The sequence below is a fragment of the Impatiens glandulifera genome, chromosome 2 (genome assembly GCF_907164915.1).
Source record: "Impatiens glandulifera chromosome 2, dImpGla2.1, whole genome shotgun sequence".
Classification (NCBI taxonomy): domain Eukaryota; kingdom Viridiplantae; phylum Streptophyta; class Magnoliopsida; order Ericales; family Balsaminaceae; genus Impatiens; species Impatiens glandulifera.
Genome location: NC_061863.1, coordinates 4,333,393 through 4,405,481, shown reverse-complemented (window position 1 = coordinate 4,405,481; position 72,089 = coordinate 4,333,393). Strand labels below are relative to the sequence as shown.

General features: G+C 29.3%; 8 protein-coding genes across 8 annotated transcripts; 4 read left to right on the top strand and 4 right to left on the bottom strand.

Annotated features, from left to right (window-relative positions):
• Nucleotides 1-6,178: 6,178 nt before the first annotated feature.
• On the bottom strand, nt 6,179-8,503 carry LOC124926384 (tRNA (guanine-N(7)-)-methyltransferase). Its single transcript, XM_047466596.1, has 2 exons — nt 8,063-8,503; nt 6,179-7,079 (listed from the first exon to the last, which is right to left on the bottom strand). Exon 2 carries the CDS (start codon nt 7,062-7,064, stop codon nt 6,303-6,305), a length of 762 nt encoding a protein of 253 aa, XP_047322552.1. The 5' UTR covers nt 7,065-7,079; nt 8,063-8,503; the 3' UTR covers nt 6,179-6,302.
• A 188-nt stretch (nt 8,504-8,691) lies between these two features.
• On the bottom strand, nt 8,692-10,455 carry LOC124926385 (peptidyl-prolyl cis-trans isomerase FKBP18, chloroplastic). Its single transcript, XM_047466597.1, has 6 exons — nt 10,175-10,455; nt 9,653-9,723; nt 9,487-9,573; nt 9,256-9,405; nt 9,034-9,093; nt 8,692-8,947 (listed from the first exon to the last, which is right to left on the bottom strand). The coding sequence occupies exons 1-6, from the start codon at nt 10,425-10,427 to the stop codon at nt 8,885-8,887; spliced, it is 684 nt and encodes a 227-aa protein (XP_047322553.1). The 5' UTR covers nt 10,428-10,455; the 3' UTR covers nt 8,692-8,884.
• A 7,320-nt stretch (nt 10,456-17,775) lies between these two features.
• LOC124926183 (probable protein phosphatase 2C 27) lies at nt 17,776-23,470 on the top strand. The gene is made up of 4 exons (XM_047466364.1): nt 17,776-18,670; nt 18,806-18,997; nt 19,683-19,888; nt 22,797-23,470. The coding sequence occupies exons 1-4, from the start codon at nt 18,491-18,493 to the stop codon at nt 23,347-23,349; spliced, it is 1,131 nt and encodes a 376-aa protein (XP_047322320.1). The 5' UTR covers nt 17,776-18,490; the 3' UTR covers nt 23,350-23,470.
• Nucleotides 23,471-25,134: 1,664 nt separating this feature from the next.
• On the top strand, nt 25,135-27,114 carry LOC124925597 (F-box/kelch-repeat protein At5g42350-like). The gene has a single exon (XM_047465643.1). It carries the CDS (start codon nt 25,598-25,600, stop codon nt 27,056-27,058), a length of 1,461 nt encoding a protein of 486 aa, XP_047321599.1. The 5' UTR covers nt 25,135-25,597; the 3' UTR covers nt 27,059-27,114.
• A 703-nt stretch (nt 27,115-27,817) lies between these two features.
• Nucleotides 27,818-30,860, top strand: LOC124927072. The gene is made up of 7 exons (XM_047467416.1): nt 27,818-27,915; nt 28,214-28,400; nt 28,589-28,706; nt 29,825-29,880; nt 30,403-30,490; nt 30,558-30,641; nt 30,681-30,860. The coding sequence occupies exons 1-7, from the start codon at nt 27,899-27,901 to the stop codon at nt 30,719-30,721; spliced, it is 591 nt and encodes a 196-aa protein (XP_047323372.1). The 5' UTR covers nt 27,818-27,898; the 3' UTR covers nt 30,722-30,860.
• Nucleotides 30,861-36,476: 5,616 nt separating this feature from the next.
• Nucleotides 36,477-44,351, bottom strand: LOC124923809 (actin cytoskeleton-regulatory complex protein pan1). Its single transcript, XM_047463787.1, has 13 exons — nt 44,028-44,351; nt 42,489-43,632; nt 41,432-41,647; nt 41,134-41,351; nt 40,926-41,000; nt 40,718-40,789; nt 40,491-40,589; nt 39,481-39,552; nt 39,276-39,390; nt 38,811-38,879; nt 38,065-38,368; nt 37,874-37,964; nt 36,477-37,235 (listed from the first exon to the last, which is right to left on the bottom strand). Exons 1-13 carry the CDS (start codon nt 44,154-44,156, stop codon nt 36,726-36,728), a joined length of 3,114 nt encoding a protein of 1,037 aa, XP_047319743.1. The 5' UTR covers nt 44,157-44,351; the 3' UTR covers nt 36,477-36,725.
• Nucleotides 44,352-49,031: 4,680 nt separating this feature from the next.
• Nucleotides 49,032-58,359, bottom strand: LOC124924181 (transport and Golgi organization 2 homolog). Its single transcript, XM_047464254.1, has 5 exons — nt 58,277-58,359; nt 57,988-58,171; nt 49,901-50,107; nt 49,622-49,804; nt 49,032-49,187 (listed from the first exon to the last, which is right to left on the bottom strand). Exons 1-5 carry the CDS (start codon nt 58,357-58,359, stop codon nt 49,032-49,034), a joined length of 813 nt encoding a protein of 270 aa, XP_047320210.1.
• Nucleotides 58,360-64,574: 6,215 nt separating this feature from the next.
• LOC124926551 lies at nt 64,575-70,677 on the top strand. The gene is made up of 9 exons (XM_047466800.1): nt 64,575-65,093; nt 65,590-65,626; nt 65,753-65,831; nt 65,934-65,979; nt 66,062-66,160; nt 68,098-68,166; nt 68,243-68,600; nt 68,978-69,132; nt 69,875-70,677. The coding sequence occupies exons 1-9, from the start codon at nt 64,641-64,643 to the stop codon at nt 70,337-70,339; spliced, it is 1,761 nt and encodes a 586-aa protein (XP_047322756.1). The 5' UTR covers nt 64,575-64,640; the 3' UTR covers nt 70,340-70,677.
• The last annotated feature ends 1,412 nt before the right edge of the window (nt 70,678-72,089 follow it).

The following is a 72,089-nucleotide window of genomic DNA, read 5'->3' as shown; positions in this document are numbered from 1 at the left end:
TCAAACTGAAAAAAAAAATAATAATAAACTAAAATATAATGTCTTATAAACTAAAATTCAATGTCTGATCCTAAACTGTAATGACATTTAACCTGAACTATAATATTTTTAAAACCAAATTATAATGTTATTTAAACAAAAATATAATGTCTTATAAACTAAATTGTAATGTCATTTAAACTGAATTGTAATGTTATTTAACTTGAACTGTAATATTTTTAACCTGAACTATAATATTATTAAAACTGAACTGTAATGCTATTGAAACTAAAATGTAATATAAACTAAAATTTAATATCTTATAAATTAAAATGTATTGTCTTATATGAACTGTAATAGACTAATATCATTTAACCTCAACTGTAATGACATTTAACCTTAACTGTAATATTTTTAAAACTAAATTATAATGTCATTTAACCTGAAATGTAATATTTTTAAAACTAAATTATAATGTCATTTAACCTGAAATGTAACGTCATTCAACCTAAATTGTAATGTCATTTAACATAAACTGTAATGTTATTTATCATGAACTGTTATGCAGTCTAACATTTTTAACAATCACTGTCTAACATTTCTAACATTTCATTTCACTGTCTAAATCGTTTTAATTGATTGCTATCTTTCATCGTTGTTAGAGAACTTCATCTTCTTAGCTTTGTTCGCTTTGTTCTGAGTCTTCTCCTATTCGTTATGCCTATTCATTGCTTTGTTCAGACTCTTCCTTGCTTCGTTATTAGTATTATTGGCTTCGTTATTATTTGATGCATCAAAGACCACTAGTTGTTTATCTGAATCCTAAACATCACAGATGGTCACAAGTTAAACACACAATTGTAATCAAATAGTTTAGAAGAATTAACATTTCTTACCATTTTGAGGTTGAAGAACGGAACTTGACGTAGAACGAAAACGTAGAACAGAGATTGAAAACGGAAACGTATAACAAAAATCGCAGGCGACTGAAAGAATGATACGGTTTTGAATCTCTGGGTAAATGGTGGCTACGGTTTGAATCTCTTGATGATAAGCGAACAATGGCTATGGTTTGAATCTCTAGACAATAGGCGCACAATAGTTTTGTGTGTTATGGGATTAATAGGAATACGAAGAGTCATTAATGGCGTGTTGTGTGTTATGTTATGGGATTAATAGGAATACAAAGAGTCATTAATGGCGCGTTTCGATTTTTGAAAATGAAATATATTTTTTTCACGCTGGCATCCACGTAGAGTCACTCCCTGTGTCATTATTTTTAATATATATTTGTTACATTATTAATAATGAGAAGATATGTAATAAATATTGTGAATAACTGAAATTAAAGGGTTAAATATTATGAGAAATTAAGTAAGAAAACTTGAATAAGAAGTTGAATTTGAAAGATTTATATAAGAAGGTGATGTTTAATTAATAGTATAGTGTGAGGTTTTTTTTTTACAATTCAACTAGTAACTTAAACATGTTTCTATTTTATTTAATTAAGTCAAAAAATAATATAAAAAGGTGGAATAATGTTAACATCTTTGTTATTCTTAATATAAATTATAATTTATTTTATTTTTTAAAAATAATGTCTAACAAGAGCTGACAACTGTACTTTGCTAAAGTCAAAAGCCCGACCAAAATAGGGTCATTTATAGGACACAATGACACATCTCATTAATAATTAACAAATTTCAGTCATAAATTCAAACTCAATTTTTCTTTCTACAAATGGAATAGTCAACTTTAATTTTACAACCTTATAAAATTAATATATATATTATTTTATTTTTAGAGATTTTTTCGAAATCACAGTATTGATTTGTTTGAATTAATCTTGTTTGTTTATTATCATGAAACTCACAAAAGTGTGTATTTGGAATCACTCTAAAAAATTCAAAATTGTTTAATTTTTTTTTTTGAAATTATAATTTTTATAATTTATTATATTATTAATATTTAACTCTCTTCTATTTATTTTGATTTTTTCTACGTTATTTTGTATTATTTGCAATTAATATGTCATAAGTAACTTCTTATCTATATATATATAATGATGCTTAATTTTTAAAGTGTCCGGATTGCCGGGTCGAAAGTTGTGATTAATTTGGATTCTTGGGTCGAATTGTGGATTGACCCGCCTTTAAATTTAAAACGGTTAAAAATAAAATTAAAAATGCTAGAGGTTTGTTTCGAACTTGCAACCTAACAAAACAAGTACAACTCTTTAACCAATTAGGCTACAAAGACTTTATATTTAAATTCAACACCAAATTTGATAAACGCGAGACGTTTTAATATTAATATAAGTTTAACTTTTTAACTAACTAATCTATATATATATAATGATGCTTAATTTTTAAAGTGTCCGGATTGCCGGGTCGAGAGCATGTTAGAGGTATGTTTCGAATTTGCAACTTAACAAAATAAGTACAACTCTTTAACCAACTAGGCTATAAAGACTTTATATTTTAAATTCAACACAAAATTTGATAAACGCGGAACGTTTTAATATTAATATAAATTCAACTTTTTATTAACTAATCTATATATATATAATGATGCTTAATTTTTAAAGTGTCCGGATTGCCGGGTCGAGAGTTGTGGTTAATTTGGATACTTGGGTCGGATTGTGGGTTGACCCGCCTTTAAATTTAAAACGGTTAAAAATAAAATAAAAAATGTTAGAGGTAAAATTAAATTTAACATCAAATTTGATAAACGCGGGACATTTTAATATTAATATAGTTCAACTTTTTAACTAACTAATCTATATATATATATATAATGATGTTGAGTAAATGGATACTTGGGTCGGATTGTGGGTTAACCCACCCATAAATTTAAAACGGTTAAAAATAAAATTAAAAATATTATCCGTAATTTTTTTTCACGGTTTTTTATATTATTAATCGTGCAAATGCACGGGCTAAATGCTAGTTTGAACTAATGATAATTAACATTTTATAAATAAAATAAATAATTTTTTTATATATTTAATATGAAATAATTTATCGACATGTTAATAAATAATAAGAAAATATTATTTATGTACAAAAAAAACATTAAAGTTAAAATTTAAATAGAAGATCTATACATTTTCAAATTCATATTTACACCAAAAAAAAATAAAAAAAAAATAAAATAAAAAATAAAATAAAAAATAAAATAAAGATTTATCAATAAACTCACAATAAAAAAAATAATTAAATTAAATTTGAGGTAATGTTTGGAAAATTTAAGTCATTTGTTATGAGTGACCTATTTAAACATACTTATAAACTAGGAATTACAGTTCAAGTAAAAAAAAAATTGGGATAAACTTAAAAAGAAAATATGAATAAAATTAGTAAATAAATGTGAATTTTGTCCATTTTTTAAAAAATAGAGAAATAAATAGTTTATTAAATTAAAATTTATTTTAAAAAATCATAAATAATATCAAATAATTTTTTTTAATAAATTTGTTGACCCTTCTCTAACAAACACATTTCTATCAAATACATAAAACTCATAGTGTACTCAATTAATTGTGCTTATCAATTATACTCTATATTTGTTTAAATTAATTTATTAAATTCATATAATCATATTATCAATCAAATTATTAGTATGATATTTATAAGAATTAAATACATTTTTTTAATATAATCTCTTAATACAGATAATTTATTATCATATATTAGAATTCTTCTTTTTGGGATGAGTATTGGTCAATTTGTACATACATTCGGTCTTGTTTGGTTGAAGTTATATGAGAATACTCATTAAGTCAAACTTTAAATAATATACTTTTCAATAACTTAAATTGAAGAAGATTATCTCAACTATTCATTATTTGAATATTTGTCTTCATTACTTTTATGATTAAGAGTAAGAATATAATAAAATTAATAATATAATAAAATTTATTTTAATATTTTAATGATGAATATATGTAAAATAGATTAACATGTTATTAAATCTCAAATAATTTGAACTAAGTGTTATTACCAATTTTTTTATTTATCTCTAACTAATATAATAGCTAAATAATCATAGGGTTAATTCATCCACTTTAATTTTATTTCCTTAAATTATTCAGTTTATTTGATAAACAGTAAAAACTAATGTAGAGAGGTTTGTCTAAAATGATAAGACTCAAGCCACCACCCTTAAGAGGGTTTTTATTTTTATTTTTATTTTCATGAGTAATCAATTAAATTAAATTAAATTATTATTATTTTTATTAATTTTAATATTATATATTTCTATATTATTTTTAAAAAATAATAAAAATAAAAATTACATAATTCTAATGATATCAAAATTAAGTTAACAATAACTATAATCCATTTAAAATATTTTAAATTGAAATAAATATCATACAAATATTATATTAATTTATAATAATAATAATAATTATTATTATTATAATGTGAATCAAACTAGGTTTAATAACTAATGTCAAATAATTTTCGAAACAGACAACGTTCTCGTGTTTGGGAAATAAATGAGGGGCTTAAAAAAATAATAAATAATAACTGGGAGAGATGAGAGAGAAAGATACGAGAGGGTTCTAAAGTGCACGTGGTCAATTCTTCAAAACTAGTACACAAGAGGTGTCAGTTGTTTCATGTAGGCTGTTTCTTTTTTAAATAAATTTATTCTATATAAATTATATTATTATCAATCAAAATTAAAAAGACATAATAATAATAATATTTATAAGTATATAGAGATAATTGATGAGTCAACGTCAGTCAGATTATGGATGAGTTTCATTCATGTCATCATCAATCTTTATATTAATTGAGCTTATACAATTTTTTTACTGAATAAATTAAATATATTTAATTGTTTTAAAAAAATAAGCTTGTATTATTAATGTATGTATCTAAGTTAAATATTATTAAATATATTTATCAAACTTATACGAGGTTAATTTAAATAAGCCAAGTCTAACCAAAACCAGTCTTAAAGCTTGTTTGATTGTATTTATTGGAAATATATCATTTTTTTGTTTTGATAAGAGAATACAACTTAATAAAAAAAATATATAATATAAGTGATTATAAAATATTGAAAAAAAAATAATTAACAATTTAAATTATAGGATATAATAAAAAAATTAGACATTAAATATTAGTTTATATATACTTTCAAATTTTCAATGATTTCAATTTTGAAAACAAATAAAAGGTGAATGGATTTATGATGTATACTGACTTTGTTTGAAAACATATACTAGGTTGAGTTAAGATTGTAAAAATTACATATTGTAAATGTTATAATATATATATATATATATATATATATATATATATATATAATATATATATATATATATTGGTTTATTCACCATTCATGAGTTTCAAAAATATTATTATCAAAATATTCACCATTTCAATTTTTATTTTTTTGTATATATTTTATGTTTAATATATAACATACAATTATAGCATAAGGATCAAATTTATACAATATAGCGGCCTGATTTAGTCACAAAATAGTACATAATACTATATTAGCTGCAAAAGCTATTCAAATTTCTCTAATTTAAATATATCAATGAATTATATTTGAATATTTTTAAATCGAATATATATAATTAAATGTTTTAAAATTAATATATTAGTATAATTATTTAAAATTTAAATTATTTTGCTAAATAATTAAATTTGTTTCAATTCATCTCAAAATTTAATTCCCACTAAGAAGCAATCAATTGAAATGATAACTAAAAAATTGAACATATCAAATAATAAACTATAATTAGAAAGAAAATAAAAAATAATTCTCGTAGACTTTTTTTTTATAAATAAAATAGTTTATTTGAATTCTAACTACACTCATTATTTTTACTTAGAGCTAAGGTTCATTTAAACTAATATATGGTAAATTTCTTCCTCTTAATAGACATGGTATAAACTTTTACATTTCACAAAACAAGTAGAGAAAATTTGTATAAATTTTAATAGGGTGTCTTTCAATGAGTGAAATGAAAATCTAAAGAACATAATTCTAAAATAACTCATCATTCCTTACAAAATTTCTCTATGTCTATCGTGTTACTCGAGTTTTTCATCGAGTTGCGCTCCAAAAATATAAAAGAGCCAAGTTGCCCTTCTATTCAATAACAAGTTAAAACCACACACTTCTATATGTATCATGAACTCAAAATAACACTTTCTTGGGTAACATCAAAATAAAGAGAAAAAACTGATCCTCCAACTATATAATTTAGGGATAAATTAGGAATGTATTCTTAAACAAAAATGAGTTTCTGCCAGCATCTAAAAAAGCAACATAAAAAACACATGAAAGAGTACCACTCACAAAGATGGGACGATGCGTCGAAAAATGGCTTGAAAAGTCTGGCCCTCATTTCGTGCAACCTTTTGCCCTTCTTCAGTCGCCACAGTCAAGAGCTTCACAACTGGATCAGCTTCCAGTTCTTCGTTCGATAAAGGTTCAAACATCGGATGATCCTCCAAACACTTTCTCATCCACTCCCCAAGTTCTTCCACATCCGTAACAGTGTATATGATTCCTCCAACACTAAGAACATAAGCATATTCGTCCAACAAGTGCATACTGATCACTCGACGCCTATGATTCTTCTCCTTGAAATGAGGATCAGGAAAAAGGAAGAACATTTTCGAAAGCTGTCCTTTTTCAAAGTAATTAGGGATGTACTTCATTGAATTAGTTCTAACCACAGATACATTCTGGTATTGACCTGGATTTGAAACCCTTAGGGCTAGGATTCTTTCTTTGACATACTCTGTTACCTTATCTCGTAGTTCCATTCCGATCATGATAGTTTCTGGGTACAGAGTTGCTAGGCTGATCAATAATCCTCCAAAGCCACAGCCAATGTCAGCAAACTGGATTTTTTGGGAAACAATGGCTTTTTGATCGGAGAAAGGGAAGAGTTGAGGATAATGAACGGAGTAATCAACTTGGGAAGGTGAGATTGGAACTGGAAAATGAGAGTCACTCAATGGATTACTGTGTGCTCGTGCTCGATAAAATCGTTTACGAGGTAATCCTGTTGTCTTGCTAAATGTACTGTTGGCTTCATTACCTAACATCTTTCTTTCTCCAATCTACAAAGAGATCGTAATCAGTAATCACAGTCATATCAATCAGGTAAAAGCTATTAAAGTTGCTATTGTGATCCAATTATCATACAGAACATACACAAATCATGGAGAGTAGTGCATTTAAACCTAAAACAATCAAATTAAATCGTTTAACCTTATTAACATAACACAGAGATCGTAATCAGTAATCACAGTCATATCAATCAGGTAAAGGCTATAAAAGTTGCAATTGTGTAATCCAACTACCATATAGAACATACACAAATCATGGAGAGTTGAGCATTAATACTTAAACAATCAAATTAAATTGTTTAACCTCAATAAACATAACAAACAGAATCAAAGTCATATCTATCAGCTAAAATCTATCAAAGTTGCTATTGTGTAATCCAATTATCATAAAGAACATACACAAATCATTGATAGTAGTGCATTTAAACCTAAAACCATCAAATTCAATCATTTAACCTCAATAACATAACAAACAGAAACACAGAGATCGTAATCAGGAATCAAAGTCATATCAAACAGCTAAAAGCTACTAAAGTTGCTATTGTGTATCCAATTATCATGCAAAACATACACAAATCATGTAGTAGTTCATTTAAGCCTACAACGATCAAATAAAACCATTTAACCTCAAAATACAATAACAAACAGAATCACAGAGATCGTAATCAGTAATTACAGTCATATCAATCAGGTAAAAGATATTAAAGTTGCTATTGTCATATAGAACATACAAAAATCATAACAAACATACAAATATAATCACAGAAACCGTAATCAGTATCACAGTCATATCAATCAGCTAAAACCTATTAAAGTTGCTATTGTGTAATCCAACTATCATATAGAACATACACAAATCATGGAGAGTAGTGCATTCACACCTACAAAGATCAGATTCAATCGTTTAACCTCAAATAACATAACAAACAGAATCTACGATTCTATGGAGATTTGCATTGGTGAATATCTAATACCTGAGTCCTGGTCCTGGCCTAGCGACAGACAGCGAAGGAGTCTGAATCTGGACAGAGTGAGCTCTCGGCCGTACGGAGGAGGAGCAGGTGACGGCGATGTAGAAGAGAACGACGAAATACGAAACGGCGGCTTCTCTCAAGTCTCAACCTCCTCTTTCCTAGATCGGAGGCTTCAAAGTGAGAGATGGCGGCGGTTTCTCTTTCAATTAGGGTGAAGTGAAAGCAAATTTATTTATTTATTATTTACAAACAGGTCCCTGAAGATAAGAAAAACTTAAACATTTGTTCAATTCAAATATCAAAAAGAAAGATAATATTTGTAATGTAGTCCCTACACTTTACTTTAATTTTGATTTGGTCCTTAAAATTCAAAAATTAAACACACAAAGATAATATTTGTAATTTAGTCCCTTAACTTTGATTTTGTCCCTTAAATTCAAACTCATTGCATTTTCTCCTAAAACCTTTGAAACAACAAAAACCATAAACTTCAATTCAAAAGAGAATGAGAATCAAATTTAATTTAATTTTTCATGTCTATCAAGGTCATGTCTGGAGTCGTAATAGTTACGCTGGAGAATAAACCTCGATCACACCTACTAAGAAAACAAAAATTGGCCCGATACATCTAGAAAACAAGAGAATCTCGACATCTTTATATCTGTAACTAAGTAAACGAAAAAAATAGACATTTTTTCTTTAAATCACAACAAACCGAGTAATGGAAGGTTCCTCAATAAAAAGGGTATAATAAACCCTAATCAATCTTCATCGAAGATAATTCAATTTGCATAAATCTACAATTAGAGCAGTTACTTATGTTTATTTTCCATCTGGGGGAAGCACTTTCAGAAGCTCTAGATTAAGCTCAAATGTAGCTCCAGGCTGCACAATCAAATTGCAAAACAGTCTATAAGCATTTTATCTGCAGCCATAGTCATTCTTCTTTTTCGCATAATTAAACATCATACCGGAATTTCATTCAATCCCCTCTGACCATATCCAGCCTCGGGTGGAATAATCACAGTCCTCTGTAATTACAAAAATAGGTTCATGAATGAAGCAACAATGTTTGCCATACCCAAATAGAGAATTCATGTTTATGATTGAAACAGAAAATGTAGAAGATGAATGAAACGAGCTCAAATTCAGAAAAACAATTAATACGAATTTGTCGAACATCATTTTCTCACCTTTCCCCCAACTTTCATTCCTTCTATAATTGAATACATAGCAGGAGGCGGTTTAGGTGCAGCCTGAGCTGAGAAAAGTCCATTCGGATTGTCTACAAAATCCCTTTTTCTTTCTTTACCAGGTGGAGATCCAACCTTAAACTCATAAGCCTATTTAAAACTATGTCAAGAGCTGAAAAACACAATCGAATACATTCAATTTACATAATGTCAACACAAAAAGTAAGACACCTGAGAAATACTTCGGTTTCCAGCCAAAAGTTTGGATTCTCGGGTTGAAATTACTGTAATTCCTCTGTAAACGCAGTCGAAATGAACCTAAACAGAATGGAAAAGTGAATACAGAAGCAATTCAAGTATAAAACCTTATCATTTTCATAATGATATATGCACAAACCTCAACTGATGATCCATTCTCAGCAATAGGACCTTTTCCTTTCTCTATATCATAATATTTCAGACCATCCGCTGTTGTAATATCAACCAATTCGTCAGTTTCTATACAGTCTATACAGATACTTCATTGATTACAGATTCAGATCATTACTGAAATAGTTTAGATATGGAATTCATTGGATCCAATTTCAATTCCTATTCCTCAGCTGCTACACTTACTAAGATTAATCAACGCACACATAATTATTATAGCAATTCATTACAGGATTCTAGATCATAATATTTAATATCAACAATTCGTCAGTTTCTATACAGATACTTCATCGATTACAGCTACAGATCATTACTGAAATAACTTAGATATTGAATTCAATGGATACAATTCCTATTCAGATACAGGATTCTAGGTCTAACTTGAGAATTGAATCTATAACAGAATCAATGTAGTGAATCAACAAATACAGTTACATATGTTCATAACGAAATGAAACTAGAAATTAGTAGATTGAGAAGAGTAACTTACGGCTGGTGAGATAATCTTCAAGCGGAATCTTCTTCCTGTTTCTTCTTTCTCTAGCCAGTAATGGCTGAGGAAGAGAAATGAGACCGAAAGGCAAAACAGAAATGAGAACGGCGGACCTTCTCGAAATGTCTCCGGCCGGAAGAACGACGGTAACTCGCCGGACTGTTTCTCTTACCGTCTGTTTCGCGATATGGAAGGGATTATGCTCAATTCCATGTCCATTTATCACAGAGCTCTGTAGAGAAGAAGCCATGGTCGTTGGTGAAAGGACCAGAAAAAAATCATTTAACAAAACTAAAATAGAATAATAAAGATGCCACATATTGTTATCCTATGCACCATAATTATGCCCATAAATTCTTTAATCCTCTTCATTCTCCCCCCATGGATTATATTTTTATCAATGTAGTCCTTATTTATATGAAATTGTGTGTCTTGGAATAGTGGTGGTAAACTAGTTAAGTTGCTCGTAAATAACTCAAAGCTCGACTCGAATAGTAACTTATTTTGTAATCGAGTTTGAGAATTATATTTATAGTTCACTTTATAAAAGATATAATATAATATGTATATTAGAAATCCTAAAAATCCTAAATTTTTCAAACATTATTAGTTTTTCAAGTTTGAGTTATTTTAACGAGACGAGTTTTCGAGTATAAATTTTGGGTAATATCATATTGAGTAAGTAATATGGTATTGATGCACCGTCACAACCATATTTTGGTGCAAGTCTAACCTAATTGAATCTCTAAATAAATAATAGATTAGGTCACTAACTTTTTTTTTTAGGATGAAGTCTTGATAATGGAAAAACAAGTTAGTTTTGTATTATAATAAATGTTTGTAGAAGTATTTTGAGTTGAAAACCTGGTCTGGTTATGGTTTTGAGTATCCTGTTAGTTCTTTTTAATTTAAAAATAATATAAATAAATTATGTTAGTAAAAAAACATTATATTTTTACTATAACCTTCTTCTAAAACACAATGATATTTAAATAATCTAAATGTCCTACATAAAAAAAATATATAAAAAATAAATAATGGTCAAAAAATAGTAGAGTATATGTTTCTAAGAAGTGAATTAAATAAAATATATAGGTAATTAAAGTGCAAACATTATTGTATAAGAAATAAGGTAAGCTTGTTCTATGAGTTTTTTAGATTTTTATTCAAATTTAAATGGTATATTTTTAATAATTAATTTACCTCATTTTATTAATTAAAAATATTTTTTAATAAAATTTAAATTTTAAATTAAAAAACCAATTAAAAAAAACACATAATCTATTTTTTTAAATAATATATTGTTTATTAATAAAAAACACTAAAAATCCTCAAATAACCAACATTAAACTAACTATAAGAATAAACACTTTTGTAACCTAAAATTCCTTGTCTCGAAAACAATTTGAGTTTGAAAAATTAAAACATCAGTTTGCAGTGTTGAGAATATTTTTAATAAAACATTAATTAAAAAATTTATTGAAACATGTCCGATATTTGAAATTAATTATAATAATAATTATTTTATCAAATTTTAAATAATATTTTAAAAGAAATATTATTTTAAATTAATTTAAAGATTAGTTATTTGATAAAAGAGTAATCAATTGATTTTTAATTTAAAATTAATAAAATGATACGTCTACAACGAATATTTGATCAGAGAGATTGTTTTTTAATTCGATTGTTTGATGTCGGGAAAGGGTGTTCGCATATATTCTCTGTACCCGTTAAAGAACGATTTCTACTCTATAAAATCATGACTTTTGAAAAATTAGTTTATTATATTTTATTTAACCAATTATTCTTCAGGTCCTAAACATACACAGATTTTTCTTGCATTTGTAGATAATATTTAAATGCTGGTACTTAAGATTGATGTCGATGGCTACTAAGAAAAGTACTTAAAAAATATCAGTTTTTATTATGATATAAAAATAAATCTCAAATAAGCCCTTATAAAAATATTTTTTATGAAAATATTTTTATATATTTTTATATTTTTTTGCAAATTAAAAAAATGATTTGGGCTACAATAATAAAAATACAATTTGAAACTTAAAATCCTAACCAAGCATGCCATATGACCGGTCTTTTCGGTCTAGGGTGTGGTTTTCTTCGGTCCTAGGTCGAGGTGCGGGAGCTCTCGGTTGGGGTGCGGGAGGCTCTCGGTCGAGTGCGAGAGACTTCCGGCTCTTGTCGTGGGTGCAAGAGGCTCTTAGTCGGATGCGGAATTCCTCAGTCGGGTTGCAAGGAGCTCTCATTCGGGTGCGAGAGGCTCTTGGTCAAGTGCGGGAAGCTATCGGTTGGATGCAAAATTCCTCGGTCGGGGTGTGAGAAGCTCGGTCCCATGTTAGGAATCCTCGGTCGGATGCAAGGAGCTCTTGCTCCTAGGCTATGAATCATCGTCCTGGTGCAAGATTTCTCGGTCCGGTGTATGGGAGGGTTCGATTTTCTCGGTCCAAAATCGAACCCAGGTTGAACCCTCGGTCGGACGTCAAGAACATCAAACTACATGTTTGATGATTTTGACTAGGGCCCTATTACGTTGATCCAAGAGCATGGGAAACTTCACCTAGTCCTAGTGATCATTTATAACATCATCCCAATGCATCATTCAATTGAGATGATGTTCCATTCAACTCAAACGGTTTTGAGCTAAAACAACATATTTATTTTTGTAAGGTTTAATAAAGTGCAAGGAGCTAGCCAATAGATTCCTTATACTTCATATGGTTGAATAAAATCAAAATATGAACATTGACGGTTCGTTTTAACCAATTCAAAAACTGAATTTTTTATAAAAAAAATTAGTTTTTTATTAAACATGATCGGGATTACTTAAAATTGGCTTGAATATGTTCTTAACATCCTTATAAACGTATTAGTAAGGTTTCTAGATTGATGTACATGAGTAATAACTTAAGAACAAAAACCCGATTTTGAAAATTTTCAAAATCAAATTTGGGTATTTCATATTTAAGTTGATTGATTCGATAGAGTGCTTACAAATGATCTTATGATCATTTTCCAATCAAGATATCAAACAATCAACTAGTATATATGAAACTAGTCGACTGAAATGTAATTTTTTTAATTAAAACCTATAATAATTACAGTATGATTGGGATCTTACTATGAGTTAAAGAACACTCCTGAACTCTTTTAGAAGTTTTGTGAATGCACAGATCCGAGCTTTACAGCCTTACACGAAATTTCAAAATTTTCAGAACAAAACTTGAAAATTTCTAATGATGGATTTCTCTTTGGGAGTGATTGAGGGTTTATGATTGGATTCCTTACCTTCAGTTTGCTCAGAGGATGCTATTTATAGCCTTAGCCTCCCAAGGTTGGTTGCAAGTGGCTTTAATTTAGTGAAAAAGGCTAGCAATGTCCTTTTATTTGTTCTTCAGTCAATTGCTTGTATAGAAAATGATGTTTCCTTGGGTTGTAGGTGAAATGATCACCAAAGTAGGGTGATATTTTCACCTTTTGAACGTATTCAAATAGTGGAGAAACGACAAAGATCAATCTTTGAGAAATCAAAGATGAAAGTTGTTCTTATCTAGTTTGTTACTGCGGGGAAGAAGTCAAGTTATGCCGAAATTTCCGCATTTGAGCATTGAGGAGGGGTTGAAACGACATTGTTTAGAGCCTAAGCGCGAACATTGGGCGTTCCGTTAGCGATGAGAGATTCGCGCACGTCTAAGTTGACATCGTTGGATGCATCTGTATGTTGCGCAGAAGCATCTTGTTTTTATTGCAGCGGGCTATGCGGAGCGTTCTTGAGCATGGAATGGAGCATGGGTGCTCATCTGCTACAGCAAATTGCGACACTTTTTTAGCCTTAGAGCTTGTTTGAAATTATTTTTTCTTCAATCCCTTTAGCTCTATTTTTAAGCTACAAAATATTTTTAATAAATATGACATTTATTTTGCTTATTTTTATATTTTTTTTATATTTGTAGAGTTTAATAAATAATTTATTTTGAATAAAATGTATACAATTTTATCATAAATTATTTATTTCAATTCATTTTGATTTTTTAAAATTAATTTAAGATGAGGTGAGCATAACATTTATCTCAAATTATTTTATTTAATTTTTTTTACTATTATTTTAATTATTTGAGGTTAATTATTATAATAATTAATTCAATTAATTATTTAATAATATTTGACATTAATTTTAATTATTTTGATTTTATTATTTAAATAATTAATTTCAGATTTATAAATTGGATAGGCAATGTTTATAACTTTCAATTAAAATGAGAAACAATTAATTTATGAATTGTCAAATATTATTAATTTATAAATAATTAAAGTATATATTTTATAATATTATTTCTTGTAAATTATGATCACAATAATATATTTAAAAAATAAATTTTAAAAGCTCCAGATTCCGAAGTATTCAAATTGGGCCATTACTCTCTTAAATAAATAAATAAAAATTGATTAAAGAGTTAAAAATAACGATTGCATAGATAGTATATATCATCAATATGATACTTCTCAAGCTCTTATAAAATTATATTAATGTAAAAAAGAACTTATATCATATAAAATGAGAGTGATACACTTTTATGTGAAAATAAAAGTTTTAATAAAAGAGTAAAAATTTAATATAAATTGGTTAGCTAACAATGTAACAAAAATAAAGAAAAATGAAGGGGGATTATACTTGACATACAATTGGATGTCGAAATCAAATACAGGTTATAACTCTTTATTATATCTAAAATTATTTAACTTAAAAAAAACAAATACTATTATCATTTATATTAAAATTAATATAATTTTAAATATAACTCTTCAACTATAACTTACAATAATTCTTTAATCTATTTGAATTTATAAAATAAAATATTTACATTATGTTATTTTAAAAGCTTTTTTTTTTATTAATAACTTTTAACTTTATCATTTATATTTCATTTTAAAATTACAATTATATAATTTATCCAAACATAATAAAATTATAGAAAACCACATTTTACACTATAAATGTTATAATTTGAAATATATCTCGAGTGCAAAAGGTATTCATATACCGACTCACTCATTACACGTGATTGAAATAAATTTAGAGACAACATTATATAATCGAATTCCAAAATATTAAATGCCGAACTAATTTAAATAAAAATTAAAAAAGTACAAACATATATAAAATATATATATTAATTAATTTTGAGTAAATATGCAGACCTAATGGGTTCAACTCAGGCCCAAACATATAATAAGCCCATTAATGCAACACCAAGCCTTAAAATAAAGGCCTAGGCCCAGAGGTGAACGTTTGGAGTCAATCGAGTGGAGTGATCTTGTACAACGCGGCCCAATTGAGCTCCAATGCAACCCCTTCTTCCCCGATGCATTAGATGCAGCAGGCAGGCAGCAGATCCATTTTTGGAAAATGCAAAATCGACATTTCTTGACATTTTCAATGGTTAAAAGGGAAATGATCACAAAAGAAATGTGATGTGATCATTTCCCTTAATCCCTTGCAGGTTTTCAGGATCGGTTAATCCCCATTTGTTCGATGAAATTTTGGATGAAAATGGAGATATTTGAGCTTTTGGCAAGAGAAAGAGGGGATTAGAGAGAGAAAGGAGAACTGTAAGTCATTTCCTCAATGAATGGAATTTGAGTTTATTTAGTTTTTTTTTTTTTGGATATTGGTAAACAAGGAAGTAAGAAACTTTTCTATGGAATCATAAGCTAAAGTTTGATTTTTTTTTTTCATATTTGAGTTTAGTAGTTTGTGTTTAATGTTTTTTGGTTCAAATTGCTGATTTAGAAACATTACTAGGTTGATTTATAAGCTATTTGTCGGATTAGTTTCCTTTCATTCATCATAATAAGGAAATACCCAAGAAAATTCAAAAACTAAGTTGTTGTTCTTGATACTTTGCTTAAGAACAATAACCTAGAAACGTTCTCTAAACATGTTAGAACTTGTTTGAATTTTTTATTTGTGTTTGAATCTATGTTTTGAGAGAATTCCAAAATTTTCCAAAAAAATACTTAAAGAATAGTTTGGATTTTCCATCATAGACTATGTTAATATGTTAATGTTGTCTCAACTTCATATTATGGTAAGTTCCTAGATAGGTTATCATCAATTTATCAATTTGTAAATTTTGTTTTTGGTTTTCAGTTCGAAATTGGATTTAGTCATTTCAACACTTTTGTTGCTTCATATTGGAGGCCTCTTGCACATAGCGAGGTAGAACACGCATTATTCTTTTATCATTCGGAATATCTAATATTTGAATCATCTCCTTTGGCATAAAGAAAAATTGATGTTTTTAGGATTCGAACATTCGTCTTATAATTCTCTTCGAAAGTCCGGAGTCCAGAACTACACATGTGTCTAAACCTGAATGCACATCTACGGACAGCACCTGCGCGAGCACGACCTATGTTCATATACGCCTTGCCGGTCAACTGGCCTAATGGTCAGTTTGTTTATTCTTGTTTCAATCTTTCTTATTTTTCTGCTCTAAATAATATTTAATCATTTAAAAAGTATAAATATCAAAAATAATATTTCAGCAAAAACAAAATATTTGGATAAGGTTCTATTTAAATTTTATTTTATTTTTAGGTACATTTGTTAGTTTCATTCTCGTTTATAGGTCTATGACAATAATATAGATGTATGTTCTTATAAAACATGTATGTTCTAATAAAACATCGTCATTGGGAACATGAGACTCATTGGGAACATGAGACGTAGCATTGAAACCTATTTTTCATGTGTAATCAAACATTATCTCTATAATTTATTTTTTCTAATTACTCTAATAATAAATTACGTGCATATTCTAAAAAGTTAAAATTAGTTAAATTAACAATTTTAAATGTGTTAAAGTGTCTATTTTTAGCTTTACAATAATATTATTTTATTTTTACTTTTATATATTTAATATTTTTTGAATTATTATTTTATTGATTGAATAATTATAAAATTTAATTTATATAATTGAGATAATTTTTTAAAAATAACATATTATAAATATTTTATTTTAAATTATTTATTTTATACGTTTAAATAGATTAGAGACTTATTTAAAGATAATCAATTAAATTATTAAGAAATTATATTGAGTTAAAGTCTTTCTCTCTTTTGAAAACACTTGGTATTAATTATTTAATTTACTGTTAATTTATTTTATAATGTTTTAAATATTAAATAAATAAACAAATAAATAATTATTTTCTACATTTAGAGCTTGTTTGATTTTTAAGTTATTTAAATTTTTTTTGATAAATTAATATAATGTTGATTTATTTTTATATTTAATTTTTACAAAGATAAAATAAGAATATTTTAATATTTAATTAATAAATTAATTAAATAATAATAAAAAAAGTATAGAAATATTTATTTAATAAAAACCCAACATATCAAAATAAAGATTTTTCCATCAAAGGAAGAAAATAAAGTTTTTTTCCTAAAACAAGAATTATTTCCAAGAAAAATCATAATTTTTCAACTACATCAAACATGCTCTATATTCCTAAGATCAAACGGTCAGGACGGGCGTATCGAAAGATGGGTCCCACAAAGGATCAATAATCAACGTAACGGAAGCCATCTTTCTTGTTCGTCTGATACTCACATAATTTGACCAAAAATCGCGTGAATCCGTGAATTCATCCATGTCTGCGCACCATACACGCGGATCCTTTTTTCCCCTGAACCCAGTTCTCCCCTAGTTATTTCCGTCGGATTGTCGGTTACCCGATTACACCTCTTCACTTCAAAAGCATAGCAATCATCGATTGCTGTATTTGATAGAACTAGTTTCATATCTCTAAATCGCACTTCCGAATAGAGGTATCATGTTGCTATATCTACATGGGTCTCTTGAATTTGGTCTTTCTTTGTTTTCGATAGTTCGGATTACATGAATTTCTCTTATTTCCTGTTCACATCTTCTCATAAGGTGTTCAATTCTGATTTCCTTTGCATGATTTGCGATCTGGGTTCTTGGTATAATCTTTGAACTACTTCTGTTTAAGCTCTTACACAGCAACTTGTTTCTCAACTGGCTGATGAGAAGTGACCTTATTTGAGTTTTAGACATTCTGATGCATGTATTTGTTGAGAATCAAGGATTTTGTTCTGAGATCTTAGTTGGAGTCACTGTTGATAAGGGAGATAGATGAATTGTTGGATTAACTGCACAAACAGAGGTGGAGCAAGCTAACGAAGACAAAGATCAAACGCATACATTGTTCATTTTAAGGGTTATTTGATATTATTGAGTTACTGGCCTCAGCAGTACTTCAATAAGCATGGCTTCAGGTACTGATTTCTCATTTTCGTTTAGCACTTTAGAGGGGATTCGGAACCAAGACAATGAAAATGAAGATGAGAATAATCCGAAGCAAATGAAAAATGGGAATCCTCCTCAATCACTCCCCATTTTACAGGATTGCATGAGCTCTGTTACTACTGCCTCTACTACGGAGATGGTAGGCTAACCATTCCTTACCATTTTTTTTTTTCTGTTTGGTTATTGCAACAATATTGTCTTTCTATCATTGCATGTTTCTTCTTTGAGTAGGAGTTATGAGCACTACAACTAACTTGATTGGATCTTTGTATAGGATGATCACTCCCCAACTGATGTCAAGTTAACTTCAGATGAAACTTTGGACTTCCCACCTGTATTTCGCTCTGGGAGTTGTGCTGAGAAGGGATCCAAGATGTTCATGGAGGATGAACATATATGCATAGACAATCTTCATCAGCATTTGGGTACAGCTATAGATTTGCCATCTTCAGGGACCTTCTACGGTGTAAGACACAATGCTACAGGAAAGCTAATTGTTACTTGAGAAACACTATTTTTGATCACTCTAATTAACCCAAATTTAGGTCAAACTCACAATTCTAGCAGATGCTAATGGGGCATCATTTTTTAGCTTAAGTTGAAGATTGATCTGCTTGTGATTAGAAATTTCATAGCAATGTAGCTCATTTTCAGCCCATTTGGATGAAAAATGAAGAGATAGTAATCTCATACTCTTTTTAATATCCATTCCATCAATTATTTTCTTTTTTTATTGGTAGTACACTCCATAATTTGATTTTTGATACGAGATTAAAAGCATATATTAGGGTCATAATTATGAATAAATGGTAAAGAAATGATTGTAGTTATTAAGTAGATGAAGTTATAAGTAGCGTTAAATAATGAATTGAGTATTTAAATGAAAGTATGATTCTTAGTGTAACATATTAGTTTAAAGAATTATATTTAATAGGTAATATTAGTTTAGGATATTTAATTTAGGATTCTGTTAAGAGTTCTATTATTAGATTTATATGAATTGTTAATATATAAACATGGATTAAACAACAATGATAAGATTTTTGAAAGCTCCTCTAATGATACTCATGCCTATTATTCTGTTTATCCTCGAATTCTATATATTCTCTTCCATACTCGTTGAAAATGAGATTTGTCTATTGACTTTACAGATTTTTGATGGTCATGGTGGGACTGAAGCAGCCGTATTTGTTAGGGAGAACATCTTGAGGTTCATTGTGGAGGACTCTGATTTTCCTGTTTGCATGGAAAAAGCAATTAGGAATGCTTTTATCAATGCTGATTATGCATTTGCAGATGATAGTTCCGTCGATATATCTTCAGGCACCACTGCTTTAACGGCTCTCATCTTCGGAAGGTAACTGAAACCATCGTGAAACTTTAATTTACTTCTTGTGTAGATACAAAACGACAACACTATGTTGCTTATCATAATTACTACGGTGTTTATTATGATTTCAATTCTACAAGAATTGTCATTGAATTACAATTCATTCAATTCTTATATTTGGAAAAATCATTTAATTGTAATTCTTAAGAGACGTTTTTTTTCTTACTTCTCTTCTTTCTCTTTTACCTAACTATAAGAATCTACAAATGATCTTCACTTGAATCGTACATGAGTATATTGGACTTAGACTTCGGAGGTTATTAAAGTGGAATTGCACCGAATTCTAATTCTAATTTTAATTCCTTAACCAAACAACAACCAATTCTAGTTTAGCCCAAGTCTTTCATATAATGTGGTATTATGGCATAAGGGGTGAGGACCATTCTCATTAATTGTCCATTTAATCCAATTTTATCCATACTAACTCTAGTTAGATATCATTTAATTAATTATCTACAATGTAACATGATTATGTATAACTACAATTTTGCTTTTTCTAAGTCAACAAAGTAATTTTTATTAATATACCTGAATGTCATTACAAAGAATCAAAGAAAGACTATTAGGTATATAGCCTGAATATATTCCAATAGAACTCCCAAACATGACTGATTTGCTACATTATAGGCAACTCCTCTAGAAATGCAAGTTGTATTAAGAGGAGGCATTTATTGAAGAAACTCTTTCATATTTGAACAAATTTTTCCCTCTTCCACAAATTTACCCATTTAGACAACATGTAACCTTTGTCTTTTGCCACGTGTGAGTCTTGGATTGGTCTTTCAAAACCTTAATACATTTGTCTTATCGTGACACGTCCTCTCACATACCTATTAAACATACTTTTTAGGGCATTTTTGTCACTTTTCAACTTATCCTTTCTTTTTGTCGTTTCATTTGTTGTCGTTGTTTGGTCTTGATTTAACTTGTGATAACTCTTGTCGCAACTTACTCTTTAATTGTTTATTTTTGTCCATGCAAAGCGTGACCTTCGTACCTTTTGTGGATGAACAAAAATGGTCTCGCTTTCCAAAAAAGGATATACTCTTAGGACTCTCCATCTAGACAATCCATGACTTTGTAATTATATAAACTAACTAGAACCTCCGTCTTTTGCCACGTGTGAGTCTTGGATTGGTCCCGTCAAAACCATAACCCATTTGACTTATCGTGACACGTCCTCTCACATACCTATTTAACCATACTTTTTAGGGCATTTTTGTCTCTTTTAAACTTATCCTTTCCTTTTGTCGTTTCATTTGTTGTCGTTGTTTGGTTTTGATTTAACTTGTGATAACTCTTGTCGCAACTTTTACTCTTTAATTGGTTATTTTTGTCTATGCAAAGCGTGACCTTCACACCTTTCGTGGATAAACGTAAAGGGTCTCGCTTTCCAAAAAAGGATATACACTTAGGACTTTCCATCTAGACAATCCATCATTTTGTAATTATATAAACTAACTAGAACCTCCACCTTTTACCACGTGTGAGTCTTGGATTGGTCCCGTCAAAACCATAACCCATTTGTCTTATCGTGACACGTCCTCTCACATACCTATTTAACCATACTTTTTAGGGCATTTTTGTCACTTTTCAACTTATCATTTCCTTTTGTCGTTTCATTTGTTGTCGTTGTTTGGCCTTGATTTAACTTGTGATAACTTTTGTCGCAACTTACTCTTTAATTGGTTATTTTTGTCTATGTAAAGCGTGACCTTCACACCTTTCGTGGATAAACGTAAATGGTCTCGCTTTCCAAAAAAGGATATACTCTTAGGACTTTCCATCTAGACAATCCATGAGTTTGTAATTATATAAACTAAATAGAACCTCCGTCTTTTACCACGTGTGAGTCTTGGATTGGTCCCGTCAAAACCATAACCCATTTGTCTTATCATGACACGGACTCTCACATACCTATTTAACCATACATTTTAGGGCATTTTTGTCACTTTTCAACTTATCCTTTCCTTTTGTCATTTCATTTGTTGTCGTTGTTTGGTCTCGATTTAACTTGTGATAACTCTTGTCGCAACTTATTCTTTAATTGGTTATTTTTGTCTATGCAAAGCATGACCTTCACACCTTTCGTGGATGAACGTAAAGGGTCTCGCTTTCCAAAAAAAGGATATACTCTTAGGACTCTCCATCTAGACAATCCATGAGTTCGTAATCATATAAACTAACTAGAACCTCCACCTTTTGCAACATGTAACTCTTGGATTGGTCCTTCATAACCATGACCCATTTGTCTTATGGTAATACATCTTCTCACATACCTATTTAACAATAATTTTTAGGGCATTTTGTCACATTTTAACTTATCCTTCCTTTTGTCATTTCATTTGTTATTGTTGTTTGGTATTGATTTAACTTGTGATAACTCTTGTCACAACTTGTTCTGTAATTGGTTATTTCTGTCTAGGCAAAGCGTGACCTTCACACCTTTCGTGGATGAACGAAAAGGGTCTCGCTTTCAGAAAAGGATATACTCTTAGGAATCTCCATCTAGACGATCCATGAGCTCATAATTATATATTTGAACCTCCGTCCATTTGTCATTTGTCTTATCATAACACGTCTTCTCACATACCTATTTAACAATAGGTTTAGGGAATTTTTTCACTCAACTTATCATTTCTTTTGTCGTTTCATTTGTTGTTGTTTGGCCTTGATTTAATTTTTGATAACTCTTGTCACAACTTTTGTGGATGAACGAAAAGGGTCTCTCTTTTCAAAAGAAGGATATACTCTTAGGACTTGTTTCATCTTGGATGATTAATATATTCTTAGTATTTAATATTTTGCTGATTTGATTTGACATAATAAGTTATTGATAATGATGGAATTCTGTTTTTTGTTTGTTTGATTGCAGAAGAGTATTGGTGGCAAATGCTGGTGATTGTCGGGCAGTGCTAAGTAAGCTAGGAAAAGCGATAGAGTTATCGAAAGACCACAAACCAAATTGCCCAACCGAAAGACAAAGAATTGAACTACTAGGAGGTGTTGTATACGGCGGTTACCTAAATGGGCAGTTATCAGTTTCACGAGCAATTGGAGATTGGCACATGAAAGGCACGAAAGGTTCGGCTTGTCCATTGAGTGCTGAGCCAGAGATACTTGAAACAATACTGACTGATGAAGACGAGTTCTTGATATTGGGATGCGACGGTTTATGGGATGTGATGAGTAGTCAGGATTCTGTTACGATTTCGAGGAAAGAGTTGATGCTGCATAATGACCCTGAAAGATGTGCCCGGGAATTGGTAAGGGAGGCGCTCAAGAGAAACGCGTGCGATAATTTGACCGTTGTGGTGGTTTGTTTCTTGACCGAACCTCCTGAGGCTTGTATAGAAACGCCACAATCTAGAGACGTGGTAAGTGAAGGAGGTTTCGGTTTGTTAAAGGTTTCGAGATATAGTTACTAGTTTTTTTGTTTTGTTTTGTTTTTACATTATGGGATGATTATGCACTAGAACTTACTTAATTAACTTTCTATGAACTTATGCATTTTATTATATTAATTTAGTTTTTTTATTTTATTTTTGTGTATATTGTTTCTTTTTATGACTACATCATGTCTTCAATTTAGTTGAATTTATTTAAAATTACTAATATCTCCTCATCTCATCCTTCATATTTAGTATATGATAAAGTAGATTTAAAACTATTTTAGTTCTTGATTAACAAAAAAAAAAAGTAGTTAATTGATGATAAGAAATTTAGTAATAAAATAATCAACATTAAACAAGGGTTTAATATTTTTTAATTTCATTTCAAATCAAATAATATATTGCAGGGGTAAAGTCATAAGGGGAGGACCCATTTGTCTATTTCAAGACTTTTTTTCTAAATTTGTATCTAATTGTATTTTTGTTTTGTTTCAACATTTTCAAATAATTCGGTTAATTTGTATTTTAGTTAGTTTTGGAAATTATTAAACATATTAAGTAGGCTGAAAATTTGTCATATTGGCAATATATTTAGTAGAATAAGTTGATAAAGACCCTTTGGCAAATAATAAACAAATTTTTATATATAAATTCTACACTTTTGTTTTTATTTGGATTTTTCATATTTAAAGAAGTGGAATTATCATATAGATTATTTTAAGATTTGTATATGCACATGTTGTCCCATATAACTTTCAATATGAGAAGTTATGGGGATGAAGCTACCTTTAAATAATTTTTATATTATTATTAGTCATTGCAAGATATCTTAAGAAACGAAAATAAATGAGGTTAATATAAAATTTATGTTAGAATCTTTACTCTAAATCTTTACTTTTAAATATATAATTTTAATACTCTATTTCCGTAAATTGATAGATCTATAATGAAAAATGATTTATGAAATTGAATTTTTTCTTTATCTTGGATCTCGGTTCTAAATATAAACATTGATATTTAATAAAGAGATTCTATTCAAATGTGAGTTAAAAATTTTCAACCCTCAATCAATAACCCTAGAGTGTTAATTGAGAGTGAAATATTCTGATTAGTTTAATATAATATGTATGCATTTCATATCATGTTACGCTCATTTAGAAAAAATAGTAAATGCCAAAATTTTGAGATTTCAGATCTCTTGTTTCAAAATTAAAAACTGGAATATTTTTATGGTTAAAACTATATAAAATATTCTAACAGTTACAAACTCCGTTAACTTATTATCTATATGTCTTTTATAAATAAATAAAATAAAGATAAACGTCACTAATTTAATTTTTTATTTATAAATGTCGCGTAAATAATAAGTTATCAACGTTTAAAACCGATAAGACAAAAAAATTCTCTAAAATCTAACTCTACCTATCTAATAATAATATTTTTACACAAATATAAACTCATATTTATGTATAATGATATACATATAAATTTATGTATTAAAGATGTTATAATATAATTTGTTTTCAATAGGATCATGCTAATATAGGTTAATAAAACAAAAAAAATTGTCATCATCTTAAGATAGCGGAATATTTACTACTACCAACATCTTACCTAAATTAATTAATTTATTTATTTTATATGAAAAAAAAAATAATAATTTTGGAAGGTCTCGAATTTGGGAAAGGTAATTTAAAGTCTAAAGGTCCTCCCCACCGACATAAATAAATAAAATATTAATTTGCCGAGAAACCGCTCCCACTGCAATGATTGAAGAGAGAGAGAGAGAGAGTATGAAAACGCCTCTTTGGAAGAGAAAGAGAACAAAAACAATGTCAGGAGAATTGTAATATTGCTGTTTCTCTCTCATCATTGTTGAGTCGCTTTACTAAATTCTCATTCCTCAATCTTCAGTTTTCCATGTTTGATTTGATTTGATTATCATGTATCGTTTTCTACTTTCTCATGAAGATCTCGATTCTCCAAATGTATGCAAATCGCTAGAAGAATGCAGATAAGATAAACAAGTCGATGTTCGGTCTCCGATCTCCATTTCTCCAAATCGGTATGTTAATGTATGCTGAATGTTACTTACACGATTTCTACCAGATTTCTCTTTGTTTTAACTGCCATTTGATACGTGATACATCATTTGTTTTCTGGTAACCGCTCCGGATCTGATATTTCCACTTGTTTTCTCGATCATTTAGTGAATCTCCTGGATTTGCCAGGTGTAGTTTTAGATCTATCCTTCTATTGATTTGTGTAAAGTGGAGGAACTACGATGGTTAGTGAAAGCTTGACTGGTGAAACATCTCTTAGTCAGGAATTTCAAGCATTAAGTATGTCTATGTCGAAAGGTCTGGTTAGAAACCCTAGCCCGAAGCAGAAAAGTAATAATAAAAGAGATGAAATCAATGATACAAGATGGTCTTCATGGAAATGTCTCAATTTAAATGGTAGGAATGGTAGCTGCAAAGTTGTAGCTGAAACAAATGAAACATTTGTGGATCAAAATGGTAGAAGAAAATCATCAAGTGCTATAGATTGCTTCTCTTACGGTATGAAGGAGAAGTTCTGGAAGAGAAACGCAAGGAAAACGTATAAACTCGAGCCTCAGAAGAGTCGAAGCGATGTCTTTCTCCCCGATGATATTCTCGAGATGTGTCTAGTTAGGCTTCCACTCACCAGCTTGATGAATGCTCGTCTCGTCTGCAAGAAATGGCGATATCTAACGACGAATCAACGTTTCATTCAGATGAGACAAGATGGTTTACATCAAAATCCATGGCTGTTTCTGTTTGGCATTGTTAAAGATGGTTATTCGTGTTCTTCGGAGATTCATTCGTTAGATGTATCTAATAACCAATGGCACAGGCTAGATGCTTCGATCCTTAAAGGAAGGTTCATGTTCTCAGTTGCTAGCGCGAAAGACAGTGTTTATATAGTTGGAGGTTGTTCTAGCTTGACCAATCTCGGAAAAAAGACACACAAAGGAGTTCTATTGTTTCGACCTTTGAGTAAATCATGGCATAAAATGGCCTCCATGAAGTATGCAAGATCATCTCCGATTCTAGGTACTTGTTCTATTAATAGAAACAAACGATTCGTTCTGATTGCGATAGGAGGAGTTGGATCGGGGGATGAGCGGTTGGAAACAGGGGAGATTTACGATTCAACGTCAAATAAATGGTCAGAAATTCAACGATTACCGGTCAATTTTGGTATTGCTTGCTCGGGAGTTGTATGCAATCGAGTTTTCTACGTTTATTCTGAAAGCGATAAGCTTGTAGGTTTTGACGTAGAAAGGGGGTATTGGGTGTGGATCGAAACGGTTTCGATTCCTCCCCGTGTTCACGAGTATTACCCGAAGCTGATTTGTTTGAGTGGGCGATTATTTATGTTATCGGTTTTGTGGTGCGAAGGAGACGGTGAAATCGGGAGGAGGAATAAGGCGGTGAGGAAAGTATGGGAGTTGGATTTCGTGAATTTTAGTTGGTTTGAAGTTTCCACTCATCCTGATGCGCCTATGGATTGGAATGCGGTGTTTGTTTCGGATAGAGACGTGATTTTTGGGGTTGAGATGTTTAAGATATTCGGGCAGGTGTTGGATTTCTTGACGGTTTGCGATGTATCGGCGTCGGGTGAGGGGATGATTTGGAGACATGTATCGAGGAATAAAATGGCTAATGAACTTGATGCTTATTCTTGCGTTACTAAATCAATTGCGGTTGTACATCTATAATGTTTTTTTTTAAACATCTTTTCATTTTGAAAGGGAAACGTTTTGTTCATTATGTCGCACATTAATAGTCTAAATGTGCCATTTTTAAGTGTTTCTTGAACAATTTTCTCAAACTAAAATTGCAAGAATGGCCGGTAAAGTATATACTCAAGCTTGTTTTCTTCGAAAAAGTTTACCAAATATCAAATCGATCCGGCTAAATTGAAATCATCACGGTTTTCTTTTTTACTAAACAAATTTTAACGTTCGGTTTAACGCTTTATATATTAAATCATATGTCGTTTTAATAAATGAGACAAATAAAAAGTTATATATATATATACATGACATAAACCTTAAATCCCATTTTATTTTAATATTCAATTTTCTTTCTCCTCTAAGATAGTCGGGACAGTAGATCCGAATTTATCGTATCCGAATTTATCGTATAACACGCATTTAAACTATTTACTACTATTTACTTGTGTTAATAATATAAAAAAAAATAAAAATATCTAAAATACAATGCATTTGTATTTTAAAAATATCTAAAATACAATGCATTTGTATTTTGGAAATCATGTGATTCATTTCATGAATTGTATCGAACCAATATCTTGCAATGAAACTAATTCAACGATTTTTATGTACATTTCAGTTAATAAACCAATAAAAAGCTCACACCCTTATTTGAAAACTAAAAAACATCTTTCGGACAGTAAGTTAGGCCGACTTGTATATTATGCGTCGGGTCGGGTTATGGGCTCCCGGGCATTATTCTATCTTTGGAGGATTTAGTTTCTCTTTCTCTCTATCTCTCTATCTCTCTTTGTTGCGAATCAGACTGAAAACTCAAGGAAAATGGCGGAAGTACTCCGGTAAGTTCGTTGTCTTAGTTCTGGTTAAAATTCTAGACTATTAGCTAAGGATGATAAAGACGAAGTTTAGTTTACTTTCATCATTAACCACCTCCTATATTAGGTTTTGATCGATAATCATAATCATCCTTAAGAATGTGATCTAAAATGGAAATCATGATGGTTGTAGATTTAAGCTAGAGATCTTGTTGATTACTCTACTGACATTCTCGCATCGAAGTTTATGATCGTTTTAATAATAGGTAGACGGATTTGAAGTTTTATCAATTTAATATGACTGAGAAACTCTAATCTGCAGCGGTTCTTCGTCTGATCTGAGTGGAGTAGGAATAATTAGTGCTGGAAATGAGAATGTGTCTGCTGAGCATCTATATGAAGAAAAGAAGATAGACGTAGAAGCAAGAGATCAAAACATTCTGAAGTTTCTTGATTCAACTGATAGCTATTTAACTCTTTACGATTCATTATCGTCAATACTTCGCCAGGTAACTTTACGAAGAAGATGATACTCAGACTTATTTCTGAGATATATGAATCTAACATTTTGATACAAATAGTTGACATTCTGAAGTTTTTCTGTTTCAACTTATGTGATTTCTTGCGATTTAGATTTGAAACATGGTAATGGTTAATACTATATGTTTAATATATTCAGAACACTTGGTCTATGCAGGGATGGATGGAATTGGCGAGTGCACGATATTCTATGGGGCCTTTGCGTATCAACAGTGCTTTATTCAACCATAATGATCAAACTGCTGCTACGACATTACAAGTAAACCAGAAAGATGGTACTTATATCCCCTAATTTTACGTAGTATTGGGACTATTATGCTGTTTTTCCCTTCAAATTTAGTTCTAGAGGTTTCTTTGTCTTGGCACTTTTGTGAACTTTATGATTTGGATATGAAACAACATATCTGTATCACCTACTTCTTTAGAAAAGATACCCTTGATCATTGAATTAGGTAAACTCATTCCTATATGCATTGAATAAGATAAAAGCATGCCTTTTATTTCCTTCAATTTGTCCTTTTTGTCAAACATGTTAGGGTTGAGTGACTGACTTTGGAGGTGGTATATGAATGAAGATAGGTAGTTTGGCAATGGAGGTTAACTTTGTGGAGTTATATTTTGTAATGGAAATCTTCTCTTCTTATATACAATGGATTTTCTTTCATAAACCCTAATTTCTAGTTACATTGTATAATTGGTATCAGAGCAACAAGTTTTGAATTCTATGGTTGAGAATAGGGAGTTATCGTTGTAGAATTAGAATAAAAGAATTTTCATTAAGAAAAAACCAATTACAATCCACATATCATAATGCCTCAAACAAACTTATGTCACTATTTATACTACCAGTAACTAACTTAGCTAGCCTTAACCAACTGTTAGGGTTTACTTAGACAATGGAACAATATGAGAAGCTATAACATAGGTGTCACATTTATAGGGGAAATCTACCCTAAACCCTAAACTTATCTCATAATAATCCTGATCTATTAGGTCAACTGGCCTGACCAATTAACAACAAAGCCCCCTAGTGTTTAACATTATTCCTTTATCAAGAGATTGTTTGATGTGGGTTATTTGTGATTATTTCAAAATAATCCATCATTCTTTCAACCATCAATCACATCATTCAAAACTACCAATAATATTTTGGTACATAAAACAATTTTTTTTCAAATAACCCAAGTTCAAACAAGGCCCAAGATTTTGTTGTCCTTAAGTAAGTGTAATAAATTCCCAAATCCTTTAGAACTAGGCATTTCATTTCAAATGGTTGGAGAATTGGCAATTTGGCATGATATCAATGATAATAGAAATATTTAGTTATTGTTGTTATCGATTAATTCCCATTGCTATCAATCGCCTGTTACTTTAATATTCATTATTTTATCAGTAACTCTGGATGAAGGACCAGCCATCACTGAAGTCACTTTTATAGTTGACAAGCAAGTAAGTTATATTGCAAAAATATTTTGTTCTTCGTTTATGAATTATTAACTGCTTTTACAGTTTCCGATGTTTATCTTTGTATTTTCATCCCTAATAGCTTTCAAAAGTACAAAAAGATCACTATAGGGTAAAAGAATCTGGGCCATCATAAACCCTAACCCAAAAGTTACTTAAGAAGGTAACTATAGCCAATTAACACCTATAAATAGTAGATATATAATATAAAAAACAGGTGAAACCTAGATTGATATATTGGAGAGTTTATATTTGAAAAGGATAAATCAAGTTACATTTGAACAAACGTTTTTAATACTTGAAATGAAATTAAAGATTCTATCCAGATTTTGGGTCGAGTTGACTAGTTTGTTTAAGATTCCACTTTCCATACGTTTAAATACAATCTTTATACTTTTGTTATACTTGATCCAAACATTCATTCCACAATGTATTTGAAATCTTGTTTCACCTTTGCACGATGGGCACAATTCATCCACAATGTTATTTGCTTTGTTATTTTGGTAGATTGAGGAGGAGCGGCCAAAATCACTCAAAGTGTTTGGAACTCTGGTTTCTCCAAAGCTCAGAGCCGCACAGACATCATTCGAATCAGGTACATAAAATCTGCATTATTGTTTTGGCACATATACTAAAAAAACACTGATTTTGTGGAGGGGCAGCTATGGATATCATAGTAGAGATAGCAAACATGAGAGCAAAAACGTTAACCGCTTACAATCAAGTGCGAGAAGAGAAAAGAAATGGTGAAGAAGACAATCAAGTGCGAGAAGAGAAAAGAAATGGTGAAGAAGACGACGATGAAAATGCCAATATTTGTTCATGAAGTTTGCTGGATATATACATGTCAAGAATCCATAAATGAGATCTTTTGTTTACCTTTACAATATTATTATTGTTATGTACTAAATTACTAATACTTTGGAAATTCATTTTCAATTTTAAAATAAATATCAATTTTTTTATTTCCTGATTCATTAGAATAGATAGGGTAAGTAAACTGATCGAACAGGTTTATTTTTTCATTAAAAAAAATTCATTCCAACAGTCGGTTTGTTAAATGAACTTATTCTATCAACATTTTTGTAAATTAAATTATAATGATTTGTGTAAGTTTGTTACTACATCACTAAAATTTAAAATATCTATTTAATTAAAAAAACATTCATATGTATGTGTAAATTTTAATTTTATCGTTTAGTACAAGAAATAGATATTTTTCAATTTTGGTTACATTTTATGACCTTAGAAGATAGTGTTAAATTCCTAAAATTTCAAAATATATATATATATATATATATATATATATATATATATATATATATATATATATATATATATATATATATATATATATATATATATATATATATATATATATATATATATATATATATATATAATGTTTAACTATTAAAATGCATAAAATCACATATAATTGTAAAATGTAAACATGAAAAGGAATTATATATAAAAATTGAAGACAAATTCAGGTACAATTTATGAATTTATTTTCAAGGATTATTTTATTATTAAAACGGTAGAGAATTTATCTCTTAATCAATCAAAGAACTAAGAAATATAACAACAAGAAACCAATAAAACAATACAAGATTTGATATCGGAGTTCGACCCAAAAAAGATGGTCTACGTCTCCGTCGAGCTCTGTTACGAACTCGATTCCACTATCCCAATTGAACGTTTCAGTTACACCTCGTTCTTTATATATATCACTCACACATATAAAAATTTTAACCCACTTGTGTGAATTACTCATATATATAATATAAACAACTTGTCCTAACTATAAGTTTTGGACACTTTATTTAATTGGGCATGACCCATCAACTCAATTTCAACAATCTCCACCTTGGGTTGAAAGGTCTTTCTCTTGTTCTAGTGAAATCGAATATGTTCATCACTTCATTGCTCGAAGCCTTCATTGCACTACATCTCTTGAACTCTAAGAAATCCAAACAATGTCTGAATTTACTTAGAGGTAGTACCTTGGTTCCAACATCAGCCGGGTTATCTTCTGTTCCAACCTTGTTGATTGAAACCACCCCTTGTGCTATCTTCTCTCGAATGAAATGGTGCTTGATATCCACGTGTTTTGTTCTTTTATGGAACACAGGATTCTTGCACAAGTGTAGTGCACTTTGGCTATCTGTGAACACCGTCGCAGGTCCTTCGAACACCTTCAGTTTTGCAGCAGACCCTAAATCTACATTGCTTCCTTTACAGTTTCAGTTGCTGCGATATATTCGGCTTCTGTTGTTGATAAAGCCACTACTGATTGCAACTCGCTCTTCCAACTGATACAGTTACCGTTCACCAAAAAGTAGAAAACCGAAGTTGATTTCCTTGAGTCTTTATCTCTTGCATAATCTGAGTCCACGTAACCAATTACACTAACATCTGCTCCACTTCTTTTCTTGTAACATATCCCCACATCAGTAGTCGAGGCTATGTATCTTAGTAACCACTTCATTGTGAGCCAATGTTCACGGCCTGGACTCGCCATAAACATGCTCAAGACACTAATCGCATGTGCCAAGTCTGGCATGGTACAAACCATTGAGTACATCACAGACCCAACTGCACTTGAATACAGAATCTTTTCCATGTAAGTCTGATCTGACCTGGTTTTTCTCGAGTTCACAGACGACATCAGATACTGATTCGTGATCGGCAACTTTGCTGGCTTGGCTCCTCGAATTTTGAACTTATCAATCACCTTCTCGAGATAGCCCTGTTGGCTGAGAGTCATTACACCATTCTTCCTGTCTCTCTTAATCCTTATCCCATGAATCTTAGCAATTTTGCCTAAGTTTTTCATATCAAACTCGGAACTTAGAACAATCTTCAACTTCTTCACACTTGAAGCTTCTTTGCTGATTAGTAGAATATCATCTACATATAGCAGAAGATAATCAACTTCAAGTATATTCTTCCCTCTGAAGTATAAACAAGTATCATAGCTACTCCTCATAAAGCCTTGTTGAGTAATAAACGCATTAAACCGTAAGTACCACTGCTTTGGTGATTGTTTGAGTCCATACAACGACTTCCTAAGCAAACACATCATTCTTTTGATGAACTTTGAACCCTTCTGGCTGCTCCATACAGATGGTTTCCTCTAGATTTCCATGAAGAAACGCAGTCTTAACATCCATCTGTACTAACTCAAGATCGAACTGAGTTACCAACGAGAGCATTATCCAAATGGTTTTGTACTTAACAACTGGTGAGAAGATCTCATTATAGTCCACTCCTTACATTTGAGAGAATCCTTTAACAACTAATCTTTCTTTGTACTTGACCCCTACCTTCCTTGATCTTATATATCCACTTGCACTTGATCACAGATTGTTTGACAGGCCTCGGAACAATCTCCCAAGTTGAATTCTTATAAAGAGAATTCATTTCTTTTCTTCATAGCTTCCATCCACTGGATCTATCACTAGAACTCAAAGTCTTTTTGAAATCTTCTGGCTCAGTTTTGTCCAACTCAACTGCTGTCATAAACACATATGCCAACATATCGGTATAAGCTGAGAACTCATACCTCTGGATGGGTTTTGGTTGCCTATTTTCCCTGTCCCTTGCGAGTTGATAACTAGCTTCCAACTGAGCTGTAACTTCCTCGTCTTGTGCCACAACATGTTCAACATTAGTAAACTCAACCTGATTATCAACAACCATTTCAATGTCTTGATCTGAAACCAATGGCTTCACCTGACCATGATCCCCTGTATTACTCTCCATTTGACCAGTCCACTGCTCGCTTATACCCGATTCACCATGATTAGTTCTAGATTAATTTTGAGAGAAACATACAAACTCCTCTTCATTGAATACTACGTCTCTGCTATTTATGGTTTTAAAACCACCCGACAGTCTTAACCACAGCCTATAACCTTTCACTCCTCGAGGATACCCAGAGAACACACATTTCACTTTTTGATGAGCAAAGACTATGCATTCAAATGGTCTAAGATGAGACAGATCTGGAGGCTTACCAATCCACATTTCTTCAAGAGTTTTGAACTCAATTGTTGTCGATGGACATCGATTCACCAAATATGCTGCTGTCATTACACCTTCACCCCAGAAGGACTTGGACAAACCTGCCCCGAAAAGCATCTATTGAGACTTATCTATCAAAGTTCGATTCATTCGCTCAATAACTCCGTTTTGTTGGGGGTGTGGATCAAACTGTTTTATGTCTTTGAACCCCTAGCTCACGACAATGACTATCAAATACTTCGTTGCAAAACTTTAACCCATTATCTGTTCTCAGGGTTTTTAACTTTCACCAAATATGTTTTGAACTTCTCAAATGTATCACTTTTGTGTTTCAGAAGATAAACTCATACTTTACGAGAATAATCATCTACGATTGACAAAAAGTACGAGTTACCTCCATGTGTTGATGTTTTCTCAGGACCCCACAAGTCTGAATGGACATACTCCAACATGTCATTGGATTTGTGAACCCTGGTCTTAAATTTCTGTCGATGCTGCTTGCCTAACACGCAATGCTCGCAAAAGTTTAGACACTTGACTCTATCTGAGCCTAATATATTCTTGTCGCTGAGAATCCGCAAACTTTTTTCAATGATGTGACCGAGCCTCCGATGCCAAATCGTGGCCTTCTTGTCTTCATCTGAAACTACAAGTGCAGACTATCTCGACACAGTTTCACCAATCAGGTGATATAAACTTTCTTGCTTGATACCTTGCATCATTAACCTGTTTTCCTTCATTATCTTCATCTTCCCCGACATTATCTAATTTGTGTATCCCAAGTCATCAAGAATACCGAGAGAGACGATATTTCATGACAACTGAAGCACGAACCTGACTTGTTTCAAAATCTTTACAACACCATCGAACATTTTTATGCTGACATCTCCAATACCTTCTACTTGACATGTATTGTTATTTCTCATCAGCACCTTGCAACCACTCAGTTTCTGAAAATTATAGATCCAATCTTTTTTTGTACGTCATGTGGAAAGTACAACCGGAATCAAGAACCCAGTCCCTTCTAGCATCTTCCATTGACGCCATTAAGACCTCTCCACTATCATAGCCATCACCATAATTCGCAGATTCTTTAGTCTCCACTTGTTTTTTCTTGTTATATTTTAGCCAACTATAGCAATGGTTTCGAAGATGACCAACAGTTCCACAATCATAACATTTTCTTGTTTTCGTAGATTCTGATTGTGATGTTTTGCTTTTCTTGTCTTTCGATTTGTTATTGGTGCGATGTTGCCCTTTGAAAAGTTTTTCCCTTTGGCCATGTAATTCTCACCATTCGAACTTGCTTTCTTTTCTGTTCTTAATTCCAACTCTCTCGACTTTAATGTCGAAATCACCTCTTTAAAAGTGATACTTGATCGTCCATATTTGATCGCATTACGGACTTTTTTGTAGAATTCGGGAAGAGAGTTAAGGGTGATTATTGCTTAATGTTCATTGCTCATTGCTTCGTTCTCGCCTGAGTTTGCCAACTCGATATTGAGTTTCAAGAACTCATCAAGATTCTGAGTAAGAGTTTTTTCTGACATCATCTTGTAACTGAACAACCTTTCCTTCAAGTAAATCTTGTTGATCAAAGATTTGGATTGGAACAGCTCGTCTATGCGCCTCCACATCGATGCCGGAGTCTTCTCATTGTCTATGAACCGGATTACAGAATCTGAGAGATGAAAAATGATCGTGCCAATCGCTGTCTCTGTCATCTCGATCTTTTGATCTTTACTCATCTCTAGTGGCCACGAGACTGGTTCTTCTAGAATTCACAAAAGATGCTGCTATGCCAAGAGAGCCCTGATTTTTCGCTGCCAAATGCGAAAATCTCCATTGCCATCGAACTTGTCAATGTCAGTCTTCATGCTTGAGATGGACTGCCACTGGAATTTCCAAGGTGCCGTTTTCTGTGTTGATTTCTTTCTTGTATAATATTGAACTTTGTCCACTTTGTCTCTTTCTGCGCCTGAGTCAGAATCTTCCTTATCCGTATCACTAGCCAACATTAACGACCTTTCCAAAATTCCTCAAAATTCTTCAAGATTGATTTTAATCTTGCCCAACCCGAGCTCTGATACCACTGTAGAGAATTTCTCTTCTAATCAATCAAAGAATTAAGAAATATAACATCAAGAAACCAATAAAATAACACAAGATTTAATATCGGAGTTCGACCCAAAAAAGATGGTCTACATCTCCGACTCCGTCAAGCTCTGTTACAAACTCGATTCAACTATCACAATTAAACATTTCAGTTAAACCTCGTTCTTTGTATATGTCACTTATATATATATATATATATATATATATATATATATATATATATATATATATATATATATATATATAACTAACTTAAGCCTGAACACCTTATTTGATTGGACCTTACCCATCAACTCAAATTCAACATAAACAAATATGACAATTAGTTTATAAATATGTGTCAGATTAATATAAATAATGTTTTTCAAATGTGACAAGAAAATATATAAAAAGTGAAAAAAAAAATAATGTTTTCAAACGAAGCCAATAACAACATTTTAAAATGTTGAGAATATATTCAATCCCAATAATGTTGTTTTCATCTGTCTGAAAGAAGAATGATAAACCAATCACACCAAATTTTTATAGTTAAAAATAAACATATAAGAACAAAAAAAAAAAAATACAAATTCACTCATAACAGAAATTACAAAGTGATAAAAAAAATATAAAAAAGAAGTCTTTTGCAACATGTCATTCTCTTCATGATATAACAAACAACAGTGTACAGAAAAAAAAAACGATTTTCAAAAAGCATTCCAATTGTCGGACCTACTCTTCTTAGGAGTTTCATTCTCCGACGATACCTTAAACGGGCCACTAGAACCAAACGGATCCGAATCATCAAATGAAAACCCCCGACTGTGATCATACCCTTTAGTACTATTGATAGAATCGAACCTTGAAAGAGTTCCTTGATTATGATCAAAGCCTGACCGAGAATCTTGACCAATATCGAAATTCCCATGAGAACTATTGACTGAATCGAATCTAGACAAAGTCTCAGGCCTTGAAGATGAAGAAAATCCATGATCATTAAACGAGTCAAATCTGTTGTTGTCGAAGAAATGGTCGGTTGATCCAACACTGAATCTCGATGGAGAGTTACCAGCACGAGAGAGTGGAGAATTCGGAACAGAATCCTCAAAGTTGAATAAGCTTTTGTTGCGAAAAGCGTTTTCTGTATGTGGAGAGGATGATCCTCCTTTTGGACTAGAATCAAACTGTTTCTCTCCGTGGTTTCCGAAACCCGATCCCTGTAAGAAAAACAGAGAGATTGCGAGAAAACTCAATTTCATGTTTCTACCAACCAAGTTCATTTACCTGCTTCATACGTAAACACAATTTCGTCTGAACGTGGAATGAGCATACGAAAAACAACTTTAACCTTTGAATATTAATTAAATTACATCATTATAAGGGTAAAACAATCTTTAAATACTTTTTCCGACACTAATTTCACATTTTATCAAATCAACTTCCATACCAAATACTTAAATTCCGTTATTTTCATTAGGTTTATTTAAACATTTATTTCTCGTACACTTATTTAATTTGTCATATAATATTCAATATTCAACACTTAATTTTCAGTTTTATCAATCACACCCTAAGAACTTGTAACTTACCGAGAAGATAGAATTTCAACTAAACATCACACCTATCTTTGGCATCTTCGTGTCTTATTTATAGTAATATCTATAATCAACTTCTTATTAAACAGGATTAACCGCTACCACTCTCATATCAGATGTCAACACTAAACGAGTTCGATTCTCACTTAAACCTTAAGTTGATGTAATCAGGACTAGAGGACCAAAACTAGAACACATAAAAATTCATATAAGCAATGAGAATCATCAACACATTTGAAGATAGATTAGGAATAATTTACCTTAGTGTTATCCGTGTTGAAGCCCCACACTGAATCAATATCATCATTATTGTCGAAACTACCCCACATTTGCTCATCGAAGCCTCCTCCACTAAGAGACAGCAAGAAAAGAGTATATTACTAAAGGAGAAAAGGACAGGGGCAATAATTCAGTATTAAAATGAAAGAACAAAAACTACTACTCGTTCTACCTATGGGCTTCTCTATCTGCATCGGGGCTCTTTTTGAAATGATCATCAGAATAGTCCCGATATGGACTGTCGAATGCTGTTTGCCCGATTGGACTCCCAGATGGACTTTTCCCTGATTCATTGTCACTATGAGCATAGGCAGATTCACCCTGAATCGAATTATCACCTTTGACAAAATGTTTATCTGAAGCACCGTCTACACGTGACAATGACTCAGAAGACAAACTTCCATTTGGAGAATAATTTTCTTTTTCTAAAGAAGCCGAACTTTCTTTGGTTGGTACAGAAACATCATGCAAAAATCCTGCAACAAAGTTTGTCAGGATACATATAAACCCCTGTTCTGGTATACATTTTATTCAAGTTGACCATGATCTCGAAAATTCTACCTTTGTTATGTTTGCCAAAAATGATCTATAAAATAATTTGGATCTTGATCCATAAAATAATCTAATCATGATCCAGAAAACAAATTGCATACCAAACTGAACAAAATATTACACTATAAAAAATAACTTGTATACCAAATGAAGCAACAAAAATTACAAAAAAAATCTTATACCAAACCAGGAAAAGAAAAACTTTCATTTTTAACTTAGCATTTTTCCAATGGGATTGTCAATGTGACAACGTTCGCGACAAAATACAAGTTTCCAAATAGGCTTCTCCGAAGTATTGATGCTTGAGCAGAAGTAAATATAAGAAAGTAAAAGGGCATAAGTATGTGAATAAGTTAGGAAGCTGACCTTCATCTTCAAACTTATCCCAATCTTCATCCCAAACAGCTGCTACCTCAGGAATCCCAGGTTGCCAGCCTAAACAAAAAGGTATAGCGAACATGAATCACATGACACGATCTACCACATATGAAACAAAATATGAATGATGAATCAATCCTTGTTATATCTACTGAAGAACATGGAAAATAATTGGAGAATGGAATAAGTAAGGCAACAGCTAAACACAAACAAATCAACATAATTTTTCATGAAGGGTAGATATAAACATAGAAAACAGTTCTTCATATGACAAGTAGAATGCACTTTAAAGAAAATATGTTGCAGCTGAAATGAACCTAATATGATATGGATACAAACCCCTAGGTCCTTTTCCTTCTCCATTTTTTAATTTACATTGGTTTTCTTTGACAGTTTTTTAGTTGTTGGTTGAGGTGATATAATCACAAATGACATGTTAAGTGGAGAATCTACCAGTAGGAAGTTCAATAACTGCCGATGATTTCACATCTATTCCATGTTTTTTGCATCGTTCAGTTAAAGCCTTCACAAGCTCCTCAAGTTCTGATTGTATGCGATCAGCACGAACCTGTATTCACCCTCCCATAGTTGTTAGAAAAGACAAAGCTTTATTCAAAATGATGCAAAAAGGCTCAACAATTAACTTCTTAAGGATTACCTGAAGAAGCCCATCTACACTACCACCTTGTTCAACTTTAATAATTGCCTGACTTAGTTCAGTCTTTCTCTCCTACATATATCAATATGATAAGGAAGTTCAACATAAGGAAAATTAATGTTTTTTTAGATGTGCACATGAAAGATTGAATTGATCTCTAGTCATAAAAAAATAAACTAGGGATGAACGAGTAGCCCAACCCGCCCCTATCCAAACCAAAAAAAAAACATTTGATACGCCGGATACATGATCTTGCTAGAGTATAAATCAATCTATTATATAGGGTCAAGCCAAATAACCGAAACAAAAAGATCTGCAATCACCCCCTAGTTTGTACTCAAAGTTGGTGGCATTTGAAATATATAATGTTGAGATCCAAGAAGAAATTTTGCACATATAAACCAACTTGAAAGTAGGTAACATTTGTTCATTTATGATTTTAGCTAACACTCGTTAACATCTAACTTGGTAAATATTGACTTATTTTTTTGTTTGTTTAAAATATGAAATAAGCATATGCTCAATTGCCCATAAATAAGGCAATTTAGGCTTCGTATTGTTCCTAAGTTGTGGTTGGCTGCTGTTCAGCACTTCAATTGCCTTTGTTCAATTGGAAGATTTATTGTGTCTTTCAGTTGTTGTCTATCTACTATATTCAACTTCATTTTAAACAATTATTAACTATTACTATTTGCTACTGCAGATAGACTTGATTTTGTAGGCATCTTTGTAACAAACAAAGTTTGATCAATTGGAAAACTTATTTGAAATTGTTATTTTGTTGGTGTTTTGAACTTGAATTCGTTAATTAATTGTTTTGAAGTTAGTTCGCAACCAATTGGGTGGTGAATTTCTCAATGCGTAGGGTCGGATATCCAAAAAATTGACAAATACGTTTGATTTGCATAATATAATTGAGTGTAAACCGGTCTACTAGGGCTAGATTAATATTAAGCCAAATAATCGATCCGCGATAAGCCCTAGAAAAAATTACAAATAAAGTTCTTCACCTGAATATCACGGAAAGTAGCCTCTTCTATAGTCAATTTTGAGGCACCTTCTGCAACCTGCTTGTATTTTTCTTCATACTTCTTCCCAAGTAATTCAGACTGAAATATGAAAAATATAGCATCATGGACCTTTTCCACAGCTAAAAGCAGGCATAACACACTTTTGCAAGTAGCATTATCAACATATCAAATCTAAGCACTATGAAGCTAGGAATCCACAAAAGTACCTCACGCTTATCTGCAATTGCCCTTTCTGTGATCTCATTAAGTCTGTTATCACACCGACTTTTATACAAAACCTGGAAAATATGCCAAAAAGAAATAATCGGAAAACATGATACATCAAAACTCCATGACACTGCACAATCATGTCGTGGAACAGTTCAATATAATTATACGCAATCATATATTGATACTAGGAAGGTAACTAATCACCAGGTCCTGCATTTTTGTTCTGTAGAATTCAAGCTTCTCTTTTGAGTCCAGAATAAGTTTATCCTTGTCTTCAATCTGCCCAAAAAAAAAGAGTTTTTAGAAACAATACTCTTTCATCCCCATAAAAAGTCAGTTATTCTAGGATAGGCCAGCCATCAGATTATGAAAAATCACAATATCTCAGACAATGAGCAACGTAAATTAGTACCTTTTTCACTGGCTCTGCCATCTCCTGAAACATAGGATCTGCAGAATTTGGTTCCCCGTTACTCCTTTGTTCCATATTAGAATTGGCAATCAATGACTTTTCTTGATTAAATTGAATATTTCGATCATTGTGGGGTACAGTTGCAGGAATTGGAGGTCTAGGACCAGCAGCTGGTGCCATTGGCTGAGAACCAGGTATCCCTTGTTGTGGCCTAAAACCTAAGACAAGAATCACAAATTGATCAGTATCATGTCTAGAAGGTGAAGGTCCAAACTATTTGAGTATGAGTAGAGGATACCAGCAGTTGCACCCCAGGATGAACCTCCATAAGCAGTAGGCTGGCCTGTAAGCGATAAAAGAGTCTCATCAAGCAATACATTGCTTGGAAGTGTTGGTGGAAGCGGCCGGCCTTCTCTGAAGCGCTCCAATAGATAGAGGGCTATACAAAATTCCCTCAAAGAAAGCATACTATCATTGTCTTGATCTGACAAATCCCAGACCTGCCTCAAGATCTCTGGATAAGCCAAAGGTGATAACATTCATCAGTAACCAAATGGTAATCCTTACCTGAATCTAATTTGTATTTTGGGAAACTATTCTAGGCCTTCTCCTTTTCATCAAAGTCATATTTATTATTGGGCATTCCGTTAGTAGCAATAAAGCAAGTAAATGCAAACAGGATTGACACAAAGAGGATATAAGAATTATACACCTTCATCACACAAGTTCTATTTCAATCTACAAAAATAAGATAAGGAAATCCATTGACCCCATATCTGTACTTTCCAACAAAAGTTAAAATGGGTAAGATCAGAAGACTGGTTGATAAGAAAAACACAATGCTGTGATAGCAACCCAAAACATTGTATACTTGCAGACTATTGTTTTCAGTGTTTGTTAAGCAGCCCATGTCTATACAGAACACATACGTAAGTGTTTTTCAACATGGATAGATATTGTTTTCCAATTCTCTATAAAAAGTTATACGGGAAATTTTTACTGTGGACGTGATTTTGCGCTTACAGCAGTTTTAACTAATTTTCTTTTCGAAAACTTATAAAATTATACAAAGAATAATAATTTTTTATATATTTGATAACTAGAAAATCTAGGAAATACTGATACCTGGTAAAACAGTTTATGGAAAACTCAAGGGAAATTAAATTTTCTATTAGTAAATCGTCCATCAATGTTCTCATCTCTATATACATATATTGCATTATATGACATCTTGTTAGCCAAAACACAAACAGAAATGAAATAGCAGCACTACTTTTCCATGCTTGACATAGTTAAAATACAAAATAGTGGGACAACCTTAAACTAGCCACGCAACAAAGGACAGAAGAATGTACCTCTTGGAAGTCTCCAACTGAGGAACAGGCTGCGGGCCTGCTCACCAGTAATTTTACCATCTCTGTCTGTGTCTACTTCAACAAACACCTTCATGTACTTCTGGACACCAGCTGATGTCATTTTCGGCCACTGAATCTGCGGTTGATTCAAAGCAGAGTTTCCAGGCCCAGTAGGTACTGCAGATGGTGGGTGAGAGGTGAAGTTTTGAGATGGAACCGGTTGGATTTGTTTAGGTATTGATTGGACTTGCTGCAGTCCCCCTGTTAATGGCCGGGAAAAACCACTTTGTAAAGACTGAAATGGGTCTGCCTTAGATGATGACTGTGATACGTTGGCTACAGGTAAGGGGTTAACTGGGGCAGATGCACTGCTCATAGAAGGCACAAGTGCCAAAGGGTTATTCTTTGACAAAGATTGGGAAGCAGAAAACACGTCACCACCAAAACTTGGATCCAAAGCCATGTTCATAGAGCTGGGACGTGCTTGTGAAGGCTTGGTTGCAGAAAATGGAGCTGCTGACAGGGAATCCAGTGGTTTAGCTGTAGCTGAAGCAGTTGGCCTAGTCATTCCCAGATCAGGGGTCAGAGATACACCAGATGGCATTCCACTGGTATTTCCACCCAACCATCCACCAGAAACATTTGAATTTGGAAATCCAACTGCTGCTGGGTTACCTCCTCTGGGAAAATCAGGAATTCCAACCTGTGAAGGTTGGGGGGCACTGACAGCAGAAGATACCAGAGGTGGCCTAGTTGTTTGGTTCCCTTGCGAAGGAAAATATTGCTGATTCATACCTGTAATTTGGGGTGCCTGTCCCCTGAAGCCAAGATTTGGTGTTGTTGGTCGTGTAACAGCACCTATCTGTGGTACAGGTGCTGCAAGCATTGCATTTGGTTGAGGCGCTGCAGGCATTGCATTTGGTTGAGGCGCTGCAGGCATTGCATTTGGTTGAGGCGCTGCAAGAGCTGCAAGATTGATTTGTGGAGGAGGGATCTTAGCCGAAGCAGGGCCATAGAGCGCTGCTTTTACCATGTCTGGAGTTAATTCACGTTTACTCTGAGCAACAGTAACAAGCTTGAGAGCATTATAAAATTCAGCACGACCAAGGAAACCGCTCTGTCTCTGATCAGCATTCATCCATATCTGTAACCAGGGTATCAAATTTGGCGAAATTACAGATCTTCCAATAGAAAACTAATTTCCGAAGTTCAGAAGAAGAACTAAAGTGAAAAGACTAAGCAAATCTACAAATATCTTCAATTTATCACATAAACATTCATTCTAGAAAAGGTCTTTTGAAGTGTAATTAACCAATGATAAATTCATAGTAGTATAATCAAGACCCAAACTAAGATGCTAAATCACGTCAATAACATTTTCCAATTTCCTTCTAGAAATGAAATCCCAATGCTCTCGAGTACCAAAATGAACAAGTAAAAGAAATTGATAAGCTCAACAGAAACAATAATTCATTTTAGTCTTGTGTAAACCAGAGTTCCAAGATTGATAAATTCTACAATCGAAATCGAGAAAACAACCTGAGCAAGAACTGGTTTAGACAAGCCGGATCCCTGAAAGAATGCAACAGCTTCATTTCCACTGATCCTTCCATCCCGATCCAGGTCGGCTCTTTGAAAGTATGCCTCGAATAGATCCATTGCTGCCATTTTTTCAGCTCAATATCAGTACTAAACGAATTTCGTATGTGAATCCGCCGATTGCATAAAAAGCAAACTAGGTAAATGAATCGGCAGCGTCTGGAAGAAGCTAAAAGATGAGATCAATCAAGGAAATGAATCAACTCATAGAAATCGATCAGATAGAGAAGAAAGAAGAAGAAATTAGGGATTTTTTGAAGAATTTCATCATATGTACCAGATTCAAGAATCACTGCTCCGATCCATAGAAAAAACAAGAAAAATAAAAAATAAATTGACAATTATTATTTTTATTTGAAAATTGAATTTTATTTTGTTGACAATCCATTGACAAATATGTTTTTATTTTGTTTTTAAAACTAAATATATATATATATATAATAAAATCATAAAAGTATAATGGATAAGATATTTTCTAGTTTGATATAACATTAGTTTTTGAAATACAATTATAGAATATTTTGGATCATGATTACAGTAATATATATTTGTAAAAAAATGGCTATTAAATTATAATCCAAATTATAGTCATTTTCAAAAGATATAATTTTTAAATCATAGTTTATAAATAAAAATTATTAGTAACTCTCATTTAAATTATAGTATTTTTATTAATAATTATAAAGCTTTGTATGAACACAATCCAATCTATAAATGTCACTAACAAATTACTTAATATTAATTACAACTAGCATTTAACCCGTGCATTTGCACGAGTAATAATATAAAAAACTGTAAAAAAAATTAGGGATAACATTTTTAATTTTATTTTTAATCGTTTTAAGTTTATGGGTGGGTCAACCCACAATCCGACCCAAGTATCTATTTACTCAGCATCATTATATATATATATATATATTATAATTAGTTACAAAGTTGAACTTATATTAATGTTAAAACGTCCCGCGTTCATCAAATTTGATGTTGAATTTAAAATATATAGTCTTAGTAGCCTAGTTGGTTAAAGGGTTGTACTTATTTTGTTAGGTTGCAAGTTCGAAACATACATCTAGCATTTTTAATTTTATTTTTAACCGTTTTAAGTTTATGGGCGGGTCAACCCATAATCCGACCCAAGTATCCAAATTAACCACAACTCTCGACCCGGCAATCCGAACACTTTAAAAATTAAGCATCATTATATATATATATATATAGATTAGTTAGTTAAAAAGTTGAACTTATATTAATGTTAAAACGTCCCGCGTTCATCAAATTTGGTGTTAAATTTAAAATATAAAGTAGTAGCCTAGTTGGTTAAAGGGTTGTACTTGTTTTGTTATGTTGCAAGTTCGAAACATACCTCTAGCATTTTTAATTTTATTTTTAACCGTTTTAAGTTTATGAGCGGGTCAACCCACAATCCGACCCAAGTATCCAAATTAACCACAGCTCTCGACCCGGCAATCCGGACACTTTAAAAATTAAGCATTATTATATATATATATAATCATTATATATATATAGATAAGTTTAATTTGATTTGAACAAAAACCTACTTAAAAAAATGACAAACATATTAAATAAAATTAAAATAGTAGTTAACAACTAATTACAAGAAAGGCATGAGGAGTAAATAAAAATGAGTTTGTATATTTGATATTTATAAGTATCCGATGGTTAAATTTGAATATTTTAAATTGAGAAACTCAATAACATATCGGACAATATTAATAATATATATATATATATATATATATATATATATTAATTAAGGTTTGTGTGACTTTTCATAAGTCTACCAATAAATAAATAAAAAATTATATATTTTTTATAACTACAAAGTAAAAGTCATTATTTTAATAAAAAAAAGTGTATTAATTATATTTGACTCTTCATATATAATTTTTTAATAACAAAATATATTTCATTATCTTTACTGTTCTATTCAACCTTACTCCTTAACTCTTCCTATTCAACCTTACTCCTTAATTTCCTTCTTAAGTTTCTCCTTCAACTCTAATAATAATAATAATAATAATAATAAAGGTATAATTTTTAATATTTATATCATAAATATGTTAGATAAATACATTAATACTTTTCATTTGTTTTTAAAATTTTGATATTACTAGTTTAAAATTTATTTATGTTTAATAAAGTTGTGTTTTATATTTTAATCGGGTAATGAGTTACCCATCGAGTACCCAACGAATCAGAAATAGTTATAAAAATAGAAGTACTCATTGTCGTCGGGTTGAGATTGGATTGTAAAATAAAAACCTTGCCAGTTTGTACTTCACTATTCTCTATAAAAAAAACACCAAGAATTTAAAATAGCATTTGAATAATCATAAAATACCATTAAGAGCTTGTTTGATCTTAAGTTTTTTGGGTTTAATTTAAGTTTTAGATAAAATCTTTTGTTTGCCTTTTAAAATGAGAGGAAAGATATTAAATAAATAATATTTTAGCATTTTGATTAATAAAAATAAATGATGAAATAGATCAAGGCAAAACAAATATTAGGGTTTGAGGAGGGGTGCTCAATATTTTGTCTGAACTGAATATTCGTACAAATTTTATTTTATTTTATTTTCGAATCGAATTTTAAAACAATTTGAATTAAGTTAAAGTTTTCAATTTAATTTTTGAGATGGTTCAACTTGAAAACCAAACTAAAAATTAAATTCATTTTTTATTATTTAATTTAAATATATATATATATATATATATATATATATATATTTGTTTATATATTATTTTGACAATAAAAATAAAAAAATCGAACAAAAAGTAATCGGTTCGATTTTATTTGAGTTCGGTTTATTTTTTTAATTGACTTACAAAAATAAAAATTCGAAAATATTATTTCAGTAGAATTCAGATAAAAAACAATATAAAAATAAATCTAACTTAAATATCATAAAAATTTCAAATATTTTCAAATCACAATTTTACCTCTAACTTGTCAAAATAAATAGAAAACAAGCCAAAATAGATGTTAACAATAAATAAGTATATATTTTTATAAGGTATAAAATTAATATGAATCTACAATTATAACTTTAACTTCCATATAAAATTTTATTAGTCTAAAGTAATTATTAGACTATTAAGACACAAAATATATATATATATATATATATATATATATATATATATATATATATATATATATATATATATATATATATATATATATATATATATATATATTATGTTAGATTAAATAATATATGAAAATAATACAATGAAAATAAAACAGATACAACAGATTATTTAAGAGATGCAGAAAAAATTTCTCGTTTGTTCATAAGCCGGTGGAATCACAGTTCTCTTAACAGTTTCACCGTCTTCCGTTTGTGCTAGAGAGTTTCGTCGGTGGCTGCTTCTTAAGGTACAACGGAACCTGCAATGATTTAACACAAAAAAATCACTACAACAACGAACTAGACAAAAGTACATGAATCACAATCACCAAGTTTCGCACAGAAATGATCGAGTTAAGAAACTCGAAGAATACTCACAAGAACACTCACAAGAATACTCACAAAAACAGTGAAAGACTTTAGAGTTCTAGAGTGAGAAGTGATAAGATAATGTGTGAAGAGGAATAAGGTGAGGGGATATTTATAGTTGAAAATTAAACTCATAATCAATTCTTTAATTCAAATGCCACTAATCCATCGTCCATTCATTCAAAGTTATCCTTGCTTGCTTTTTCATTATCTTTCAAGTTACATCCAACAATAAGTATTTTGTAGTTACAATAACAATTAATAATCATTCAAGACATTAATGTTAATTGTAACAATTAACAAATTTAATTCACAATGAATATTTTATGTGAATTTTATTTGGATTAATTTATAGTCCAAATATATTTCCATTTAATTAATAGAATTAGTTTAATTCCAACCGTCTAAACTAACTAAGATTATACTTGAAACTATTAAATACCCAAATATACTAGCATAAGTAAAAACAAACAAATGTTTAAATATATTCAAAATTTTCAAATAAAATTACATCATAATATTAAAATAATACATAAAGTAAATTTAATTATCTATTGTTGTTATATTAAGTGGTTTTGTGTCTTCGGCATAATCAATATTCACATTTTGGCATATAAAACATCAGTTCCAAATATATATATCTCCAAATTTACTTGTTTGTCCGTGTAAACTTAAGAAGAACTTTGCATTTTTTTAATAGATTTGATATATTATAACTCGAAAGTACTCTTGATGACATTAACTACAAATATGTTGTTTCTCATTGAATTATGTGTCATTAAAGTTAACTAATCTTCTTCTGTATATCATTTATGAATGAAAACAACCAAGGAGATGAACAATTGTCTCTTCATATCTGTTGTGCCGAAAAAATAAAAAGAAAACAATAAATTTATAGGACAATAAAATAGAAATTAGAGAGATACTTTGTAACAAATGAAAATAAGAGATGGTGCAAATTCGATTGCAACATCAATAAGATCAGACAAGACAAGACAAGACGAGAAAGATGAATAAAAAAATCAGAAAATAAAAAACTTTTAAAAATCATCCGATAAAATCAAGATTTAACTGAAATTGGGGCTATATTACATAAGATTGAGTTTACCCTGGAGTGGGTCTTAATCAATATATAGTTATAGAAGATGACACATAATTTTAAATTTGTTAGCATGAAATAAATCTATTAAAACATGCTCAGGTAACAAATAAAAGAGGGTATTAACATCAAATGAGTAAAAACTTGACTTTATCACAAAGTTTAATCCAATTATTTTAATATGATCTTATTTATCAAATTATATCAATCAACATTCAAAACATAAAATTATTATTCTCTTTTGAAAGTTAATGTAAGGTTAAATTTGGTACTTAACCTTCATAATACAAAATTATATAAATCATTCATAATGAAATAATATCATCAAATTGATTGTTTGTGAGTAATGTTGGCTTCATTGATATTATATTTGAAAGTCTTCTCCTTCCATTTCTTATTCTCCAAATACTCTTCATTGAAACATACTTCTCCATCAAACCCAACAGTCAAAGCAATAGTACTCCTTGTTCCAAACAGACCCTTCAAAAAAATTGGGAATCATGAAATTGTGACATATCTTCAAAATATTTAGTGAATTATTTAATTTAGAAAAGATCCATACTTAAGCAATACTAATACTAGGACCACAATTTTTCACAATCATAAACTCATTTCAATTTAAGACGACGATTTTAATATAAATTTCTTAAACAAGACTTTTAACAATTGAACTATTATATTTATAGTTAATAAAAAAAGTTAGAATTAAACTTCTAGAATAAGCGTAAAATTATTTATTCTAGTATTTTGTTATCGTCACAATAACACTCACTTTTAAAAATCATCTATTTTAGGAGGGGAGTGGATAAAATGATTTTTTGATTAAGTTTTAGATCAAGTTATTGATTTTTTTTTTACTAAACATTGGTTTAAATTTTTGAAAAAAATATTCATTCATATTTTTTTTAACATACCAGTGGAGTTTCGAATTGGACAAAGACAGAACTCAGATTTAACTCCCAATCAAGAGACCAAATATGAGGTAATTTACTCTTGTCAGCTTTAACTGTATCTCTCATTAGCTTATGCACCATTTTGTTCAATTCCATTTCCTTCTCTTCAAGCAATGTTATTAGGTTAAGTCCCAACCATTCTGCCTGAAAAAAAAATACATTTTAACTAAATTAAGCAACTTATGAGGTAGCTAGCCAATAAAGTATTATTTCAATATTCTAACATGAAAAAGTTTGGACCTTTGGCCAAGGAGAATCAAGTCTACCATTGGAGAGAACATGAACACCAGGTGAAACTTCTTCAATGGTGGGTGGTTCTTCTTTGGGTCGGTTGGAGACATATAACATCAAATTGCAAGATAGATCTGCTATTATCAGATTAAACCCATTATATTGATCACTTTCCTTTGCTACTTCATCTGCAAATTCTTTGGGACTCTTTGAGCTCTGTAACAAAATTTTAAGTGTTCATTAACCAAGCTTGCCTACTAATCCATTCTCACTAAAAAAATAAAAACAAGTTATGATTTAATTAAGTTAAAGAATTGGCAATAGAAAATCATGCTAACATATTGAAAACCTTATAAAGTGGTTTTGAAAAACAATTGACTCATGTTAATTAATGAAGTGAGAAATATTTACAAGAAGGGTGGAGTTTTTTTTTTGTTTAGGTTATTTAAATTATCAATGGGGGTGATATAAATAATCTTGTTAGTTTGATTTATAAAAAAAAAAGGGTTAGATTTTATGGTGTAATAATATATAATAAAACAATAATATTTTGATATTTAATTTATTATTAAATAAATAAAAATTAAAAGTATATATATAAATAAATAATAAGTTATCAAAGAATTTTCTATTTTTTTGACATAAAAAATTAGCAAAGATTACCCAACTTCAACTTAAATTGATCTTTAACATGTTGATATCTTAAATTAAACTTTTTTTTTTCATTTAAACTATTTAAGCACTTAATTTATTAAAATATTGTTAAATTAAAATAGCTCAATCATCAAGACAAGTTTATCTTACAAAAAAAAAAACATGTACAATTTAAAAAATTCCTTCTTTTTACTTAGTAGGTTAAAAAAATCATTTTTATTTTATATAGAAAGCAAGACTTATAATCTCTACTTTACCTTAAAATATTTTTGTAACTTAAGATTTTTATTTTCTTATACAAAACTTAAATTATTTTGCTGAGATATTGATTATGGTGGTAGTACTAAATCAGTAGTAAAGACATTTCACTTTCTTAATCATATAGAAATTAAAAAGTAAACACTTCAAATATATGTTTTCATTGTGAATTTATTTTATTGTAAGTTTGATTGGTTATTTTTTATAGTTTAACCATAATTAAACATCACTTTATACAACTAGCATTTAGCTCGTGCATTTGTACGAGTAATAATATAAAAACCGTGAAAAAAATTACGGATAACATTTTTTATTTTATTTTTAACCGTTTTAAGTTTATGGGTGAGTCAACCCACAATCCGACCCAATTATCCATTTACTCAGCATCATTATATATTAGTTAGTTAAAAAGTTGAACTTATATTAATATTAAAATATCCCGCGTTTATCAAATTTGGTGTTGAATTTAAAATATAAAGTCTTTATAACCTAGTTGGTTAAAAAGTTGTACTTGTTTTGTTAGGTTGCAAGTTCGAAACATACCTCTAGCATTTTTAATTTTATTTTTAACCGTTTTAAATTTAAAAACGGGTCAACCCACAATCCGACCCAAGTATCCAAATTAACCACAGTTCTCGACCCGGCAATCCGGACACTTTAAAAATTAAGCATCATTATATATATAGATTAGTTAGTTAAAAAGTTGAACTTATATTAATATTAAAATGTCCCGCGTTTATCAAATTTGGTGTTGAATTTAAAATATAAAGTCTTTGTAGCCTAGTTGGTTAAAGAGTTGTACTTGTTTATGTTAGGTTGCAAGTTTGAAACATACCTCTAGCATATTTAATTTTATTTTTAACCGTTTTAAATTTAAAAACGGGTCAACCCACAATCCACCCAAGTATCCAAATTAACCACAGCTCTCGACCCGGCAATCCGGACACTTTAAAAATTAAGCATCATTATATATATAGATTTTAATTTTATTTTTAACCGTTTTAAATTTAAAAACGGGTCAACCCACAATCCGACCCAAGTATCCAAATTAACCACAGCTCTCGACCCGGCAATCCGGACACTTTAAAAATTAAGCATCATTATATATATATAGATTAGTTAGTTAAAAAGTTAAACTTACATTAATATTAAAACGTCCCGCGTTTATCAAATTTGGTGTTAAATTTAAAATATAAAGTCTTTGTAGCCTAGTTGGTTAAAGAGTTGTACTTGTTTTGTTAGGTTGCAAGTTCGAAACATACCTCTAGCATTTTTAATTTTATTTTTAACCGTTTTAAATTTAAAAACGGGTCAACCCACAATCCACTCAAGTATCCAAATTAACCACAGCTCTCGACCCGGCAATCCGGACACTTTAAAAATTAAGCATCATTATATATATATAGATTTTAATTTTATTTTTAACCGTTTTAAATTTAAAAACGGGTCAACCCACAATCCGACCCAAGTATCCAAATTAACCACAGCTCTCGACCCGGCAATCCGGACACTTTAAAAATTAAGCATCATTATATATATATAGATTTTAATTTTATTTTTAACCGTTTTAAATTTGAAAACGGGTCAACCCACAATCCGACCCAAGTATCCAAATTAACCACAGCTCTCGACCCGGCAATCCGGACACTTTAAAAATTAAGCATCATTAAATATATATAGATTTTTAACCGTTTTAAATTTAAAAATGGGTCAACCCACAATCCGACCCAAGTATCCAAATTAACCACAGCTCTCGACCCGGCAATCCGGACACTTTAAAAATTAAGCATCATTATATATATATAGATTAGTTAGTTAAAAAGTTGAACTTATATTAATATTAAAACGTCCCGCGTTTATCAAATTTGGTGTTGAATTTAAAATATAAAGTCTTTGTAGCCTAGTTGGTTAAAGAGTTGTACTTGTTTTGTTAGGTTGCAAGTTCGAAACATACCTCTAGCATTTTTAATTTTATTTTTAACCGTTTTAAATTTAAAAACGGGTCAACCCACAATCCACCCAAGTATCCAAATTAACCACAGCTCTCGACCCGGCAATCCGGACACTTTAAAAATTAAGCATCATTATATATATATATATATTTTAATTTTATTTTTAACCGTTTTAAATTTAAAAACGGGTCAACCCATAATCCGACCCAAGTATCCAAATTAACCACAGCTCTCGACCCGTCAATCCAGACACTTTAAAAATTAAGCATCATTATATATATATAGATTAGTTAGTTAAAAAGTTGAACTTATATTAATATTAAAACGTCCCGGGTTTATCAAATTTGGTGTTGAATTTAAAATATAAAGTCTTTGTAGCCTAGTTGGTTAAAGAGTTGTACTTGTTTTGTTAGGTTGCAAGTTCGAAACATACCTCTAGCATTTTTAATTTTATTTTTAACCGTTTTAAATTTAAAAACGGGTCAACCCACAATCCACCCAAGTATCCAAATTAACCACAGCTCTCGACCCGGCAATCCGGACACTTTAAAAATTAAGCATCATTATATATATATAGATTAGTTAGTTAAAAAGTTGAACTTATATTAATATTAAAACGTCCCGCGTTTATTAAATTTGGTGTTGAATTTAAAATATAAAGTCTTTGTAACCTAGTTGGTTAAAGAGTTGTACTTGTTTTGTTAGGTTGCAAGTTCGAAACATACCTCTAGCATTTTTAATTTTATTTTTAACCTTTTTAAATTTAAAAACGTGTCAACCCACAATCCGACCCAAGTATCCAAATTAACCACAGCTCTCGACCCGGCAATCCGGACACTTTAAAAATTAAGCATCATTATATATATATAGATTAGTTAGTTAAAAAGTTGAACTTATATTAATATTAAAACGTCCCGCGTTTATTAAATTTGGTGTTGAATTTAAAATATAAAGTCTTTGTAGCCTAGTTGGTTAAAGAGTTGTAATTATTTTGTTAGGTTGCAAGTTCGAAACATACCTCTAGCATTTTTAATTTTATTTTTAACCATTTTAAATTTAAAAACGGGTCAACCCACAATCCGACCCAAGTATCCAAATTAACCACAACTCTCGACCCGGCAATCCGGACACTTTAAAAATTAAGCATCATTATATATATATAGATTTTTAACCGTTTTAAATTTAAAAACGGGTCAACCCACAATCCGACCCAAGTATCCAAATTAACCACAGCTCTCGACCCGGCAATCCGGACACTTTAAAAATTAAGCATCATTATATATATATAGATTAGTTAGTTAAAAAGTTGAACTTATATTAATATTAAAACGTCCCGCGTTTATCAAATTTGATGTTGAATTTAAAATATAAAGTCTTTGTAGCCTAGTTGGTTAAAGAGTTGTACTTGTTTTGTTAGGTTGCAAGTTCGAAACATACCTCTAGCATTTTTAATTTTATTTTTAACCGTTTTAAATTTAAAAACGGGTCAACCCACAATCCACCCAAGTATCCAAATTAACCACAGCTCTCGACCCGGCAATCCGGACACTTTAAAAATTAAGCATCATTATATATATATAAATTTTAATTTTATTTTTAACCGTTTTAAATTTAAAAACGGGTCAACCCACAATCCGACCCAAGTATCCAAATTAACCATAGCTCTCGACCCGTCAATTCGGACACTTTAAAAATTAAGCATCATTATATATATATATATATATATAGATTAGTTAGTTAAAAAGTTGAACTTATATTAATATTAAAACGTCCCGCGTTTATCAAATTTGGTGTTGAATTTAAAATATAAAGTCTTTGTAGCCTAGTTGGTTAAAGAGTTGTACTTGTTTTGTTAGGTTGCAAGTTCGAAACATACCTCTAGCATTTTTAATTTTATTTTTAACCGTTTTAAATTTAAAAACGGGTCAACCCACAATCCGACCCAAGTATCCAAATTAACCACAGCTCTCGACCCGGCAATCCGGACACTTTAAAAATTAAGCATCATTATATATATATAGATTATTATATATATATATAAATAAATATGTTATGTAATATTATATATTTTAATATAAAAAATATTTTATATTATTAGTTTGAAAAAATATAAATATCTATACAGCTAGAGTAAGAAAAAAAATACTTAATAATTAGATTAAGAAAAATAGTCAAATATATATAAAAAATTAATTTAAAAAGTAGAATAATTTATTGAATTAATTAAGAGAGAGAAATTATGAATTGAGATAAAAATAATTTGTGTATAAACCTTCATATTCATCTATTAAACATTATTATATATATTGTTATTATATATATAAAAATAAATATGTTATGTAATATTATATATCTTTATGTAAAAAATATAAATAAAAAAATATTTTATATTATTAGTGTGAAAAAATATAAAAATTTATATAGTAAGTAGAAAAAAATACTTAATAATTAGATTAAGAAAGAGAAATATATATATTATGAAAGATATTTATTCTCATACTTAAAATGCAGTAAACATCTTAGTAATTTATTCCAACCTAAAAACTCAAACTCAAAAGAATATTCTCATAATATTCATTTTTATAATAAATTTTAATTTTTTCAATATTATCTATATATTTATCTAAAATTACAAATTGAACTCATAACTTTATAACAACTTATTAATTACTTTTAAATTCTCATTCAATTATTTATACAATTGCATAAAATAAATTAAACATTATTACATAAACACAAATTACATCTCACAAACAAAAAGTACGAAATTAATATATATAGATTTTAGTTGAGAGAAATATTTAATATTGTTATTTAAAATATTTATTTATATATAACCACCTATTTAAAATAAATAGTCATAACTTACTTAATATATATATTCTCATACTTAAAATGCAATAAACAAAGTAATTTATCTCCAACCCAAAAACTCAAACTCAAAAGAATATTCTCAAATATTCATTTTTATAATAAATTTTAATTTTTTCAATATTATCTATATATTTATCTAAAATTACAAATTGAACCCATAACTTTACAACAACTTATTAATTCTTTTAAAATTCACATCATAAAATAAATTAAACACAAATTACTTCTCACAAACAAAAAAAAATACAACAAAACAAACCTTATTAAAATTATCATGAATTAAACATAGAAATAAATTATATAAATAAATTAAAATATGTAAACAAATTAAAATATAAATAAATTATATAAATTAATTAAAAACAAACTAAAATGACTGAAATGAAAGTTTTGAAAACCTTTTGAGTATGTGAACAGTGTCCCTGCATATTTGAGTTTGGAGGAGAAAGATTTTGTAGAAAAACTTAAAATGCAGTTGAGTGACCTATAATGGAGTTGTTTGCTGGTGGGTTGGAGATGATCTTATATTATGAAAGAGAAAATAAGTAAGATAAATAAATTAGGAAAGAGAAATTACCTGAATTTTGTGAATGATTGTAGAGTTAGAAGTTACAAAAGGAGACCGATGATGTTTTTGCAGCTGCCTGAAATGATCAAATTTCTAGAAAAAAATACAAATCAGTGAAAACGAATTATTGAAACATAACATAATTCAAATTCAATTATTGAAAGCATGATATTGATAGAGAAATTGAGAAGATTATGAATAGAGATACAAAAGGAGATCGACGAAATAAAATGCTCTGTATATGAAGATATCACTCTTCTCTCTTCAGTTGAACCTTGTTCAACTAAAATTATTTATAGGAATAAAATATTTTGATGGAATAATATATTGGTTTAGTTGTAGTAATATACGTTGATATAATCAATATTTATTGCTAATTGCTATAATCAATATTTATTGCTAAATTCATAATTATAATATGATAACTGAAATTTTTTATTTTTACATATTTTCATTAATTATAATATGATAACTGAAATTTTTATTTTTACATATTTTCATTAATTATAATATAATAAATGATTTTTTTTTTTACATATTTTCATATTTAATATTTAATGCTAAACTGAATTAATATAAATAAAATAATTTTATAATGAATATAATATAATAATTTAAACTCTTATTATTTTTGCAATTTTTTTATAATTAATATTAATGCTAAATTTAATTAATAAAAAATATTAATATATATATATATATATAAAAGAGTAACGGAAATAGATAATTATGAAACTTAGTTAATATAATTGATGAAAAAATATATATTTTATATTATTAGTGAGAAAATATATATATAGTAAAGAAAATAAAAAATTAATTAATAAATATAAATGAAGAGAGAGAAATATATATATCTAACTCATAAAAATATCTATATGATGTAAATCATTTTGGAAAGAGCGTGATGTACACCTCCTACCTTTCAAAATTAAGCGTCATTTACATATTTTCATATTTAATATTTAATGCTAAACTGAATTAATATAAATAAAATAATTTTATAATGAATATAATATAATAATTTAAACTCTTATTATTTTTGCAATTTTTTTATAATTAATATTAATGCTAAATTTAATTAATAAAAAATATTAATATATATATATATATATAAAAGAGTAACGGAAATAGATAATTATGAAACTTAGTTAATATAATTGATGAAAAAATATATATTTTATATTATTAGTGAGAAAATATATATATAGTAAAGAAAATAAAAAATTAATTAATAAATATAAATGAAGAGAGAGAAATATATATATCTAACTCATAAAAATATCTATATGATGTAAATCATTTTGGAAAGAGGGTGATGTACACCTCCTACCTTTCAAAATTAAGCGTCATTAGATATATATAGATTTCTCATCCATCATAATATTTAATTCATTAACTAAAATATCTTTTATTTTTTAAATAAATTAATTTTTTAATAATTTTTAATTTTTTTTACCTAAAATATACTCATCTATTCAAAATCATTACTCATCAATATTATTTAAATAAAATCAAGTTTTATTTCATGACATTTTTAATCAAATTTTATTTCATGGCATTTAAAGATACTTTTTAGAGTACGATGAAACAAATGAATATACATAAGTATTGAATTTTTTTTTTTGTTAAGTATATACATATGTATTTAATTCGAATGTTTATTCAATTTATTAAACGAAATAATATTTAAAAAATAAAAAATAAACATGTATTCATAATTTTTTTATGTTTTCTTGTCCATGCTCGAATCTAGCTCAAAAATTGTCTAACTATCTATATTATGTTACCTCAAGGAATCGGATAGGAAGATCTCCTCTAGTTCTTGCCTTGGAGAAACTATTAAGCTCAAGAACATTAGTTACAAAAGCCATTCTCCCTTTTCGAGAACAAGCCATCCATGTCCCGCCACCAACTTCATCTCTCCCACCCAAAATCTCTCCACATTCCCACCATCCCGCCTCCTTTGTCGGTCTTCTTGCGTCACAATAGAGATTTTAAAAAACAAAATTCGTTTAATTCAGTGATAAAACACAATCGGAAAAAACATACAAAGATGAAAAGACACTCTTAAGTTACCTATTGTGATATTCGTCTCTGTTGAGAAAGAGAATGAGTGGATAGTGAGGATTTGTTTGCCAAACAAAAGCGCCAATGCACATAATCTCTTGTAATAGAACAATAGTATTAAAATGTAAAAAATTGTATATGATAATAGTGTTAGAATGGATAAGCTTAATTGATATGGTGGGAATATGATCAATGATTATTTTTAATTATTACCATTTTGACAAATATTTCAGTGACAGCAATAAAGGTTGCCCCATGTCTGTCATTTTTCTCTTAAAAATGTACGTATATACTTTGTTTTTTCTTTTATAAAAATTATATTATTATTATTTTTTTATTAGGATAGGAAACTAGTACGATTGCATGCTCAGTTCCGACGTTTTAATAAAAAAAATTGAACGAATAACCTCTTTTATCTCTTAAGAATCAATTTGGTCTTTTTTTTTTTTATAAAAAATTAATTCTCATTAATTTAAAAGAAAAGTTACATAAAAAAAAAACTAATTTACAAATAATATAATATAACATCTATACAATCAAACCAATTAAATGATAATTATATGTTAAAGAATATATCAAATTTATAAAAATTAAAATTACAAAAAAGATGACACAATAATCTTGCGTTTTTTAGGGTGAACTCCGAAGACAAACTCGTTTAAGTTTATATAAAATGAGTGAGAAAGTAGAGAAAGTCAGACAAATCAATTAAGCGTTATCTAAATAATATTTATCAAATATTATGAACGGTAGTGAAAATTGTCATTGCCTATGGGTTGAAAAACAATGCCGAAACCAAGTAATAACTAATCATGGTCAAAATAATAAAAACCCATAAAAAAAGTAAAGATACATGTAAGAGGCCTCCAAATTGAATATGAATTCAAATAAGTCATTATTGAAACAGTGAGAAATAACTTTAAATCTAGCATCTTCGTCCCTTTTGTTGATAAAATTGGATATAGACTCGAAAATATCAACAGAACAATCGGCGGATATGAGATACAAACAACCCATCCGACTAAACATAATATAAAATTGAACAAAAATACCGCACCAACTCAAATTTAAAAGATATAAATAGAAACGAATCATTCTCTAATGTTATAAATAACTAAGAAAAAAATAACTTTTCATCCTCTAAAATTTATTTTTTTAGAAAGATAAATAATGATTAATAAACTAATATTGTAAATATCTTGTCTTAGTGTATTATAAAATATATATATATATATATTTTATTATTTCATATGTAATGATTTTCATTATTATGTGAAACAAAATAATACTAATCACGATTTATAAATAATTTATATTAAAAAAAATACATTATAATAATCTTTATTATTAGTATACATATATTATAATAATTTAAATTATTAGTATAAACATATATTATTTAGATATGATCCATAATATAAATATAAATTAATCTTATACAAAAATAAATAAATGCTTACAATTTTAATTTGGATAATGTTTCAAAGAAATTGAAGTGTGATAAAGATTGTAACCTATTGCGCTATTTTGAAAATAAGCCGTCTGATATTAATTTTTATTTTTATTTGTAAAAGAGAATGATCAAAAAATTATATTCTATTTCTTTTTTAAAATGCGCATAAAGTGAAATTGGAGATATGAGTTAGCTTTTTAAAATTTTAAAATAAATTATATTCAATTATTGGATACTAAAAAGTACAACTAATAATTTAAGAACTGTTTAATATATTTTTTAAATTAGTTTAAAGTTTCAGAATGTTAAAAGTGACTATATTCATGTTTAGCTTAGATTATTTTTGTTTGATTTTTAAAGTTGTTTATTTATTAAGGTGATTTTTTAATTTGTATTCTATGTTGTTTAATTAACTTAAATTTACTTGTTTTCTAAAGATATTTTATTATATTTGTAATTTTTATAAATATATATTAAAAAGAATAGTTCTATTTTTTTATACAACAATTAAAAGGCTGTCAATCAATATCCTTATCATTTTTTCCATTACAAACTAATTAAAAAATATATATTAAATACATTATAACTAAGGTTTTATTTGAGTAAAATTATTAAATAATCTCAATCTAATAAACATAATTTATTTTATTTATTTTATCACTTAATTCATTAATAAAAAATATTAAAATATTATTTATTTTAAATTATTAATTTTATTTTATCATCACATATTATAACTTTAAATTATTTTATAAAAAAAAAAAAATCAACATTATCATTATTATAACTTTTAAAATAACATAAGGTTATTTAAATAACTCATTATTCAGCCTATGGGATAAAGTTGACACGCGTGTGATGTGTATTGAATTTGTTGGGACCTATCAAATTTTTATTTAATTTTTTCATTTTTTAAAATAATATAAGGATATATAATATTTTAATCAATAAAATTAATTTAGTTGAATTCTATTGAACTAAGTAAAAATTAAATTCTTATAAAAAAACGAAATCACAAATCATACCAAATTCAAATTCAAATTCAAATTCATGTTTACAATTTTATGGTTTTAAAACCTTTAATCATTTTTAAATATATATATATATATATATATATATTTAAAACATTAAATCTTTAATATAAATTTTAATTTATATAATATAAATATTCCGAAACTAAAATTTTGGGCTTAGAAGATGGGTGCCCAAAATAAATTAACGGTCAATTTGGGCTAAACTGCTGCATCAGAAACAAAAAAAAACACAAATTAAGATGGGCCTTTCTGTATAATGGTCCAAATTTGAAATCGTTAGTCCATTTGATCAGAAAATTGCTAATTATTAAGATTAGATTTAATTATAATTTATAAGTTTAATTATTAAAAGTTAAAAGGGTCAGTTTTTTAAAACTTCTCCTTTATAAAGCATATATCATCTTAAATTCTTATTCGGTATAAATACTTTATTATATAAAATATTTTATTTTTATTTTATAAGTTATTAATTCTCATTAAATTTAAATAAGAGTTATACATGAAGAATTAATTAATAAATAATAAAAGATAACATCTACAAAATCAATAATTGATAATCTAAATATCAAATTGCATAAATAATTTATAAAAATAAAATTATCAAACAGATTCAACCATAGTTTAATTTGTTGAAATTCATTAATATACTAATTCATTTGAATTATTAAACGATGACGGTTAAAGGAAGAACTCTATAAAATTGTGCAATAATTAAAATTATCCTTACCGAAGATGGTTTGAGGGTGGTTAAAATTTTACTCATTTATTTAAAAATGAAAAAAATAAAAATAAAAGTGAAAATTTGAGAGAAGAGATCAAATTTTATTAATTATAAAATGAAAGAGCAATTTCTTTTTCTTTATTGAAATAAAAAAAGCAAACTTTTTATTAGAAAATGAATTAGTCCCTTCATTTCACTTTATTTATATATATATATATATATATATATAAAAGACAATTTCATCGGTAAGTAATAATAATATCATCAATCATATAGTAAATATCAATTTTTTTAATCTTCTATAGAATGCAAATTTTATTTAATAAAATTAATCAATTAAAAATTAAAACAAATTCTTTCTCTTGTTTATCATTTCTCTGCAACTGTTCCTCCCGCTATACCATTTGAAAAAATAATAAATAAAAAATTATAAAAGAAGACAAATATAAAAAGTTAAACTAAATTGTACATAGAAGGGATCAAAATGGGGACATAAATAAATATTTATATATTAATTTAAATAACATATTACAATAATATAATTTAGACAACTAATTCAAATAGTGTAACGTTTTAATTCTAATATATGAATTACTTTCTAATAAAATAAGAAATATTAATAATGATATTTTCCTATACTAATATGAAATATCATAATAAATATAAAATCACTTTTAAAAATTCCAAAAAGAAAAAATAATTTTAATCAAATTTGATGCTACTTGTGTGAACAAAATTAATAAAATATTTTTAAAGTGAAAATTTGATTAAAAGTATTAATGTTTTTAATAAATTTTAGATATATTATCAAATATATTTTTTAATTCATTCTTTATATAAAAAAATTATTACAATATTTTTTATATAGATATTATTATTACTTTCTAATCAAATTCATTATTTATATAAAAAAGTGAAGAGATTCAGTTTATAATAAAAAAAATTGCTTCTTATTTCAAAACAAAAAGAGAAATAAAATCAAGTATGTATTAGTTTCAAATAATTTTTTTTATATTTAATATTTATTTATTTTTGGTCCAATTACCATTTGAGACTCGAACTTCAGATGATTTTATCAAATAGAGCTCGAACTATCAATTATTTTTCCATTACTCTTTCACAAACTGCGTATACTGCTTTATTGCGTTTGTTTTAAATGATGTGGCAATATTTTTTTTTTTATTTAGTTCCACCTGTTTATTAATTAATTTAAACTAAACTTCTCTCATCTTCTTCATTCCCACTGACACACATTCTCTCCAACAAACTCATCTTCTTACATCTCATTTTCCTCTTTTACAATTCTATATATTAATCACTAATATATTTCTCCCTAAATTGATTATAACAGTAACATTTAATTATCAGATTGATAGACTTTATGAAACTACATCCTTCCCTTTTATATGTTGGATAATAAGTTAAAGCTTTTATCAGTTGTGTCAAATGTATACAAAACCAAATATTCTTGAAGAATTGCACCATAGGCAAATTGGTCAGCAATCCCATCATGTTCAACTTCTTGCTAAAAGTTCTAATCTTTTGAAAATTAAAAAAACAGTTCATGCTTCTAGTATTTCATCTTCAATGAATAAAATATAATCTAGCTTGAAAACTAGATTGAGGACAATGAATAACCGAGTACTAGAATCTAGCATGATTCTTGGGATAAAAATTTAGCATTAACTAGCACATTTCTAACAACATTAATCATTTATTGGATTGACACAATATCAAGACAATTAAACTTTGGGGACATAAAGTGTTTCTAGCTATTAGGTGAACCTAAAAGCATTGCGATATTGTGAACCTAAAATCTTTGAATTATATTTAGATGGTTTAACTCAAAGTTCTAGCCTTATTTAGTAAAATTATTCTAAATTTTTCGAGCCTCAAATGGTAATTGGACCATTTATTCTTTTATCTAAATAAAAAAAATGAGGAGTAATAGGTGGAGGGAATTTGAGAGAGGGAATGAGAGAGGGAATGATGTGGTTGAAAAAAGATAAAAGGTGAGGAGAGAGAAGAAAGAGAAATTTTGTTATTTTTTTTAACTAATCAAATTGTGGCATATCATTCCTTTTCTCAAATTCCCTCTCCCAATCATTTCTCTAAAAAATATAAGTAAAAACAATTTATTTAAAAACAGTAATTATAAATAATACATAAATAAATATTTATATATTAATTTAAATAAAATAATTACAATAATATAATATTGACAAATAATTCAAATAGTGTAACGTTGTAATTGTAATATATCTCAAAAGCTATTGTTTTGACAAATAATTCAAATATATCAACAAAAAAAAATATTTAAATTACTTTTCAATAAAATAAAAAATAATGACCTTTTCATATACTAATATTTTATCGTAATAAATATAAAATCACTTTTAAAATTTCCATAAATAAAAATAATTTTAATTAAAAATATTATGCTAAAAGTGTGTATAATTTTTAAAATATTTTAAGTGAAAAGTTGATAAAAATAAATTATTATTTTTAAATTATATTGTAAACATGTTTTTTTTTTTATAATTGTTCATTTATTAAATGATTGTTCTTCAACTCAATCAATTGAAATTTCACGAAACCCTTTTTTTATATTTTTTATTTTACAATTTAAAACTCTATATTATTAAAGTATATAAATAATACTTAGGTTTTATTTTTAACAATTTTAAAAATAATTAATTTATTATATATGTAACATACTAAATAAACAAAAGATTAATATCAATAATTTAATCAACTAATTTTAATGAATTTATTTTAAATACCGAATTTTTAAAAATATATATAATAAAAGCTTCAATTTGTTTAATTCAGCTAAATTAATAATATATATGCATATTTTATTTATTTACAATAAATAATAAGTTATCTACTTTTGAAATAGTTAAAATAAAATAAAATTTCTAAAATCTCGATTGGGATTCAATTTGATAATTATGGTTTTAAAAAAATTCACAAAATAAAAAATAGAATTACAAAACCTGCTAAATTTAATAGAAGTTTTAGGAAATACTACTAATTCCAAATAAGAAATTTTGAATAAATATATATAAAAAATAGAATGTAATAACGAGGAGGGGTTAAGAGAGGAAGTGAGAGAAAAGAGGGTCCAAAAGGGAGGAGAGAGAAAAGAAACCAGGCGGAGACATGGGTAAGGTATCAACCACAGAAGTGAAGACGAAGACGAAGACGAAGAAGAAGAAAGGACGCCCATCTCTCTTAGATCTCCAAAAACGCGCTCTTCAACAAGACAATTTACATCGCCAAACCCTAATTTCTTCTAAACCTAATTTCAACACACCCACCCATCGATCCGCTACCCGGAACCCCAATTCCGATGAAATTGACGCTGGTAGAACCGGAGGAGATGATGATGATGATGATGATGATGACGACGAGCGGAAGGAGAAGAAGGTCAAGCTCGTTGGTCGTTTCCTCCCTTCTTCTAATCATCAACATTGCATCAATTCTCTTTCCCACAATTCGGCCTCAGTTGGCCATGAATCGAGCGCTGATGAAGACAATCATGAAATGTCTATTAAGAAACAGAAGATCAATGCCGGGGGAGGCAGATCTAGAACCCTTCACGCGTCTGCTCAGGTGCACATTCTCGTTTCTCCAATTATAGATATTAGAATTTGCTTCCCAAAAAGATTCCAGCTTTTGCTTTCGCGCGTTACTATAAACTTCTTTAGTGGCATTTTTCAAAAGATTAGAAACTGAGTCCATGTGCTTTGACTGGGTCAATGTTATATGGGTTTGAGTTTCTTCAAAATAGTATAACTAAAAGCTTATTTAATATATATCTAATTGCTTTGATGTATCTGCATGAAATATATGTATATACAAAATCTTCATTCTTGTCATGTGAAATGAAAAGATTGGGTTTGTCCTTTCCTTAAGTAGTGTTCTGAATTAATCTCAGATCTTGTTGACTGTAACTGTTTAAAAATATGAAATAAAAACATTTAAATATATATGCTTTTAGCTAGTTATGACCTTTCCTTAATAAATATTAACTTCATCCTGTGTTTCCAAGTTAAAGTATGGGTTTTTTATCTTACTTATTTACACTTGGTTTTCAATGAATTTTTAGGATAAAAAGTTCCAGAAAGCGACTGTTGCTGTACATGGTATCAATCAATTCCCATCATTCTTGAAGAAAATTCAGTTTGCATGGAATTCCCAGTACATAAAGCTTATGAGAACACAATGTAATTCTTACACTTCTTTGGTAATTTCTGTTATTTTTTGGACAGGGAATTCGTTGAATCCAGGCCCCACAACACCTTTACCAGACAAAAAGTTGTTGATTTTCATTATTGACAGACTTCGAAAGTATGATTGATTCCTTTTTTTAAAAGGAAATTCGTAAAGTTGCACTATTGGATTTCATCTTAGAAAGCTAGTAACTTTGCGGGTTCATCTATTCTCCTGCAGGAAGGACACATATGGGGTCTTCTCTGAGCCTGTTGATCCAAATGAGGTGCTTCTTTCATTGACAAGGTCTTGTACTATGATTGAGTAATGCTCTATTTCTTTTGGTTAATAGACATCCTTTTGTGCAGCTGCCCGACTACCATGAGATCATAGAAAACCCCATGGATTTTGGGACTCTGAGAAATAAACTTGAGGATGGGATCTATACCAAGTTTGAAGAATTTGAGGTATCTTCTGCTGATTTTTCTTTCTGTGTGTTATTCAACTGTATCTCTTTGCCTATATATTTGAGTTCTTAGATAATGTCTGGAATTAGTTCAAGTGTCCCTGTTTAATGTCTTTCCTAGTACATGTACATGTGAGTATATCTATGTGAACTTGGTATTATTATAGTCCCCAACTGCCTCATTCTGCTGCTCGAGGAAGATAATTGTGTTGATCTCAAACTTCATGTCTTCTATTTTCCTCCAAGATGCTCACACGTTTCCTCCTGACTGCATTATGTTTCTGTGGGAATTCTTGATGCCATCCATGAAGTTGATATTTATTGCTACCCAAGGCAATTACTTGTGCTGTGGAGTTTGAGTCTAAAGATAAGTTTTTGTTTTAACATCTGGATGGAAATAAACACTTGCGTTTTCAATTAGGGTTTGGGTGACCCCCGACGACCCAACAAATTTGGGAAAGACACACGCGGGTATTATGTCACATGTTTTTTCCCTTGAATTAGACTTCCCACATATTTTTGTAGTTTTTGTTCATTCTGTAATGCTGCCTAGGTGGTTTCTTATATTGTGAAACAAGTTGTTGTATTTCTACAATTGACTCAGGCTTTGCTTGATAGTAGTATTTTAATGAAATTCTTAAAAAAAGGAATGGAGGATAAGAAGCCAAGATTTCTTCAATTGAATTGCTTATCAATATCGTCTTGTCGTATTTACACACTTGCAATCAACACACACATATATATTGTAATCTACCTAATTAGATAATTATGTATTAAATCGTAATTGATTAACATAATTATCTTAATCGGTTAACTATAAATTAATAACAATATTTATATATTAATCATAGTTATCTAAACTAATTGGGTGTTTATCCTCTTGGTACAATATCGTCTTGATGATTGTTATAGGAAAAGATTTTGATGATTCCATTGATTTGAACTATTGGAAAAAACATAAGCTTTTTAGAATCAATTGAAAATGGTTATACAGTATGTGATAACTTGCCTCATTTATGGGTGCAATATTATAGAGATTGTACTTTTTCAGAAATATCAGTAATACATTATTTTCTAGATCATTAATGTAAAATGTCATTGTTGTAAGCCAACAAAATAGAAGAAAAAGGGACCCCACAAGATTGTGTCCCATGAAATTAATGAGGTGGAGATTTTTTTTTCCAAAATTTCCACTATATATGTTTTAATATTTTTCAAATGTATTTGTTATTCAAGGAACCAATTAGCTTGACTTTCAAAATGCTTAAATCCTAGTTTTACTTTTGACAATAATGCATGCTTCCCCTTGTCATTTTTTGTTTGAAGTTCTGAATATGGAAGCTGCTAGGTTGATTTGCTAGTTTGGTGTTGAGTGAAGTGATTTCTGACAAATGGCTTAACTAGTTGAAACTTAAAAAATGCTTGTCAAAAGGTTATGACTTGTTCTTCGGTTTCAGTTAGAAGGATATGTTAAATGTGAACTAATAGTAGTGGTGACTTTAGCATTGTAACTGTGTTTTTGAAGTGCACTTTTGGGGCCTTCCACGAAAGTTACTGCATTTACTACAACAAAAAATGAATCAAAGCTCAAAGCAGTTTGGTCGGTGGAGCTGTGTGCTCATATTTTCTCGCCTTCCTTCTTTTTTAGTCATTTAATAATCCAAATAAACCACTTTTTGCATTAAACGGAATATTTTCAAATAACCCTACATTAAACAAGCTCTACTTCTAGAGCCTCAACTTTCTAACTGTCTTTGCATATTTTATTATGTAATACATCATTTCCTAAAATTTTGATTTTAATAACTGATGATGAATTTTCCTTTATGCCTAAGAGTGTTTATAGGAAAAACTTATCAAGTCAGGCATTTATTTGGTATATTTTTCAAGTTCCTCTATTTGTGACAGGTGTTGATCTTATTTTTTGTCGTTTTATAGGCCGATGTTTTCCTGATATGTGCAAATGCAATGCAATATAATGCTTCCGACACTGTCTATTTTCGGCAGGTTTGTTCATTTCTAAAATAGACTTCTTTTAGAAAAATTGTTTAATTTTTGAATTGATTATGAAATATTTCACTAGGCAAAGACCATACAAGAGCTGGCAAAACGTGATTTTGATAATTTGAAAGAAGTTAATGAAGAAGGCGAACCACAGCCAAAAGTTGTTAGAAGAGGCAGGCCTCCCACCAAGAATTTGAAGAAGGAATTTTCCAGTCCTCCATCACTTGCACGTTGTGGTCCTGAATCTTCATCCGATGCCACTCCTAATACAGGAGGTGAGAATCAGAATGCCTCGGGCTCAAACAACTACAATCTAAGAAAAGGGCCGATGTCATACAAATTCCGCCCTAATGATGTATATGTGGGACCTTCTCATCTATCTGGAGGCAATGAGGTCTATCATGATTGGGCTTCAGATTGGAATACCGAATTTCCAGGTTTGGTTACGTTAATTCTTTCCAACTTCCAAATCAGTCGTATGCTGGTCCATATTCACGCTATCTGCTTTTTTGGTATCCACATATATCGAAGTGATAAAAAATCAAAAAAGATATCTTTTGGCAAAATTTGGTCATCGAATTAGCATGATCTATAAAATTTGGCAAAAAATAACTTTTTCTATACACTTTTCACCTTTTTTCTTAACCACTTTTCACGTAAAAATGTTTCATCTAATTCAATCACACTTTTCATACCAAATGCAAACAAAAAATCTCCTTCACTTTAGCAATTTTTAAACGTGATTATGACAAAATATCACTTTCCGAAAAGGCTTGTAATTACAGATTTCATTTTCATGATTTTTCTTATGCAGCTTCTGTTTTGAAGGCTGAGGCAAAACATGTAAAGAAAACGTTTATGCTAGATGAGAACAAGCGTTCCACATATAAGCTCTCTCAAGCATCAACTCTAGGCGATGATCCATATATGTTGACTTCCCTCAATGGGCAAACCAATCGTTTAATGGGGGTATGTGTTAATGATTGATTCCTATTATTGCCTTGATCATTTGATTACATCCCGACTTTTCAATACTTACATGTGCAATTAATTTCAACTCCTTAAATTGGTTTCTTCCCACCCTGTGCTATTAATTTCAACTTATGTGGATAAGACTCATTTTCTCTACTCTATGAAGAAGCTTAAAATTTTGGTTTCATAATTTTAGAATGTAATTCTCCTAGATTCATTTGCTTGAAAAAATATATTCTAGACTAACTTCCTGTGATAAACTATTGGAACAGAGCATAATTATGAATATTTGTTAGACTAAGGTCAAATAAATCCTGTTTTCAAATGTGACACCCGTTGAGAAATCTGGAGAAATGATATTTTTAAAATGAAGCCAATATTTTCAAGATTAAACTGTTTCCTGGGAGGATAAGAATGATCTGATCATCAAAGTGTAACTCTTCTTGCTTTCCTGGGGACATAGGAATGTTTAGGAAAGAAAATGTGCCTCAATTTTTGCCCAATTTTGGATTGTGGTCTATAAGTTTGTAGTGATCACAATTTTTAGCCACAAAGTAGCTCAGTAGCTCAAGTGGAAATAGTTTTGTCTAAGAACCCTCTGATTGGAGGATGGGTCGTGCTAGCTTCCTCTTGGGAATAAACCCTGGTCTTAAAAAAATAAATAGCTTGATGTAGATTTCTTTTGTTCATTTATCACATTGAAAATTTCCCATAACAAAAAAAAACATTATGAACTCAGGTAGGTGTACATGTGGAGCATGGATATTCAAGAAGTCTTGCTCGTTTCGCAGCAAACCTTGGGCCGTTGGCTTGGAAAATAGCTTCTAAGAAAATCGAGAGTGTTTTACCTTCCGGCGTGAAGTTTGGACCTGGATGGGTAGGTGAAAAAGAGGAATCTTCACAACAGACACCACCTATCTTATCGGAGCAGCAAAAATCTCCAATCAATTCACTTTTCGACGCCCAACCGCATTTAGCCATACCCAATTCAGGCCTGAATACCAATGAATTAAGTTACGGAGGAGAATTCATCCATCAGCAAGAGAAACCTTCCGACTGTAATGGTCATAATCCATCTTCTTTTCAGAAGTATCAGCAGAATTCTATTGAGCGACAATATTCACTTCCAGTTGCTGCTCCAGATCTAAATACCGGATCTTCTTCTTCTTCTAAGCAGCAACCAGATCTAGCATTGCAACTGTGAGTTCTTGATCTCTAATATTAATTTTTTGTATGGTTTGTTGATTATAATGTAGAGGTGGGATATAGGAAGGAATGGGGTAGGATTTGAATTATTGCATTAGTGAGATTGAATTGGGTTGGTTGGTTTAACTGCTAGAAGATTTAAACCTAGAGTGGTGTATAGATTAATTATACAAAAAACTTGTGTTTTTTTTTCTTTAGTTAGAACTTAGAAACCACCCTCTAGGATGATGATTTGGTGATTATTGATTTCTGGTGTTATTGTGATTTGACAAAGCAGCAACTATACATATACATGTACCAGTTTTTATAGATTATGATTTTATTTATATATATACATTTAATTGACTATTATATATTTGAAAATATTTGGATTTTCTTGGGTTTTCATTTGAATTCAAATTAGAATGAGAATTTTATGTTCTTAGTTTGTCATAATTATAATGTGTGATGTATTATATTAAATTTTTGCATTCATTGTAACCAATCTCATTTGAATATATGTGTGATGATTAAGTTATGCTATAAAATATTATCTAATTTAATAATATATCAATTTTTTCTTCTCTAAATTCTGACTCAGTTTCAGATCTAATTCTCACTTGTATGATGTTTTTTTTTTTTAGATTTTACTATAAACTCACCCATCTAATTATATTTTTAAATAATTTATATATTTTTATTAAATAACTATTTTCAAATTAGCTTAATATTGACTTCATAAATAATTACATTTTGTTTTGGCCAAATTGATCTTCAAAATATCTTAGTACAAGCTAGAATCCGAATTTGAAATATTGAATAAAAATCATTTAATATATTAAAATTTTGTTTAATAATGTATAATAGATGTTAAAATATGTTAAAAATTAAAATATTTAATTTATTTTAGAAAAAAGAAAAAAATTTAATACATTAGTATATATAAAGTTGTATTAAGTTTTTATATATTTTATTATTATGTATCAGATTCTCCATATTACAAGATTAATTTTGAATATTATTTAAAATAAATAAAATTTGATCAGATTTATGAGAGAAAAAAAAGAGGAATGAAAAAAAAAATATTACATGTTTAATATACAAATTAAAACTATATATATTATATTTTAATTATTAATTATTTAATATTTATATATAGATAATATTAAATTAATTTAAATATTAATATTTAAAGTTTAAATATTTTTATTTGAATAATTTAATTTTTTATTTCTAAATATTTAAGTCTTTCAAAATTTAATATTGAGATGTTAATTTTAAATTTTATCAATACTTAGTTATTCAATTATAAAGTATCATTTCTATCTTAGTGAGTTATTCTCCACAATATTCAAAGGATAATTTCTTAACTAGTTTTAAAAGGTATACAAATTTCTGGCAAAATAAAATTTAGCTTATTTGTTCAGATTGATTTCATTATAAATTTGTATATATGATGTGGCTACAAAAATCTTTAATTTATTTTCAGTTATAAATACAAAATGAGTAATAAACATCACACTCAGTGATTAAATAATTTAAATCTTAGATCAATTTTATTTGAACCACCATTTTAAAAATAAATATTTGTCTTCTCTCTATATATATTATTTAATCTATTAAAAGAAATCAGAACTTATTTATCTAAATTAAACTGTAATAATCTTTAATTTTACAAACAGTTTCATTTCATAAAAGTAGTATACAGTATACACTCAAACTTTTTAAATTCTCATATCATATTTACCAAAAAAAAATCTTATTTATCT

Excerpts from the sequence above, each read along its gene's own strand:
- LOC124926551 (XM_047466800.1), top strand. The coding sequence starts at position 64,641 with ATGGGTAAGGTATCAACCACAGAAGTGAAGACGAAGACGAAGACGAAG. Across the intron at positions 68,167-68,242 it reads ACACTGTCTATTTTCGGCAG|GCAAAGACCATACAAGAGCT; the intron begins GTTTGTTCATTT and ends ATATTTCACTAG. Across the intron at positions 68,601-68,977 it reads TTGGAATACCGAATTTCCAG|CTTCTGTTTTGAAGGCTGAG; the intron begins GTTTGGTTACGT and ends TTTCTTATGCAG.
- LOC124927072 (XM_047467416.1), top strand. Across the intron at positions 29,881-30,402 it reads CTTTTATAGTTGACAAGCAA|ATTGAGGAGGAGCGGCCAAA; the intron begins GTAAGTTATATT and ends TTATTTTGGTAG. Across the intron at positions 30,491-30,557 it reads ACAGACATCATTCGAATCAG|CTATGGATATCATAGTAGAG; the intron begins GTACATAAAATC and ends GTGGAGGGGCAG.
- LOC124926384 (XM_047466596.1), bottom strand. The coding sequence starts at position 7,064 with ATGTTAGGTAATGAAGCCAACAGTACATTTAGCAAGACAACAGGATTA.
- LOC124925597 (XM_047465643.1), top strand. The coding sequence starts at position 25,598 with ATGGTTAGTGAAAGCTTGACTGGTGAAACATCTCTTAGTCAGGAATTT.
- LOC124926183 (XM_047466364.1), top strand. The coding sequence starts at position 18,491 with ATGGCTTCAGGTACTGATTTCTCATTTTCGTTTAGCACTTTAGAGGGG. Across the intron at positions 18,671-18,805 it reads CTGCCTCTACTACGGAGATG|GATGATCACTCCCCAACTGA; the intron begins GTAGGCTAACCA and ends ATCTTTGTATAG. Across the intron at positions 19,889-22,796 it reads ACGGCTCTCATCTTCGGAAG|AAGAGTATTGGTGGCAAATG; the intron begins GTAACTGAAACC and ends GTTTGATTGCAG.
- LOC124924181 (XM_047464254.1), bottom strand. The coding sequence starts at position 58,359 with ATGTGCATTGGCGCTTTTGTTTGGCAAACAAATCCTCACTATCCACTC. Across the intron at positions 50,108-57,987 it reads TTCCTATCCGATTCCTTGAG|AGCTCAAAGAGTCCCAAAGA; the intron begins GTAACATAATAT and ends ATTTTGTTACAG. Across the intron at positions 49,805-49,900 it reads TTGATTCTCCTTGGCCAAAG|GCAGAATGGTTGGGACTTAA; the intron begins GTCCAAACTTTT and ends TTTTTTTTTCAG.
- LOC124926385 (XM_047466597.1), bottom strand. The coding sequence starts at position 10,427 with ATGGCTTCTTCTCTACAGAGCTCTGTGATAAATGGACATGGAATTGAG. Across the intron at positions 9,724-10,174 it reads TGAAGATTATCTCACCAGCC|CGGATGGTCTGAAATATTAT; the intron begins GTAAGTTACTCT and ends ATATTACAACAG. Across the intron at positions 9,574-9,652 it reads AGAATGGATCATCAGTTGAG|GTTCATTTCGACTGCGTTTA; the intron begins GTTTGTGCATAT and ends CATTCTGTTTAG.
- LOC124923809 (XM_047463787.1), bottom strand. The coding sequence starts at position 44,156 with ATGGCAGCAATGGATCTATTCGAGGCATACTTTCAAAGAGCCGACCTG. Across the intron at positions 41,352-41,431 it reads ATCCTGGGGTGCAACTGCTG|GTTTTAGGCCACAACAAGGG; the intron begins GTATCCTCTACT and ends TTCTTGTCTTAG. Across the intron at positions 39,391-39,480 it reads GTGTAGATGGGCTTCTTCAG|GTTCGTGCTGATCGCATACA; the intron begins GTAATCCTTAAG and ends GGGTGAATACAG.